The sequence below is a fragment of the Nomascus leucogenys genome, chromosome 12 (assembly GCF_006542625.1).
Source record: "Nomascus leucogenys isolate Asia chromosome 12, Asia_NLE_v1, whole genome shotgun sequence".
Classification (NCBI taxonomy): domain Eukaryota; kingdom Metazoa; phylum Chordata; class Mammalia; order Primates; family Hylobatidae; genus Nomascus; species Nomascus leucogenys.
Window position 1 is genome coordinate 3,910,819 of NC_044392.1, and position 70,203 is coordinate 3,981,021.

General features: G+C 48.2%; 4 protein-coding genes across 5 annotated transcripts; all 4 read left to right on the forward strand.

Annotated features, from left to right (window-relative positions):
- Positions 1–3,442: 3,442 nt before the first annotated feature.
- GJB5 (gap junction protein beta 5) lies at positions 3,443–6,919 on the forward strand. The gene is made up of 2 exons (XM_003276407.2): positions 3,443–3,590; positions 5,715–6,919. The coding sequence occupies exon 2, from the start codon at positions 5,739–5,741 to the stop codon at positions 6,558–6,560; it is 822 nt and encodes a 273-aa protein (XP_003276455.1). The 5' UTR covers positions 3,443–3,590; positions 5,715–5,738; the 3' UTR covers positions 6,561–6,919.
- A 2,714-nt stretch (positions 6,920–9,633) lies between these two features.
- Positions 9,634–10,434, forward strand: GJB4 (gap junction protein beta 4). The gene has a single exon (XM_030823386.1). The coding sequence runs from the start codon at positions 9,634–9,636 to the stop codon at positions 10,432–10,434; it is 801 nt and encodes a 266-aa protein (XP_030679246.1).
- Positions 10,435–29,581: 19,147 nt separating this feature from the next.
- On the forward strand, positions 29,582–33,973 carry GJB3 (gap junction protein beta 3). Its single transcript, XM_003276409.4, has 2 exons — positions 29,582–29,870; positions 33,136–33,973. Exon 2 carries the CDS (start codon positions 33,161–33,163, stop codon positions 33,971–33,973), a length of 813 nt encoding a protein of 270 aa, XP_003276457.1. The 5' UTR covers positions 29,582–29,870; positions 33,136–33,160.
- A 7,243-nt stretch (positions 33,974–41,216) lies between these two features.
- Positions 41,217–44,005, forward strand: GJA4 (gap junction protein alpha 4). 2 transcript variants are annotated; one of them, XM_004089742.3, is made up of 2 exons: positions 41,217–41,326; positions 42,360–44,005. In XM_004089742.3, exon 2 carries the CDS (start codon positions 42,472–42,474, stop codon positions 43,471–43,473), a length of 1,002 nt encoding a protein of 333 aa, XP_004089790.1. In that variant the 5' UTR covers positions 41,217–41,326; positions 42,360–42,471; the 3' UTR covers positions 43,474–44,005. The 2 variants fall into 2 exon arrangements, with proteins under 2 accessions (XP_004089790.1, XP_003276459.1); XM_003276411.3 differs by having other exon boundaries at positions 41,261–41,326; positions 42,455–44,005.
- Positions 44,006–70,203: the final 26,198 nt, after the last annotated feature.

Sequence of the window (70,203 nt, forward strand, 5' to 3'; positions counted from 1 at the left end):
ATTTCCAGCATCCCCTAAGTCCCATCCCTCAGTAAAAGAACAGCCATGAAGCCTCTATTGAAACCTCTCACTTGATAGTAAACTCACTTTCATGATAACAAACCCACTCCCATGATAAGGATGTTAATCTAACTAACCTAATTACCTCTTAAAGTCCCACCTCCCAACACTGTTGCATTGGGAGTTAAGTTTCAATACATGAGAACATTGGGGGACACATTCCAAGCATAGCAGGGGGAGTCAGTGGGAAAAGTGGTGCACAGGTTCATCACAGATGTGTTTGGAGTTCATGAGCTCAGCGCTACATGCGCTGAGTAGGAGCCACATGAACTATCCAGGGCCATGAGGCGGCAGCAATAGTTGGAGTCCTCAGCCCCAAGCTGGTGGTAGGAGCCACAGCCTGTGGAGAGTGCACTGAGAGAAGAGAATCCAGGAGAGCTCTGGAGAGTGCTGGCATTTTAGGAAGCAGGCAGAGGGTCCCTTACCTGCAGAGGAGAAAGCTCCAGGCCTCAATGTAAATCTTACACTTTCGGAAAGGCTTTCCCTGCCTCCTGAAACTAGGTCTGGTTCTCTCATTATACATTTTCTTGGCACTGTGCTTCTCCTTTGTGACTCTATCACAATTGCATTTTTAGAGTTATTGGTGTGTGTTTGTGTGTTTAATGTCTTATTTCCTCCTTTGACTGTAATCTTCGAGAGGACCAGGCCCAGAGGTTGAACCGTGAGAATTATGCTTACTAACTTATTTCCACTATCAGGCACAACACGTGGCACATAGTAGGTTCTTAATGAATATTTGATGACAAGTAAATGATTATGTTTATCAGGCATAAAGGAGCCAACAGTGTTGCCAGATCCTTGGGTATGAAGATGTTGAAGCATTACAGAGTTAAGAGCACCGGCTCTGGAGCTCAGCTACCTGAATTCCACCCCCAGCTCTCCTGATTACTGATTGTGTAAGGCCAGGCAAGTTTCTTAGCCTCTCTGGGCCTCAGTTTTCCCATCTGGAACATGGGGCCATTGGCATTCCTACCTCATAGGGTTATTTCTATCAGTGGTCCAACCACCTATCAAATCACCAAAACCAGTGACCTGTGAACCATCCTAGGTCAGCCTCCTGCCTCACACCCTACATCCAGTCAGTCCCCCAAAGCTGCCAGCTGTATTTTCCAGCTATTTCCCAAATCCAACCCTCTTGCTCATCTCTTGCCTAAATCATTGCAGTAACTTTCATACTGGTCTCACAAGCCCCTGCAGCCTCTTTTCTCAAACAGAGGAAGCTTTCTAAACATACAGTTGCTCTTCATTATTCACAGATTCCGTATTGTGCATTCTCCAGCTCATCACAATTTATTTCTAATCCAAAACTTATACCTAAGACACTTTCATGACCATTTATAACATGCACAGAGTGGCAAAAATTTGAGTCTCCCAATGCACGTGTTCCCAGCTGTGGCTGAACAAGGTGACATTCTGCCTTCCCCTTTCAGCTCTAATACTATAAACATACGTTCTATTGGAGGTCTACTTAGTGCCATGTTTTTCTCATTTCTTGCTTTTTGCTGGGGTCTTGCTGTTTGAAATGGCCCCGAGTATAGTGCTGAAGTGCCATCTAGTGTTTCTAAGCACACGAAGACTGTGATGGGCCTTACGGGAAAAACATGTGTGTTAGACAAGCTTCTTTCAGTCATGAGATATAGTGGTGTTGGCTATGAGTCCAATATTAATGGGTCAACAATAAATATTAAACAAGGTGTCTTCAGAAACACACATAAAACAGACTTCTGTATTGATCCGTTGCTAACCACATTGTAAACAGAAGCTTGCAGGAACCTAACCTCATATGTCCTCTAGGAAGAATGCTTCAATATGCACTAACTTGGTGTTCGTGGTGACTTGTAGAATATAACTACCTTGAATAATGAGAATCAAAGGTACCAACCTGACCATGTCTCTTCCTTTTTTAGAACTCACTCCTGCCTCAGTACAATACGAAATGTAAAAATAGAAAAAAGAAAAGAATTCCCTCATGCCTCCCTCTGCACCCAAGATAAATTCAAACTCCTTAGCATGACATTTCAGGTCCTTCACGGTCTGGAAGGTCTTTGCTGACCTTCCAGGCACCTTGCCATGTGGTGTCCCCACCACTACCCAGCCCACTCTCCAATGCTCTTCCATTAGTTTTCACAAAGGTCCTCTGCACACCATGTGCCCACTGCCTCAAAGGCCCCTCCTCAGCATCTCTTCTTGGTAAACTCCAATACATCCTTCAAGAACCAGCTTCAATGTTACCCTCTCTGGGTCTCCCTCTGGCAGAACTTAAAACCCCCTTCTCTATCTGTGTCTTTTCTAAGACTTCTCACAATGTTGTCACTGATCTCTTTATATGCCTCCTCTCTCCTGTACTTGGCAACAGCTTTTTGGAAAGAGCATGGAGTATAGAAATGTGTGACTCTCTGCAGGGTGTGTGCATTTCACACATCACTCATTCAATAAATATAAATTGAAGCCTAACTGGACAAGACACCAGGCCCCATACTAGGCACGAGGGATAGAGCAGTGAATAAAATAAAGCCACTGCTGCATGTGTGTGCAACACTGTGCCCATAATTGTGGCCTGTGTGTAAGAGTATGTACATGTGAAGCTACATTGTGTTTGCTTGTGGACATGTGGTGTTTGTGGCTCCTGGATACTTTATCTGTTGAATCCTGACCCCAAGTGACCTGCTGATACAGGGCACCTTGGAAGTTAATTAGGCCAACAGACTGTGTCTGTGCACTAATGAGAAGCCTTCCCCAGGCGCCCCTGCCCACCTTCTCCACCTCTCCTGTGGTTCCTGCCTGGCTTGGGTTTGGCCTTTTTAACCCAAAGACAACATGCATCCAGATGAGATTTTCTCTAGTGAATACGTCTCTCTCTCCCTCCCTTCTCCTCTGCCTTCCCTGTATCTCAGAAAGAAAAGGCCTAGGAATAAGGAAAAGGGGGAGGAAGAAACATTTTTCTGAGGACAGACCATGCGGCAGGCCTGTGCTGGGCAGTTTACACGCATTCCAGGCAATGGTAGACAGGGGTTCCCTTGTGCCAGGCACTGTTCAAAGCACTTTACCCTAAGGCTGGGTTAATGCACGTATCCACCCTATGAGGTAGGTGTTGTTCTTTTCCCCCTTTCACAGAGAAGGCGAGAAATCACACAGTGAGAAAGTGGCAGAGCTAGGATTCAGCCCTCAGCTTCTCCCACACAAGCCCACAGATGGGAGGATGAACAAGGAGTCAGAGTGGACTTGCGGCTCTCCCCTGAGAGGATACCAGGATTCGAGGCTTAGCGCCCTGGGAGGAGTGAACCCCTCAGTTTCCTGAGCCTCATCAGAAGCAGTCTGGGGAGGCTGGGGCCCAGCCAATGGCAGTGCAGTGCCCAGCTCCTCCTCCTCCCTGGCTGGGCCGGCACACTCGGCAGGCTCTGTCCTGGAAACAGGCTTCAACGGGCTTTCCCAAAAACCTTCCCCGCTTCTGGATATGAAATTCCAGCTGCTTGCTGAGTCCTATTGCCGGCTGCTGGGAGCCAAGAGAGCCTCGAGGAGCAGCCACTCAGGTAAGGGCATCTGTGTCCGCATGTGCCCTGCCCCTTGGCATACGTGGCAGGAGGACACTTCTCTGCTGGGGAGTGGGGGGAGGTGGCCTGGACACATCTGCCACCCTGGGTCCTGATGGTGGAGGAATAAGGGGCTCTGGGTTTTTTCAGCTCTCCCCAGCTAGGCAAAGGTGGGAGCAGGGGCCAGGCTGGAATCTCAGCAGGCAGGGTAGCTCTGCCTGGGCCTGCAAAGCCCTGCCCCACTCCTCCCCAAGTAGGGATGGGCTGGGTGAGAGCCCCTGGGGGCTGAGGGCGGGGCCTCCCTGGGTGTTCCCTGAGAAGCTGCCAGGAGTCTCGCCTACCTTAGACAGGACTGAGCACGCAGGCTGGTGATTCAGAACAGAGCTCCCCCCGCCCCCCACCCCCACCCATCCCCCGTCCAAGTGGCGCAGGTGGAGTGGAGACAGGGTGGTGGGCAAAGGTACCCCCAGTCACCCTCATCCAGGATCCACACACAAGGGGGAGGACAGAATCCGTCTGCACACAGACAGGCAGGCAGCTCGTTGAAACTCGAGGAAAGAGTCTGAGGCCTAAGGCTGGGCAGTTCCCAGAGGGTGGGTTCTAGAGCCAGCCTGCCTGGGTTCAAATCCTAGCTCTGCCACTTATTAGCTGTGTGACATTGAGCAAGTTAATTAATCCCTCTGTGTTCCTCTTTCCTCATCTGTAAATTGGGAATAAAAAATATGCCCTTTCCTAAGGTTGCTGTGAAGGAATAATGTACTGATTCATACAAAGAACTTAGAGCGGTGCCCGGCCCGGCATGAATGCTTCATGGATATTGGCTGTTATCACTCCTCTGCTTTGCAGTTGATCATGCAGAGGCTCGAGACAGCCTGGTGAGCTTCAGCCTGGACCAGCATGGGAAGGCCATCATGAGCCCTTTAGTGGCTAGGAAGACAGGTTCCTTGGGGTCCCAGGGTGCACAGCTGGTTGAAACCACAGTGCATGGGTCTTAGTGGACACACCCCCATCCCCAGGAATCAGGCCAGAGGACTCTCGGGTGAGGAAGTGGGGACCCCTTACTCTGCCTAGCAGTCACGGCCCTTACGCGGAAGTGAATCTGATTCTGTGAGTTCATCAGGCCACATTCACCAGCAGAACTGACAGGAGCAGCATTTCCCACTTGATGTCTTGACAAGGCTGTCCCACAAGATGATAAACGTTATGTCAGGAGGAAAAGGGCTTCTGTGGGCAAGGGAGTTTGGGCAATGCCACATATTTCATACCTCTTTTGGTGAATTTATTAGTGAGTTTATTAGCACGGTTGAGCAAAAGAACCCTATTTAACTTTAATAAACCCAACGTTTGCCAACTTTTCTTGACACAGAATCCTCTTCTCTCACTTCTCCTGTTGCCAACCTATGGGACAGGGTTCCAGGGAACACTGTTTGGGAAACACTGGAATACGAGGTTACTCTAGGAAGGCTACTGTATGAAGAGAATTCATTGCTGCCTGCTTTAGCTTTCAGCTGGATTGCATTGGCCGTGCTTCAAATGAGTGGCACTTGAGCAGGACTCTGCCTGGCTAATTACAGAGTGTTAGACCAGATGGGAGCTTGGGGACAAGGTTCCAGCCTCCTTTCCAGTCCCATCCCTGAGCCAAGAAAAGAACAAACAGCAGGTTCCCCTGGGGAAGGGGCTGTCTGAGAAGAGGCAGCAGTGCTCAGAAAGGAGAGAACCATCTCAAGCCTCAGCCCCCTGAGGACGAGGGCCAGGGTTGAAACAGAGGGAGCAGGCAGAATGTCCCAACTCTATCAGTCTTCACTCTGCAGAACCTCAAGACCAGAGCCTCAGGCCCTGGGAGGAATGAGTGGTTCCCTGGACCTGCCCTCATCCACTGGTATTGGTAAGAGTTGGGTTCTGGACTTAATTACCTATGCTCAAATCCCAGCCCTGCACCTAATAGTTGTGTAACCTTGTATAATGCCTCTAAACCTCAGCTTCCTCCCTCTATAAAATGGGGACAGTAGTAGAACCCAGCTCCTCTAGTGGTGGTGAGGATGAAATGTGATGACACATTTCTACGAAGTGCTCAGAGCAAGTCTGTGATAAATGTAGGAAATTATTGTTCCTGTTTCCCTGCAGTAGCAGCTGACGCGTGGGTCCACCATGAATTGGAGTATCTTTGAGGGCCTCCTGAGTGGGGTCAACAAGTACTCCACAGCCTTTGGGCGCGTCTGGCTGTCTCTGGTCTTCATCTTCCGCGTGCTAGTGTACCTGGTGACGGCCGAGCGTGTGTGGAGTGATGACCACAAGGACTTCGACTGCAACACTCACCAGCCTGGCTGCTCCAACGTCTGCTTCGACGAGTTCTTCCCCGTGTCCCATGTGCGCCTCTGGGCCCTGCAGCTTATCCTGGTGACGTGCCCCTCACTGCTCGTGGTCATGCACGTGGCCTACCGGGAGGTTCAGGAGAAGAGGCACCGAGAAGCCCATGGGGAGAACAGTGGGCGCCTCTACCTGAACCCCGGCAAGAAGCGGGGCGGGCTCTGGTGGACATATGTCTGCAGCCTCGTGTTCAAGGCCAGCGTGGACATCGCCTTTCTCTATGTGTTCCACTCATTCTACCCCAAATATATCCTCCCTCCTGTGGTCAAGTGCCACGCAGATCCGTGTCCCAATATAGTGGACTGCTTCATCTCCAAGCCTTCAGAGAAGAACATTTTCACCCTCTTCATGGTGGCCACAGCTGCCGTCTGCATCCTGCTCAACCTCGTGGAGCTCATCTACCTGGTGAGCAAGAGATGCCACGAGTACCTGGCGGCAAGGAAAGCCCGAGCCATGTGCACAGGTCATCACCCACACGGTACCACCTCTTCCTGCAAACAAGACGACCTCCTTTCGGGGGACCTCATCTTTCTGGGCTCAGACAGCCATCCTCCTCTCTTACCAGATCGCCCCCAAGACCATGTGAAGACAACCATCTTGTGAGGGGCTGCCTGGACTGGGCTGGCAGGTTGGGCCTGGATGGGGAGGCTCCAGCCTCTCTCGTAGGTGCAACCTGAGAGTGGGGGAGCTAAGCTGTGAGGTAGGGGCAGGCAAGAGAGAGGATTCAGATGCTCTGGGAGCCAATTCCTAGTCCTCCACTCCAGCCACCTGCCCCAGCTGGACGGCACTGGACCAGTTCCCCCTCTGCCCTGCGGCTCGGCTTCCTTTTCTAGAATGGAAACAGTGAGGGCCACTGCCCAGGGTTGGAGGGAGGAGGGCATTCATAGAAGAACACACATGCAGGCACCTTCATCATGTGTGGCCCACTGTCAAAACTTAATAAAAGTCAACTCGTTTGCTGGTTCCAGGTGCCCTCTGGTTGTGCAGCCTTTGTGACCCCCACACGTTCATGGTGTCAATCTCTCTGCCCCTGCAAAGGGCTGCACTTGATCCAGCCTGTGAGGGGCATCCTCTCTTCCAGAAAGGGGGCCCCCAGTACTCCAGGGGACATGCTACTTGCTCATGCTCCCATCCAGCCTTTATCCCCCATGGCAAGTTTAGGCCTGTTGGTTGTCTGCAGAGAGAATGGAGCTTAGTCCACGTTGCAGGGGGAAATTCATGAACTTAGAATGCCTGTGTCTAGTTCCACCGGGACTCTGGGAAAGTAACTTAAGCTTCTCTCCAAAATGGGTTAATAATACCTAGCCTGTGGGGTTGTGCTGAGGATTGATGAGCTCATGGCTGTGGACAGGGTTAGCCAGCTGTAAAAGGACACATAAATGTTAATCATTGGTATTAGGAAGTGCTCGATAACGCCTGTGGGAAATGAGGCAGAAGGCCCCTCCCTAGCTGCACATTAACCTTCATCATCCCAGCCAGAACACAGGTCCCAGGCCCCCCACCAGCATATGTGAGGTCACACTCCAGCTTCCCTGGAGGCTTTCCCCAGGACCCACAGAGGATGAACAGCGATGCTGTGCCTGACCTGTGCTAACTGGGGCATTTCATGCTGCCGACCTGCATTCCTTGCCTCCACCGGGGCTGTGGGTGCCCTGGTCTAGAAAAGTCATAGTTGACCCCTCCCATCCCCTACATAATCCAAGAGCTTCCCAGGCTCCAGTCCCAGAAATATCCCACCATCAGAATGGGATGCGTTCCTGCACTAAATTAAGGTTGCCCCTTTCCATAGATGTCAGCTGCTGAGGACCTCAGAATCAGGCTTCCCAGGAAAAGGGCAGGAGAGAGGGCAAGGAGGCAATGGGAAGGGGACAGGGTCAATCCCACTGGTGCTGTCCTAGGCCTTGGCTTAATGATATCAGGCTCCTGAACCCCACAGAGCAGTCTCACCCACATACCTGCCTGCCTGGGAGCCAGGCTCAGCTATGCCCAGCCAAGCTAGAGAGGAGGCGTGGGCCAGGAGAGAAGAGCCGCAGGTGTTTGCTCTGAATATGTGCCCGGGGAAATCCGCCCTCCTGCCTGCCCACCCAATCACTCTCGCTTGGCTCATTGGCCCAGAAAGCCCCACCCAGCAGGGGAGCGAGGAACAAAAGCTGCCTCTGGGAGGTCCTGAGGCAGACAGACAAGCCCAAGGACAAGGAAGCAGCTACCGGACCCAAGAAGGGTGAGGACCGAATAGGGCAGGAGGCTGGCCAGGAAGCAAGCAACCAGCTGAGCTGAGGATGTCCAAGGGACCTCAGGCTACGGGCTGGGCTTCAGGGAGGGAGCCAGAGGGTCAGGGTCCCTAGAGGATCCCCAGGGAAGTGCCAAGGAGGAGAAGGAATGTCCTGGCTGACCTAAGGGAGGACAGAAGATTAGGGAAGAGGGGGGATCAGGAAGAAATGGGTTTCAGTTCAGTTTAACAAACATCTATTGTGTGTTCACTGGGCCAGGCCAGTGCTAGGTGCTAGGGAGACAGAGGTGAAGAGTCGGCCCTCTAGCAGCTGACAGTTTGGCAAAAAAATAAGACAGGTAAATAGACCATTTGGGTACAGGCGATGACTCTCGCTCTGAAAGTGTCCCAGGCACACGATGTCTGAAGAGGCTGAGAGCAGAGTCAGGGATGGGGATGGGGAAGGAGGAGGGTAGGAGGAGGGGAGGGTTTGGAGATGGGGCCTGATGGGGACTCCAGACAAGGTGGTGTGGAGGTCAAAGTCCACAGGCGAGGGGCCTGAAACAATGGGAATGCGGCTAGCAAACAGCCACTAAATGGACAGAGGAGGGGGTGCCCCCAGAGAAAGTAAATGGGGGGTCCAGACCATGCCAGAATCCATCCTCGGTCCTTCCTAAAGCTGGAATGCTTGGAATTACAGAGGAACCCACTGTGGTCAAGAGAGTCAGCCCTCAGGCCCCAGCACCAGGGCTGCCAGGGATGATATCAGGTCCTTGTGATTCCAAAGCACCTCTGTTTCGTTTGGGAGGGAATGCCAGGGCTGAGAACCTTCCTGGAGCCAGAGGCAAGGAGTAAGGAGGAAGACGGTTCCGGGATTTACCAAGGGGTTGATGTGAACGTCCCCAACACAGGGCCAGGCTCCTGTTGGTGCTCAGTAAAAGTGGGATGGATCTGACAACTGATAAGGATACGTTCCCACCCCTCCTGCCCTGGCCCAGCCCTGGCAGCTGATGGGAGAGCAGATCGTCCAATTCAAACCTTCCTACGATCTCTTTAGATGTCATCGGCTGAAACTTGGGGTAATAGAGGTTGGCTGGCATATCCACGCAGGATGATTGTCTTCACATGTATCTATTACCTTGCAGAATAAAATAGACCCTGATTTTGGAACCTGAAGACCAAAGTGCAAGACTAGCTCTGCTACTTCCATCTGTGGACCCTTGGGCAGGTATCTCTGCGCCTTCACTTACTCTTTGTGAAATGAGGACAGGGGCGATCCCTACCCTACCAAGTCATTGGGAGTGAGGACATGATGACACGGTGATTGCGAAAAGATTTTGTCAATCGCACCAGCGTTGAGGGTGCCCATCTCCAGGATCCCCCAGGCCTCAAGGCTCCCAAGGCCTGAGTGGGTGGGTAGCACCCAGGTATAGACCTTCCACGTGCAGTACCCAGGACACAGAGAGCATGAACTGGGCATTTCTGCAGGGCCTCCTGAGTGGCGTGAACAAGTACTCCACAGCGCTGAGCCGCATCTGGCTGTCTGTGGTGTTCATCTTTCGCGTGCTGGTGTACGTGGTGGCAGCGGAGGAGGTGTGGGACGATGAGCAGAAGGACTTTGTCTGCAACACCAAGCAGCCCGGCTGCCCCAACGTCTGCTATGACGAGTTCTTCCCCGTGTCCCACGTGCGCCTCTGGGCCCTGCAGCTCATCCTGGTCACGTGCCCCTCCCTGCTCGTGGTCATGCACGTGGCCTACCGCGAGGAGCGCGAGCGCAAGCACCACCTGAAACACGGGCCCAATGCGCCGTCCCTGTACGACAACCCGAGCAAGAAGCGGGGCGGGCTGTGGTGGACGTACTTGCTGAGCCTCATCTTCAAGGCTGCCGTGGACGCGGGTTTCCTCTATATCTTCCACCGCCTCTACAAGGATTATGACATGCCCCGCGTGGTGGCCTGCTCCGTGGAGCCTTGCCCCCACACTGTGGACTGTTACATCTCCCGGCCCACAGAGAAGAAGGTCTTCACCTACTTCATGGTGACCACAGCTGCCATCTGCATCCTGCTCAACCTCAGTGAAGTCTTCTACCTGGTGGGCAAGAGGTGCCTGGAGATCTTCGGCCCCAGGCACCGGCGGTCTCGGCGCCGGGAACGCCTACCCGATACGTGCCCACCATATGTCCTCTCCCAGGGGGGGCACCCTGAGGATGGGAACTCTGTCCTAATGAAGGCTGGGTCGGCCCCAGTGGATGCAGGTGGGTATCCATAACCTGCGAGATCAGCAGATAAGATCACCAGGTTCCCCGCAGTGGCATCCTTGCTGTAGCAGGGTGGTGAGGAGGGTGGCTGTCGGGGCTCAGGAAGCTCGCCCAGGGGCCAATGTGGGAGGTTGGGGGTAGTTTGGTCCCTGGGTCCTGAGCCTCAGGGGAGGGAGGTTGATGGTTAGTGGGGATTTTGTATATGGCAACAGTGTATGTCAAACCTCTTAATAAATATGATCTTCCCAGTACTTTGCAGACCAAGTGGGGGGTGGCCAATAGGAAAACGGGGGGCAGGGGGGATTAGGTGGACCTCAGAGAGGATGCCGAGACTACTCAGTGAGCACCTGAGCACTGGAACCTCAGATCCAGGCTCACCCATCACCCCCCAACACACACAGAGTGTGACCCCAGGACATGGTGAGCTGTGCCCAAAGGCAGAGGCTACTCCAGGGGCCTCGGGGTTCTGCAACCAGCTGGCCAAAGCAGAAGGAGAGGAATCCCAGGAGACCCTGTGCCCAGCAGGAGTCAGTTCTCAGTGAGCGTCCATCACAGGAATGAGCGTGGGTCGGGCCTCCCTAGTCCTGCCCAGCACAGGTCCTGGATAGGTGAGTCCCTTCTGACAGTAGGAGGGGCAAGGCTGAGAGCAAGCCAGGGATGGGAATCTGTCAAGGTGCCCAAGAGGCACATCCTACAGGCCAGGGCCCATTGAGAGTGTCTGAGCTGAAAGGTCCCTCGTGGATCCTGGAGTCTATGAAATTTCATGTTCTTTTTCACTGATACAACTTCCCCATTCCATACTCCCCCACCCCACCACCACTCAGACTTTGGCAACTCCCAGAGCCACACCTCCACCCTAACATGCCTCCAAGTCCCACCAAATGCCCACTGGACAATTCCCTGGGAGGCCCCCAGGCATCTCATACTCGCCACTCCCAAGATGACCTCATCAGCTCACCCCAGACCTGCCCCCTCGAAGATGCCCCACCCCATCTCATGCAGGACACAGCTATTCACCCAGCTGCCCAAGCCAGGGGACGGGACAAGCCTGACATCCTTGTCCCTCACACCCCACATCCCCACTGGCACCAAATCCCACTGATTCTAGTACCTAAATGCCACCTGAATCTGCTCTTCCTCTCCTTACAACAACCTAACTACCTCCTGGACCTCCCCCATCTGCCCTCCGCTACGGGGATGGAGTGATTTATCTGTCTGCGCAACTGACCATGTCATTCCTCCTGCTTTAAAATTTCTTCCACCATCACCAGCCCCATACCCTCAGCATGGCCCCCACTGATCTCCCCACCTCATCCCAGCTTCCTCCCCCTTTCTACCTGCCAGTAATACCAAAGGGCTCCTGGTTCCCCAGGCAGACAAGTCATGTGGTGTCATTCCTCATGCCTTCATCATGCTATTTCCTCTGGCTAGAATGCCCTTCCCACCTCCTCTGTGACCCTCCCTCGAACCTCTAGGACAGCTTTACCCATCTCTCCAAGTGCCAGCCTCGCTTGTCCCTCTGCCACTCTCCCCAAATCGGAATTGTCACTTCCCCTGAGTGTCTCCCTATCAGTCTGTGAGCCCTTAATGGGCAGGTCACCGAGTCATCCAGGTCCCTGCTGCCTTCAATAAATGCTTGTTAGATGAGTAAATAGTCTGTGAGCTGCTTGGGGGAAGGAACCGAGTCTTGTTCATCTGAATCTTCCACCACACCTAGCCTGCGGAGTTCAGCAAAGCATTTGTTTGCTTGCTTTGTTTTGTTTTTGTTGTTGTTTCAACTAGAGCCAGCATCAAGGTGTCACCTTTAGGTAAGCTAACTTGAGTCCAGAAAGGGGAAGAGGCCCTTCAAGACCACACAGATCTGCTGAGTCTGTCAGGGGCTCTGTCCTCTGTGGTCCACAGGTAGCCTCCACACCCACCCCTGATTATGGCATAAGATTGAAGTCACCCATCTTTAGGGCAGGCTCCCTGGAAGCAGAGCCAGAGGCAGGGGTTTCTGTGCGTGTGAAGGAAGAAGCAAGGGGAGTAGGGGAGGGAGGGGCTGAGCTGAGCAGGGATGTAGACTCAGGGAGATGCAGCCTTGGCCCAACCCCTGTGGGATTAGGGGACTTCAGATCATAAGTCTCACCACATTTCAGTCAGTCATTACTTCAGGTGCCCCCAATAGCAGGAGGGTTGGCAGGAAGGGGTAGGTGGCTCTGGCTCAGTCAAAACCAATTCTTCAGGGGTAGCCATAAGCCATCAGCAGCCAATATTCACAGCATTTGGAGAATGGATGTCCCCCAGTAAAGGGGACATGGGCAGGGCACCAATACCATCTACTAAACTCCTGACTCCAGGAAACAAGAGTAGCTCCCACTTCCAATCCATACTAGAGCTGTGACTGCCAGCCCGAGAGAACACGGTGGCACTCCTGACCAGTTCAGAGCCAGATAGCCCCACACTGCTCAGACCACAGTAGCTCCCAAGTCCAGGCCCGGGGACCCCACGATAGCCAATGCCCCCGAGATTCCAGATCCACCCTCCAGGGGCAGCTGCTGGGTCCAGCTTATAGTGAGCTCACTCCAGGACCTGACAGCTCCCATGGCGACCTCTCCTTGGATGCTCTTCCCAAAGGTCTCGAGTCCTGAGCCACTGAGCCAAGTGGAGACCTTCAGAGGAGGCTGGGACTAAGAACTGCTTCAGCCATCAGGCCATCTTATCCTCAATCCCACCCACAATGTCAAGACTCACACTGCTCTCACCACCACTCACACCTGTCCACCTTCACCTTCTTGAAAAATCCCCCTTTGCTTCCTCTTCTGCCCTCTGTCCTGCCCACATCATTGCCACCTACCTCTCCTCATTCATTGAAGACTGAGCCCATAGCCCAAGGCCTTCTCCTCCTGCTATTCTCCCATGACCCAAGGCCTCAGGGGTCACCCTGTCCTTTCCGTCCCATGACCACCTTTGCCACAATATTTAGCTACCCTAGCAGGACCCCACCCCAGACCTGGTCATCGCCCAGAACTGTTCCACCACTAGAGCCTTCCATTCCTGGAAATATTTGTTCTTTTATGTGAAAGCTCCATATAAGGTGCTAAGGAGTCATCTGGGAAAAATCAGACATGGTCCCTGACCTCATGGAGCTTACATTCTAGAGAAGAGGACAGCTACCAAACTCATGGCGCACTGGGGAAGCTGGGGAGAGAGGAAAAAGGATCTAACATCCAGGCATCCAGAAAAAGGCTCCCCGAGACATCTAGAGAAGGAGGATTTTGCCAAGCAAGGGAGTGGAATTCCAGGCAGAGGGGATAGCTTATGCAAAGGGAGCATATACCTGGTGACAAAGATGGAAAGAACCCAGGAGCGCTTGGGCCAGGTGAGGGGCTCAGGTAGGAGTCAGGCTGGAGTAGACAGAGGCTGTATCCTTGCAATGATTTCTTTGTAAATCTCTGCTAATGACTTTGGACTTTATCCTGAGGACAATGACAAGTCCCTAGAGAGATGTAGCACAGAAGTGACATGATGCAATTTGCAATGTCTCTGGGTACAACGTGGCGGGACCAAGGCAGGGCTACCTGTTTGGAATCTGGTGCAATCATCCAAGCAAGAAAGAGCAATGGCCTGAACTAGGGCGTGCACCTTGGGGATGGAAAGAAGTAGATGGACTTAAGAAATGCTTACAAGATAGAATCCAAAAGATGTGGTGATTTAATTGGGTGTGGGGATCAAAGTGACACCCAGGTTTCCGGCTATGAATGGTGGTACCATTTACTTGAGTGGAGAGGTGTGGATGACTTCAGTTTCAGACATGTTGAATTTGAGATACAAGTAAGATATCCTGGTTTTTCCCTCTCCTTCACAGATGACCTCAGCCCCTCGTTCAGTGTCTTCCATCTGCTACTACATTTATTAGAAGTGACTCCATTTTCAACACCTTGACCTCTCAGTTCCTTGACTTCCTTGATTTCAACAACCTTTTTATCCACGCTTCCAACCCACCCACCTGCGTGTTCACACCCTAGGCCTGTCTACACCAAGAGCTGCATCATCTCCCATCTATGTGGCTCGCCCAACCTGGTTCCCATTCCAGCAATCCTTCTGCCCCATCTACTGACCCACCACTATGTTCCCCCGCCCCTTTCCATTCTCCTTGCCCTCCTTTCTCAGCTTAGACTCCACAGTCCCCCAGATAATCACCAGCTTGCAGGTGTCCTCCACTCCCTCGCCTTCTCACGCCTCTCCAGTACTCATCTGGCAAGACCCTAACTCCAGTTAAACCCAACTCTCCACATGGCACCTGTTCCTGAGCACCTGGAGGATAATACAACTGGACTGACTGGTCTCCATTTAAACTTTTGACCACAAAGTTCAAGGACACTCAGCACCTCTAAGAAATTCTATATTTTCCTAAAACTTTATCCCTACTCCCCAAAATGACTCTATCATGCCTTCTCCTCTTTCCTCAAACCTCCAGACCCCATTCTCCTAATCCTCCATTTAAGCTGATAGTCAGGCATAACAGGGTGCTGGGAATAGAAGCAAAAGGCCAGCTCAGCTCAGCCTACCACTACCACATCTGCCAAACTCAAAGCATGAGTGGCTGTTGGCCTTGCTCCTCCCCTGTAACGTGGACAAAGCATCCCTGCTCCTGGGACACCCCCCCCCCGCTTGGACAATGGACCCCTTCACCCCTCACCTACTCTAGACTGTGCTCCACAGTTGGTGCCTCTCTCTCCTGCCTTGCCATTTCCCTTTCTACAAATACGCTATAATACTTTCATCTCTCTCTTTTTTTGAATTCTCTCTTGACACTCCATTCTTCTCCAGCTGCTACCTCATTGCCAAAACAAAAGTCTTCTATACTTGCTGCCTCCACTTCCTTGTTGCTTTAACTTGTTCCAGTCAGGACTGCTCTTGTCAATATCCCCAAGGGCCTCCAAGCTGCCACATCCAGTGGTCCATTCTTCGGCCTGGCCTAACTCCCTCAGCGTCATTCAACCATGAAGAGCTCCCTCCTCGTTGTCTCCTCTTGACTTCCAGGCAGCATCTCTCCTGGCTTTCCTCCCACCTCACTGATGTGTCTTTCTTGATGTCCTTCAATGCCTCTCCTTCCTCTTCCTAAGCTCTAAATGCAAGATGCCCCAGGGCCCAGTTCTCGACCTTCTTTCCTCCTCTCTATACATTTCCCCTTCAGTGACCTGATCCAGGACCACCTATAAAACCATCCATAAACTGATGACTCCCACATTGATGTGTTCAGACCTAACTGTTCCCATGAGGGTCAGACTCCTGTATTCAACTTCTACTGGTCACCTAAAATAGAACTCCTAATTCCCCTAACTGAGAACAGATTTCGTTTTCTCCAGGTCTTCCCCACCTTGGAAAATATCATCCCCATCCGTCCAGATGCTCAATTCAAAAACTGGAGTCTGTTTCCTCATAATCATATTGGCATCATTAGCAAGTTGTGTTGGCTATAATTCCAAAATACCATATCAAAATCCAAACACTTGGTGACTTCATATCCAACACCCTAGTCTTTCCAAGTGCTTCAGTCCCAGGTGAAGGCACCTCATTTCCACACCTGGACACCTGCAGCAACTGGTCTCCCTGCCTCCACTTTTGTTCCCCTAAACTTCTTCTTCCACATAGCAGCCTGAAATATCTTTCCAGCATGTCAGTCAGACCAGTGGAGTCACTCCCTGACTTAAAATCCTCCAAGTGGCTTCCAATCATGGCCAGAAAAATAAATTTAAGCCAAACTCTACCATCGCCTGCAAGGTCTTATGGGGTCAGGCACTGACTACTGCTCCTGCTCCAAATCAACCTCCCTTCACTCTCCCCTCTTGCCACGCTCCACCCACACTGGCCTTCTCCCATCTTGGGGTCTTCGCACCTGTCTCGCTGACAGGGCTCTTCCCCTCCAGCTTAACATGTCTGTCTCCCCAGCATTCACATCTTGACTCAGACATCCCCTCTTCCAGGAGGCCCTTTCTGACCCACCCTCCTCACCCACCACACACCGTCACTCTCCATTATGTGACCTCATTTTATCTTCTTTGTAGCACTTACTAGTATATGAAATTTTCTTATTTTTTTACATATTTATTCTCTTTATTGCCTCACTGGGATGAGCTCCTTAAGAAGTGGGACTCTGGGCCAGGCGCAGTGGCTCACGCCTGTAGTCCCAGCATTTTGGGAGGCCGAGGCGGGCGGATCAAGAGGTCGGGAGATTGAGACCATCCTGGCTAACATGGTGAAACCCCATCTCTACTAAAAATGCAAAAAACTGGCCGGGCGTGATGGCAGGCGCCTGTAGTCCCAGCTACTCGGGAGGCTGAGGCAGGAGAATGGCGTGAACCTGGGAGGCAGAGCTTGCAGTGAGCCGAGATCGTGCCACTGCACTCCAGCTCCGGCAATAGAGCAAGACTCTGTCTCAAAAAAAAAAAAAAAAAAAAAGTGGGACTCTGTTGTCTTCACCCTTTTATCCTCCAGCACCTAGAAAAGTGCTTGACACATAGTAGGCACTCAATTAAAATGGGTTGACCCTGATGATGGGCACCCAGAAGGAAATGTCTAGTAGGCTGCTGATGTAAGAGGGAAAAGGACAAGTCAGGAGATACCTATTTGGGAGTTGTCAGCATAAATGTGTGAATATAAGACACGATTTTGCTCCAAAATTACCCTTTAGGAAGGAAGCCTTTGTCTTACATTCAAGTCCTTACAAAGTTCCCTGCATTTGGGGGGCATGCTCTCAATTATTGCATTTTGAACAACACAACGCTCTTTGGGGAAAACTCATTAGCCCGAAATAACCTCAATCAATGAAGTTTTGGATATTCATGGTGGCTGCTTGGCAGAATCAGAAAAAAAAAAAAGTGAAGGCAAAGGCATTTCACATATATTGAATCATTATTCCCAAGGGCAGGACTTTACAATTGCAAGGATTGTCTTCGTAAGCAAGCCCATTTTAAAAAATCACTTTAAAACAATAAAGGAAGCGGTTACGTGATGGAGATGACAAATACCTACTGGAAGATTTTTTTTATTTATGCAACCTAATATTAAGCAGCCAGACTTTTATGGCAAAGAATCAAATCTCCAGCGTCATACACAGATTCAAAAAGCACGATGTCACAAATAACTTGGGCAGAAATAAAGTTTTTGTGTTTTGTAAAATGTTGATAACAACCAAAGCTCTAATGATATGGACTCAGATGTTAGAGAAAAATGTTAAAAATTTAAATAAAATTACTTCATAAAGCATGAGGAGAGAAAAACTAATACTTCTTACTGCATTGTTTTATACAATTTGTGATTTTTAAAATGTATAATAAACTAAGTTAATAAAGTACATTTTCTTTCAACCACACTAAAAGTTTATATATCCAGGTCAGCCCCCACACATTTTTGAGGCTCTCTTCAGTGGGAATATGGGGGGTTACTTTTTATCTGGAGACATAATCTGGGCGTCTATGGTAGTTGGGGGCTTGAGCCTCGGGAGTGGGTAAGACCATACAGAGACCGGGGGAGAGATGAGAAGATGCCCTAGGCTGGAGACTTAAAGGTCAAATAACATGGGGGAAAGACAGCTCCAGGCAGAGTAAGTAGAGATCATATAAGCCATGGCAGTATGACGTCGTAGAGGAGGAAGATGGTGTCGCAGAAGCCAAGAGAAGTGTTTCTAGAAGGAGAAAGTGATCATCAGAGCCAAATGCTGACACGGGCCAAATCAAATAAGGACTGAAAAGTGTTCGTTCGATTCATAAGATGCTCATGTGTACCTGTGCGGGAGTATGGGATGTAGAAACCAGGTCCCAGGGCAGTGAAGGGACAGTGAGGGCTGGGCACATGTAAACAGGTGTGAACAACTGGCTGGTGAACGTGGCTGTGCGAAGAATAGGAAACAAGAGGGTGTTTCTTGGCAGGAGAATGAGGGGACTAGCGAAGATCTTTTTAATGATGGGAGGTCTTCCTATGCTCTGACCATGGCCTCCACCCCGCCCCCTCACTTAGCTCCTCCCTCAACACCTGTTCATGACCCCATAGGCACTTCCAGACCTGACCCTGTGCCCTTCTCTCAATCTACCAGCCTCCCTGCCCTACATTCCCTTCCTTCTGCAGCCAGCCTAAGCCTGAGCTTCACACTGTCTTTATTATCACCCTCATCTCACCTGGGAGCTGCCTTCCCTACTAGACCGCAGGCTCTCTGAGGGCACGAACAGTATCTGCCTGGTTTGGCAATGTATCCTCAGACCTCGCGCCATGGTCAGTACACAGTAAAAGGGTAATGAATATTTCCTGAGACGGTGACTAGAATGAACTGCTGTCACACAGCATCCCCACTACCCTCTGCCCCTCCTTCCTACTCCAGGCCCCAGTCAATGCAACCGGGCTTTTCTATCTCTCCACCTTGTGTTGGACTCTGCTAGAGTAAACCACACAACCAAACAGAGTGAGGCCACTGCAAATTCTTGCTCTCCCGCCTAACCTGGGCGCTCGGTGCCACCTGACGAATTCTGCTTTGGTCTCTCTGCTGTTGTACATGGTGGCAGCTTCCTCAATTTCTCCATTCTCCTCAAACTTTCTAGCACATTCCATCTTATTTACATCCTATTTCTTAAAGTAGAAGCTATCTGAGAAGAATGCTCTCCTCTCGACTGCCACCAAATCTACAAACCAATGTTCATCCACAACCTCCCTCTCTCTTTTCCTGCAGCACAAATGGGTGGGCCCACTGTTAATTCTCTAAACTCCCGACCTGTGCATAGGATCCTCTTTCTCCCCCACCTCCTTGCTTTCTTCTGCATCTTTAACACCTACTTCTCTCCTGCATCTCTCAGCATTTAAGCATGCTCAGATCTTTCCCATCCAAAAACAAAAGCAAAACCCTTCCTTGACCCCATGTTCCCTGCAGCTACCTCCTTACCTCTCTCCTGGCTTTCACAACTGTGCCTCCTGAAACTGATGTCTGCACTTACTGTCTCTACTTCCTCACCTCCCACTCACTCACCCACCAGCTATGATCTGTCTCTGTCCTCACATGCCACTCAAACTGCTTTGACTCTGCCAAGTTCACCTACGATTCCTTTGTCACTAAGCCCAATGGATGCTTTCCAGCCCTTGTCTGTGTGATGAGGCATTTAGCAGGGTAGATGGTCTTCCTTCTTCAGCCTCTCCCCCAGAGCATTGAGTCCTTACTTGTTCTGCCCACTCAGCACTTCTCCTCTTCCTCTAAACTGGGGTTCTAAAGGCAACTGCCAGGCTGATGCCCAGGTCCCTTGTCCTCAGGGTGTCCTCTAGGTGAGGCCAATCAGCGTTCTTCCGCAGATCATTTCAATATTTTCTAAGAGAAGAGTGTCATGGCAAAACTTGGAAGGGAGGAACTCAAGCTAAGAGTAACCTTGTGCAAAAGCCCATTAGTGCCAGGAGAGAAGAAGGCCAACAGTTAGAGAAGAGCAGAAGTGAAGCAGGCCAGGAGAGCGGCTCCAGATGTACCCCAGACCTAATTCCAGGTACCCCTGGGGCCCCAAGGCCCCCCTGCCCTTCCCGTATTTCTATAAACCAATGAGTTTATAGTGCCTGGAGCTAATTCAAGCTGCATTTCTGTCATGTGCAATTAAGAGCGCTGACTAATACACCCAGGCTTCTGGGACACCACATATCTGGTTTTCCTCCCATGCTCCAGCCGCTCCCTTTTAATCTCCTTCGGGCCACCTCTTAATTAGGAAGGTCCCTGGGGCTCTGTCCCAGGCCACCTTCTCTCCTCAGTCTCCATGCCCTCCCTGGATGATTACATCCTCTCCCATGGCCTTGACCACCATCTCAACACTGTTGACTCCAAAATCTGTATTTCCACCCTTCTTTTTTTTTAATTTTCATATTGTAATAGAATATACTTCACATAAAAATTATCATTTTAACTGTTTGAAGTGTACAATTCAGTCACATTAAGTACATTCACAATGTTGTACGACCATCACCACTACTTATTTCCAGAGCCTTTTTTTTTTTTTTTTTTGAGATGGATCTTGCTCCATCACCAGGCTGGAGTGCAGTGGCATGATCTCGGCTCACTACAACCTCCGCCCCCACCGAGAGCTCGACTACAGGCATGCGCCACCACACCCCGCTAATGTTTTTGCATTTTTAGTAGAGACGAGGTTTCTCCGTGTTGGTCAGGCTGGTCTCGAACTCCCGACCTCAGGGGATCCGCCTGCCTCAGCCTCCTAAGGTGCTGGAATTACAGGCGTGAGCCACCATGCCCGGCCTTCCAGAGGCTTTTTATCACCCGCAGCAAGAGCTCTATCTGTACCCATTCAACAACAACCTCCACTCACCCAGCAACCTCTGGTACCCCGGTAACCTCTAACCTACTTCCTGTCTCTATGAATTTGCCTATTCTCAATATTTCAAAAAAGTGGAATCATACCATATTTGTCCTTGGGTGTGTGACTTATTTCACTTATAATGTTTTCAAGATTCATCCATATTGCAGCACGTATCAGAACTTCATTCACTTTTATGATTGGATAACAGTTCACTGTGTGAATAGACCATATTTTGTTTATCCATTCATCCACTGATGGACATTTGGGTTGTCTCCACCTTTTGACTATTGAGAACAGTGCTGCTAAGAACATTCATGTACACATATTTGTTTAAGTTCCTGTTGCCAGTCCTTTTGCGTGAATATCTAGGAGTGACTTGCTGGGTCCTACGGTAATTCTGTGTTTAAGTGCATGAGGAACTGCCACACTGTTTCCCAAAAAGGCTGCACTATTTTACATTTGCACCAACTCACACAAGGGTTCCAATTCCTCTTCTCTTTCCTGAGGCCCAGTCCCACGCATCCAGCTGCCTCTGGACATCCAAACACACATGTCTCTCGGGAAACTCAGACCCAACCATAGCAGGGCATCTGGAGGCAAAGGACATTTTGGCTGTGTGAAAACAACCAGTCCTGAGGCTTTGGGATGGGCTAAGTGCTGGGGATTGGGTGAAGCTTGGGAATGCATGTGGGATGGGGTGAAGCTTCTGTTGTGTACTTTTATCATAATAAGAAATGGTTTTTAAAGGCCATGTCAAAATGTTCCAATGGCCTTGTCAAAAATGGCTGCACCCACTATTTACAGTAGCAAAGACTTGGAACCAACCCAAATACCCATCAATGATAGACTGGATAAAGAAAATGTGGCACATATACACCATGGAACACTATGCAGCCATAAAAAAGAATGAGTTCATGTCTTTTGCAAGGACATGGATGAAGCTGGAAACCATCATTCTCAGCAAACTAACAGCAACAGAAAACCAAACACCACATGTTCTCACTCATAAGTGGGAGCTGAACAGTGAGAACACATGGATACAGGGAGAAGAACATCACGCACTGGGGCCTGTTGCTGGGTTGGGGGGCAAGGGGAGGTAGAGCATTAGGAGAAATACCTAATGCATGCAGGGCTTAAAACCTAGATGAAGGGTTGATAGGTGCAGCAAACAACCATGGCACATGTATACCTATGCAACAAACCTGCACGTTCTGCACATGCATCCCAGAACTTAAAGTAAAATTAAATAAATTTAAAAATAAATAAATAAATAGCTGCACCAGCAACTTGGATGGAGTGGAGGCCATTATTCTAAGTGAAATAACTCGGGAATGGAAAACAGAATACTGTATGTTCTCACTCATGAGTAGGAGCTAAGCTATGAAGAAGTAAAGGCATGAGAGTGACAGAATGGAGTTTGGGGAATTGGGACAGTAGGAGGGGTGACGGATAAAAGACTACATATTGGCTACAGTGTACACTGCTCGGCTGACAGGTACACCAAAATCTCAGAAATCACCACTAAATAACTTATCCATGTAACCAAAAACCACCTGTTCCCCAAAAACTATTGAAACAAAATTTTAAAAAAGGAAAAGAATGGTTGCACCAGAACACATTTACAAACATACAGATCATTTAGCAAACTCCAGGCAGGATGACCCTGTTGTTTTCTTCTGCCCCTCCCAATATGCTCCTTTCCTCATCCTTAACAGCTCAGGTAATGGCAAACTATCTTATCAGGTGCTTATCTAATTTGTAGAGACAGCGAGGCCGGGAACAATATGGCCCTACAGCTGAGATACAATCTAAGCTCTACGCCCTGAAATCCATTGCCATCACCTCTTCAGCCCAGGATCAAGGCACCAAAAGCTCCCACATGGCAGGCGGCAGACTGATTTCAGGGCCTATTGCACACACCTCACCCTAAGCTGGCTTCCCCAGACATCCTCATGCCCTACACTCTTGCAGCTCGAACCACAGCCAAGCAAAGAGTCTCCTCCCATCCAGAAGGAGGGAAGAAGCTGGATGAGGACAGACAGACTACAGCCAGCCATGCAACCCACTTGACCCCTGAGCACCGGGGATTCTGAGCTGGTGGCAGGAAGGAGAGAGAAAAAATGAGGCTCAGCCAAAAAAGGCTTCCTGGAGGAGGGCAGCTGGTCGGGAAGGAACTTCTGGTGGGTAGGAGGTGGTGATGCTGAGCTAGAAGTGAACGGATGACATGGCCGCCATGCACTGGCCTGGGACAGGAGCTTACCATGCTTTGGGGGTTTTATTCACTCGTGTGACAAGTATTTTTTGTCTACTAAGTGCCAGGCACTGTTTTAGGCACTGGGAATATAGCAGCAAATACAACAGAAAGAAAATGGCTGTCCCCACCGATTTCTAGTGATATGAGAGACAACAAACATAAAACACAAACGAAATACAGGATGTGTCAGATGGGTATACTGCTATGGAGAAAAATTAATCAGGAAGGGAAGTAGGGGAGGCTGAGAAAGGAACTACGATTTTAGATGGGGAGGCCAGGGAAGGTCAGTAAGTCTATTTCAGAGAGAAGAAAGAGCAACTGCAGGGACACTGAGACCCGGAAAGTCTTGGCACATACCCAGGACACAGGAAGCCAATGAGGCAGGGCAGCCAGTGAGCCGAGAGATGTGGAAATGAGGCCAGGGCCTGCGGGTGAGGCCTGAGAAGGACTCGATCGTGTAGGGTCTTACAGGCCATCCTGATGCCGTCGGCTGTCAGTCTGAGTGAGTCGGAAGCCAGTGCAGCATTTTTAAGCAAACAGGAGCGCGAGCCGTCTGGCGGCTCTGTTAGCCGCAAATGGATAGGGGCAACGGCTAAAGCAGGAAGACCAGTTACAAGGCTACTGCAATCATCTAGGAAAGAAATGGCTCCTGATTTCATGTTACCCCAATAATATTAATGGAGTCAGCAAGAAGTGGCCAGATCCTGTAAATACTTTGAAAGTAGCACCAAAATGATTCACAGACATTGAATGCGGGATATGGGAAAAGAGGGTCAATGAAGACTCAAAGGTTTGCGGCCTGAGCAAGTCGATGAGTAAAACTGCCATTTACTAGAACAAGTGAGAGAGCAGGGCAGAGGGGAAGAAAAGGAGTAGGTTGCCAGATAAGCAAATTTCAGACAAACTTTTTTTTTTTTTTTTAGAGATAGAGCCTCACTCTGTCACCAGGCTGGAGTGCAGTGGCACAATCTCAGCTCACTGCAACCTCCACCTCCCAGGGTTCAAGTGATTCTCCTGCCTCAGCTTCCCGAGTAGCTGGGACTACATGCACACACCACCACGCCCAGCTAATTTTTGTATTTTTAGTAGAGATGGGATTTCACCATGTTGGCCAGGATGGTCTCGATCTCTTGACCTCGTTATCCACCCGCCTCGGCCTCCCAAAGTGCTGGGATTACAGGCGTGGGCCACCGCGCCCAGCCAACAATTTTTTAATGTGTGTCCCATGTATTAGCTGAAATTCAGAATTAACTGGGTGTCCTGGTTGTGCTTTTGCTTTGTTCCTAAATCTGGCAACCCTAGTAAGTAAGAAGCTTAACATAGGTTTGTGATACCTATGTTAAACATCCTAGGAGAAAGTTTACTAACAGCTGGACACACGAGTACAGGGTTTAGAGGTATGGTCTGGGCTGGGGATACATATTTAGCGGTTGTCAGCTAAATTTTCGTATTTTAAACCCTGAGACTGGATGATGTTACCAAGTGAGCAAGGGAGGACAGAGAAGAGAAAGAGTGCAAGGACTGAGCCCCAAGGCAGCCCAGTTCTTAAAAGTCAGGAAGATCTGGAGGAACCAGCAAAGGAGACTGAGAAAGAAAGTGCAGAAAGGAAGGAGAAAAGTCAGGAGAGTGTGATGTCTCTGAAGCCAAAGGAAGAGCGTCAAGGCGAGAAGAATCAACTTCACTCAACGCTGCTGAGGGTTCAGGGAAAGATGAGGATTGAAACTTGGCCATGGGGTTTAGCTATAGGGACTTTGACAAGAGCCGTTTTGGTGTCATATAGGAAGCAAAAGCCTGATTAGAGTAAGTTCAAGAGAAGATGACAGAGAAAAAATGGAGATAATGAATCAGGACAAGTCTTTTGATAGATTTTGCTGTAAAGGAGTGGAAAGAAATGAGGCAGACGCTGGAAGGAGAAGTGGGGTTCAGGTTAAGGTGTTTTGTTGTTTTGTTGTTAAGATGGAGAAATACCCACATAGTTATTGTAACAGGAAAGATCCAGTAAGAAAGTGTTTCTAGAAGAAAGGAGTGTCCCATTGTCAATGATGGAGGAGAAAGAGAGGAGGTGGAGGGAGGCGCCTGGTGGGTAAGAAGGGGTGCGTGCGTATTAGAATGGTTGGCTCCTGACAGCAGCTCAGCAAAGTCACGTATTACCTCCGTTCGAGGAGCAAGGTGTGTGGGCAGAAGTTTCGAGCAACTCTAGGTGTCTTGGAAAATAAGCAACACTCCAGCCCAGGGCCTGCCTGGAAAATCGCCTCCTCCCTGCCTGCAGCCCCAGACATGCCTGAGCAGGGCTCAAAAGCCCCCATCCCTCTGCCTGATCTGCTTCCCATGGCTTCTGCCTGCCCCACCTCTCCGCTCAAGGAAGGAAAGGGCCTCATGCCTCTGCTGCAGACACACAAAGATAAGGAAAACTCCAGTCTGAGAGGAGGCAGGGGTGGAGGGGGGTGGTCTTCCCATCCCAGGAAGCACCTGCCCGAGGCCTGGGCAGAGCTCTAGGTGGAGAGGGCGGCCTGGGAGCAACACCACCTGGGCCAGGGCCAGGGCCAGGAGAGGTACAGGCTGTGGCCCTGCCACCCCCAGAGAGAAGGTGTAAGCCCCGAGGGCAGCTGCCAATCCCTGGTGCAACACAGCTTTGTCCTGAGGCGGGGGGATGGCCTAGATGGCCTCCTACACATTCCCCTACTCAGGGAACAGAAATTTAGGGTAGGATCACAAGGCATTAAGGTCCTCAGAGCCATTCTCTCTGGAATGGGGAACTCTCCCAGCTCACTCCAGAAAAAGCAAAGGCCAGTTGTCGGGGGCACTACCTCATATCAAGAGTGAAAAGCCGGCATCTGGCAGAGTCAGAATGACAGGACCTAGGTGATAAAATCACCTGGTTACCAGAGCAGAATAACCCAACCGCACACATAGGCACCACTACACACCACCGCCTGACACACAACCACATATGCACAGAGCCTCCCACACCACCCCAGCCATCTCCGCCATCACACACATTCACAACCACACACGCACACAGCCTCCCACACCACCCCAGCCATCTCCGCCATCACACACATTCACAACCACACACGCACATCAAAGCCTACACACACGTGGCCCACATACCACCCTTAACACACAGCTCTCCAGGCTTACACACACAGAAACAGTTCTTGCACATAACCTTATGTGCACCCAGTGTTTACGAACAGTGACTGAGAGTCTGTACATTCCAGGCCCTGGTAATGTGGCAGGAACGTGACCAGCGAGCTCCCTGTTCTCCTGGAGATAATTTCAGAGACAGGTGTGAAGAGTGTCTGCTGAGGAAGTGGGGCAAGGAACCTTTGGGGTGGGGGTGGGGGAACCAGGGAACACCTCTGTAAGAAGGTAAGACCTGAATAAGGAGGAGGAAGCTTCCAGGTAAAGAGTCAGGAGAAGGCAGTCCAGGCAGAGGGAACAGCAAAGGCAAAAACCAGAAGGCTGCCCTGAAGGTGGCTTGTTCAAGAACCAGAAAGAAGGCCACTACAGCGCCCAAGGGGATGAGAGATGGGGGAGAGGCAGGACTAGGTCGCCTGGCGCCTTGGGGCTCAACGTCAAGAGAGTGGATAGCAGTCTAAAGTTAATGATAAGTCACTGTAAGGTTTTAAGAGGGAAGTGGCATGATCTATTAGGTTGGTGCAAAAGTAACTGCGGTTTTTACCATTACTTTCAATGGCAAAAACTGCAATTACTTTTACACCAATCTAATAGATCATTAAAACACTACTTCAGCTAGAAGCAACCATGGGAAAAAATGTTATTGCAATCTTCAGAGTGGTGAAGGCATTTCTAACGACAATAAAACCCAAAGGCCATAAAAGATAATATTAATACACTGGACTACATAAAACATGTTTAATTCTGTATGGCAAAACCCCCATCTAAAAAGTCAAATTACAGGTGTCAAGCAGTAGAGGCAGAGGGAATCCTTTCTATTTGTATCACAGACAGAGGAGGGCTTATTTCTTTAGTATGTAAAGAGCTCCTGAGAAATAAATAATAAAAGTCAACCATCCAGTAGAAAACTGGCAAAGGCAAAGGACTGTTCACAGGATAACAAACAAAAGCGGCTCTTAAATATATGAAAAGATGCTCAATCTCACTCATACCAAGAGAAATGCAAAATAAAGTATAATGAGATATCATTGACAAAGATCATAAAGTTTGATAACACTCTCTATTAGTACCTATATGGGGATACAGGCACTCCCTTGTCTCTTGGAGTGCAAACTGAAAACATCTGTGAAGATGATTAGGCAATAGGTATCAAAATTTTAAATACACATACAACTTTAAAGCAAAAATTTCACATGTAGGAATATATCCTGTAGATACAATTTTCAAATGTGTTAAAAAATGATTATCCAAGGATATTCACGCAATGGTATTTGTAATAGGATGAAATAAAAGAGTAGAAACAGCCTTAATTTTCATCAGAATAGGACTGATTAAATACAGTACATATACTATTCAGCTGTTTTTAAAATGAGAGAGCAAGGCAGCCCTATATCCACTGATGAGGGGAATGTCTCATATTTTGATAAATGAAGAAAGCAAAGTGCAAAAGAGTGCAGATAGCATAGCATACTTCCATAGGTTAAATGTAAAAAGAATATATAGTTGAACATGAACAGGCGATTTGGGAGTGAGAACAAGAAACTAGGGACCCCGGTGTTCAGGTAGGCAGCTCTGGTTACAGTCTGGTGTTCAGGGAGAAGTCACGTCCGGTGTTGGAAATGCGTGAATCATCAGTGAGTGGATGGCATCTAGAGCCCCAGGACTGGGTGAGCTCACCTGGGAAGGAAGAGACTGGGCCCCGGGACGTGCCCACCTTAGAGGCCAGGATGTGAGGCCTGTGGTGTCAAGGAAGCGCAGGGAAGAAAGTGTTTCTAGAAGGAAGGAGTGTCCCATTGTCCCAGGGGCTTCTGAAGGTCAAGGGGCATGGAGACAGAGGTGTGATTGCTGGATTTAGCATTATGGAGATCCACGGAGACCTTGACAGGCCATTTTTAGTGACATGGTAGGGACAGGAACATTGTTCCTGAGTCAAAAATGAGTCAAAAAATGACTAGGAGGGGAGGTAGAGGGGAGCAAGTCTTGCTCTGACAGGGAGCAGAGCACCAGGCTGCAGAGTAAGGGGCCCCACACCCTCATGCTCACTTCCCCGCCGCCCATGCACAGAGCACGGCACATGCACCTGAGCCACCTGGCACTCCTCAATCTCAGCAAAGATCTTCAAGGGCCACGACCCCAGTGAGTACAAGGGAGCCTCTGCCCTGCGGCTTTTCTGTATCTGGAGACAACACTGCTGGGGCCTCCGGAGCTGGGTCTGTTGTTTATTATCCGTATGACCCTGAACAAGTCATCTCACCCCTGTGTGCCTCAGCTTTCTCATTCATAAAAGCAGGAAGGATTGGACCTTCCTCATCTGGAAGCTGCGAGGATGAAAGAAAGCATGTAGGACAGTGTCAGGTGCAAAGATGCCGCTGGGCTCCCAACTCAGTGCTCATTCTCTACCAAAATGAGTAGGAGGAGGGTGACCATAATTGATGCTCCTAACTTTGGGGCATTTTTGAAAGTAAAAGGGGGCATTGTTAATGATGCCAGCACTGCAAACATAAACCAGTACAGTCCTGGGCAAAGACCATGAGGAGCCACCATAGTGCCAGCAATATGATCTCTGTGGAGACAGGACTCGCGCCCTACCCTAAGATCCAGGGACTCCCAGGGAGGCTGGAAACCCTGGGGTTTTCCAAAAGAGGCTGGGGTGCTGCAGGCTCTTACTAGTTCCCAGTCAGGACACACTAGTAAATAAGACAATGTGTCCTTATCCCCAGGGCACAGCCCAGCCCCACCCCAGCCGCAGACCCACCTGCTTTGGCAGAGGCTATTTACTGCAATGGTATTTGTAATAGAACGAAATAAAAAACCAGAAACAGCCTTAATTTTTATCAGAGTAGGACTGATTAAATATATTACAGTACATATACTATTCAGCTGTGTTTAAAATGACAGAGCAAGGCAGCTCTATATCGACTGACGGGAGAAATGTTATATTTTGCTAAGTGAAAAAAAGCAAAGTGCAGAAGAGTGTAGACAGCATACTTTCACAGGTTAAGACTATATAGTTGAATATGAACAGGCGATTTGGGAATGAAAACAAGAAACTAGGGACCCTGGTGTTCAGGTAGGCAGCTCCGGTTGCAGTCTGCCCCTCTGAGTCACTCCAGGCGGTGACCTCCCCCACCCCGCCCTCATTCCTGCACGTCTTTCCTGGCACAGGACTCACTGTGCCCCTTCCCGCTGTGGAGTGCAAGGTCTGCCCCCCACCCCAGCTCTCCAAAGCGCATCAGCCTCCCTGGAGGCCGAGGTCGAGGGCCCGTCGCACCGGGAGGGCGGGCTCCCAGGGGTGCCCCACGCGCGGTCAAGGTCCCGCGCCAGGCGAGGACTGGGCTGGGCCGGAAGCGGGCACGGTACCCGCGGCAAACTAGCGTAGGTGAGTCCTGATTGCAGTCGGACCTGCCGCCGAGGCACTTAACAGTTTGCAGAGTGCTTCCCGCCCCTGATCTCATTGGAGCCTTTGGACGGCCCAGCCCATGGCCATCGATGCCCCCATTTCACGCCTGAGGAAGCGGAGGCTCAGACGGGCCACCAGCCCCTCCGGAGGCTGGCCCGGGAGCGCCTGACAGCGTCGGGTCTAGGAGCCGGCTCCCTCCTGCTCCCTCCTCCGCGCCGCCCGGGGTGTGCCCGCCGTCTGTGTGCACCACTGCTGAGCCCAGCTCCGGCGCCCTCGCCTCTGCTGTGCGCCCCGGGGACGTGGGGTCAGGCCTCCGCGTTGGCCAAGCCGCCGCAGGTAAGTGCTAGACGGGGCGGGGAGAGGCTGGGCGGGACCCTCAGGGGGGCCGAGCGCTCCTGGCGACCCCCTGCGGCAGGGCTGGGGCTTGAGCCTGCCAGTGCGCTGGGATGGGGCGCAAAGCGGGGGTGCGGGGACCCCCCACCCCGTGCCTCCCAAGCCTCCCTCTCGCCTCTCAATTCTGGGCCCATTAGGGGTCCCGGCTGCGGGAAGGTTCCGAGACACCCCCTCCCCAAGTCCGCAAACTCCCAAGCTGCCTGGGATGGAGGGAAACTGGGAAGGAAAGGGAGCTTTATCCTTCGGGGACATTGTGGGGCGGGAGGCAAGGCTGGGCACAGTACAGTCTGGGGGTCTGGGAAAAAACGGTTGCGCTGGGAGCTGGCTTTGGAGGGCAGCTGGGGGAACCAGAACCGGCTCCACCAGTCCCCAGCCTAGACTTGGGAGGGAAATTCTTTGCCAGTGAGGCTCCTCCCTGCGGTGTGTCAGGAGGGACTGGGCAGACAGCACCCAAGGTGGAAGGTGGGAGCCCAGGAGGGAGCTGCACCCCGGTGGGCAGCCATGGGAGGGTGTCAAGTGGAAGCAGCCGTCAGGGTCCCTCTCTGCTCTCTGTCCCGACAGACGGGGCTCCAACCTCCACTTCAGTTCTTGTGAACTCCCACCAGGTGAGTGGCAGCCTGGGAGGGAAGAGTCTCAGGATTCCACCAGAAAGTAGGAATTATTTCCCTTTAGAGATAAGTAAATAGGGTCAATGAGATTCGGGAATTCTTGGAAGTCGCCCAGCTACTAAGTGGCCAAGCTGAGGTTTGAATCCAGGTGGAACTCCGTGTTCCATGCTATCCCACTCCCTTCCCCCACCACCAGGGCTTAGAAGGAGCAGAGTAGGGCCGGGCGCGGTGGCTCACGCTTGTAATCCCAGCACTTTGGGAGGCCGAGGCAGGCGGGTCACGAGGTCAGGAGATCGAGACCATCTTGGCTAACACGGTGAAACCCCGTCTCTACTAAAAATACAAAAAATTAGCCGGGCGCGGTGGTGGGCGCCTGTAGTCCCAGCTACTCGGGAGGCTGAGGCAGGAGAATGGCGTGAACCCGGGAGGCAGAGCTTGCAGTGAGCCGAGATCGCGCCACTGCACTCTGGCCTGGGAGAAAGAGCAAGACTCCGTCTCAAAAAAAAAAAAAAAAAAAAAAAGGAGCAGAGTAGGGGAGAAGAGGAGGGTTTCCAAGAATGAGGTCTTCCCAATTGCCCCATCCTGCCCAGACTGTGATTCCCGGAGGAAACGCAGCCAGGAGAGCCAGGTGCTGAGAAGGAACTGTGCTCTCTCCCTGTCTCCAGTGTAGGGAAGTCTTTCCCCCAATCCCCCTGACCAGGCTGCCCCCTGACCAGGATCCTGCCCACCCCCCTGTCCCCTCCCTCCAAGCTGCCACACTGAGAACTCAGCATTCACTTGTTTACCCATTCAGCATTGAGTGCCTACTATATGCCAAGCACTGGGCACTAAACATAAAGCAATGAGCAAGACCAAGGTGACATTCTAGAGGGGGAGCCAGATAATAAGACCAAAAAAAAAGGACAAATCCTTTAACTTCAGATAGTGACTAAGTGCTATAAAGAAAACAGAGGGGGCTGGAAAAATTAGGCGGGCATGGCGGTGTGCACCTGTGGTCCCAGCTACTCGGGAGGCTGAGGTAGGAGGATCCCTTGAGCCTGGGAAGCAGAGGTTGCAGTGAGCCAAGGTTGCACCACTGCACTCCAGCCTGGGCAACACAGCAAGACCTTGTCTCAAAAAAAAAGAAAGGGGACAGGAACAGAGTGACAGAAGCAGGGGCTGTTTCAGACCCAGGGTAATCCGGAGAAGCCTCGAAAGAGATGAGGTTTGAGCAGAGGCCTCTGTGATGAGAAGGGTCCACCCATGTGAGGTTCTGGAGGAAGAGCATTCCAGGCAGAAGGAATCAGTAAAAAGCCCCCAGGGCCCTTATTCCAGCGTGGCAGGGTAAAAATGTCGAATCTGGGGTTTCGCTAAGCCTAGCAAGAAGCTAGGAGAGTCTTAAACAAGGGAGTGGCATGAACTGATTTAATGGACTCTAGGGGCACAGGGGGAAGGGAAAAGCCAGTAAAGAGGCCATAATACAGGCCAGGATAATAGTGGTTTGGGGCAGGGTGGTGGCCTCGCAGGCGTCACGCATGCTCAGAGGTGCGAGTCAGCTCCAGGGGGACTCACACGCACATAGGCCCACACACACACGTGGACAGGCAGGCGGGTGCTCTCACACCCACAGCAGCACAGAAACAAGGCACACTCAGGCAGACCCACCCATCCACACCCTCTGAGTCACTCCAGGACTGGGAGGAAGATGTGTGAGTTAAGGCCTGAACAAAGCACATCTTTCTACCACAAGGGCCCTGGCAACTAGTGGGGCTAGGGGTGGCTGGGCTTCCCCAGGCCCTGCACAGGGAGCAGGGAGTTGTCTCTAGATATTCCCTGGATCTAGTGTCCTCCCAGGAGTCAGATCATAAGCCTTCATTCACCCCCCACCTGAACTGGTCTCCCCGCTTCACCACCCAGCAGCTGTGAGACCTTGGGCTGGTTATTTCTCCGCTCTGAGCCTCAGTTTCCCCACTGTAGAATGGGACTTATAACCGCAACTTCACAGTATAGTAGTGAGGCATCCACAAAGTAAACGTTTCAAGAATCTGGTCTGGGGCAGGAGTCCAGCAGAGAAGGGAAGAGGAGGTGGTGGAGAGCACAGGCTCTGGCACCCAACAGCCTGGCCTTGAATCCACCTCTTGTTTTAAATGAGTGACTTGACCTCTCTAAATTTCACAGTAATGATTAGCCAGCATTTGTGGGGCACTTACTACGTACTACTTGCTTTGCAATCGTTCAATTATCAGTTTCATCTGTAAGTGAGGAGCACTGTAATAACTACCTTATGGGGTCATTCTAAGAGATTAAATGAGATTCTGCTCATAAAGTGTTTAGCTTCACGCCTGACTCAGAGTAAACACTCAATAAATGGTGATTGTTACTATCAGCCAAAGCACATTTGCTTCCTCCCAGCATACTAGCTCTGTTGCCTTTGGTTAAGTTATGTAACCTTGCCGTGCCTCAGTTTCCTATCTGCAGCTTGGGAGGATAATAGTTCTGAACTCAGAGGGTCGTTGTGAGGACTGAACAAGTCAGAACTCAGAACACTGCCCGGTACATAGTAAATGCTCAATGAAGTCACCTATTCATTCACACGATGGTTTTTCCTCTAATTCTCTCAGGTAGGCACGGCCCCCGCCAGGCGCCATGGACTGGAAGACACTCCAGGCCCTACTGAGCGGTGTGAACAAGTACTCCACAGCGTTCGGGCGCATTTGGCTGTCAGTGGTGTTCGTCTTCCGGGTGCTGGTGTACGTGGTGGCTGCAGAGCGCGTGTGGGGGGATGAGCAGAAGGACTTTGACTGCAACACCAAGCAGCCCGGCTGCACCAACGTCTGCTACGACAACTACTTCCCCATCTCCAACATCCGCCTCTGGGCCCTGCAGCTCATCTTCGTCACATGCCCCTCGCTGCTGGTCATCCTGCATGTGGCCTACCGCGAGGAGCGGGAGCGCCGGCACCGCCAGAAGCACGGGGACCAGTGCGCCAAGCTATATGACAACGCAGGCAAGAAGCACGGAGGCCTGTGGTGGACCTACCTGTTCAGCCTCATCTTCAAGCTCATCATTGAGCTCCTCTTCCTCTACCTGCTGCACACTCTCTGGCATGGCTTCAACATGCCACGTCTGGTGCAGTGCGCCAACGTGGCCCCCTGCCCCAACATCGTGGACTGCTACATCGCCCGACCCACCGAGAAGAAAATCTTCACCTACTTCATGGTGGGCGCCTCCGCCGTCTGCATCGTACTCACCATCTGCGAGCTCTGCTACCTCATCTGCCACAGGGTCCTGCGAGGCCTGCACAAGGACAAGCCTCGAGGGGGCCGCAGCCCCTCGTCCTCCGCCAGCCGAGCTTCCACCTGCCGCTGCCACCACAAGCTGGTGGAGGCTGGGGAGCTGGATCCAGACCCAGGCAGTAACAAGCTGCAGGCTTCAGCACCCAACCTGACCCCCATCTGACCACAGGGCAGGGGTAGCACAACATGGGGGCTGCCAATGGGACACACAGGGCGGTGTGGCAGGTTGGAGAGGTCCTACAGGGGCTGAGTGACCCCACTTTGAGTTCACTAAGCTATGCAACTTTTGTTTTGGCAGATACTTTTTGACACTGGGCACTGGGCTGTCTAGCCGGGTATAGGTAACCCACAGGCCCAGGGCCAGCCCTCAAAGGACATAGACTGAAATAAGCGAATTAACTATCTATGCTGCCTGCAAGGGGCCACTTAGCGCACTGCTAGCAGGGCTTCCAGCTAACCCAGGAAGGGGTGATCAGGAGAGGCTTCCCTGAGGACATAATGTGTAAGAGAGGCGAGAAGTGCTCCCAAGCAGACACGACAGCAGCGCCAAGGTCTGGAGGCCACACAGAAAGAGACGCTCGCAGTGGAAGGGGGTCTCCCAGCAGCAGCAGGTCTGGAGGCCTGAGAGGGAGCCTGACTAGAGGTTCTGGAGATACCCAGAGGTCCCCCATCCCTTGGCTCAGTGGAAGCCCTCTTTCCCCAGATCCTACTCCCTCAGCCTCAGGCAGCGGTGCTCCCACCTTCCTCCCCACAGCTGTGCTCAGCCTGGTGCCAGCCTTTCAGACCCTGCTCCCAGGGACTTGGGTGGATGCGCTGATAGAACATCCTCAAGACAGTTGCCTTGAAATCAATAAAGGCTGTGTTTTTTACAGGTTGGCACTGTCTCTGGTTCTCCCACACTCCCACCCACTGACAGGACCCTGAAGGTAGGGAAGGTGAGCCCTCAGAAAGGGGAAGAGTTCCATGGCTCAGGGTGGAGCTAGGGTGGGGGCTGTGGCTGTGGCTGTGGCTGCAGCTGGGGCTGGAGCTGGAGCTGGGTTAGGCTGGGGCTGAGGTTGACAGCGGGGAGCTGGGTTTGTACCAGAGGAGGAGGCTGGGGTGGAACCTACTGATACATATGTTGGGATTCTAGTTGTGGCCACAAGAGTGCGCTATGCTCCCTCTCCAACGGCGCTTCCAGCCTTCGTAATTAGACTTCGCCCTGAGTACACACACAATCACTGCCACTCTCACTACAGACAAACCACACTCCCTCCTGTCACCCAGTCACTGCCATCTCAACACACATCCCCACCCTGTGTACACATAATCTCTGTTATTCATACTCTCACTCCTTATGCGCACTCTCAACAGGGCATGTAGTCTGCACTCAAGCATGCCATCCCAGCCTCACCCTGCATTTTATTCGGCTCATCCCATTTTCCCTGAACATTTTGGCTGAACTAGGGCCCTGGCAGGATGCTGGGACTGTGCAAGGAGGTAGGACCTATGCCCACAGAGCTAAGAGACAGGAACACAGGCTCATCTCCCGCACTAACCAACCCCTGGGAGGGCTCACAGCCCTGCTCCCAGTGCGGTGTCACGACCTGAAATTTAGGGGACACCAACACCCAAGGCCAGACCAGAATGGAAAGCAAAAGAGGATGCAAGGCTATATTAACCCAGAGGAACACTTAGTGACTATCGGAGCCAAGGCCAGGAGTCAGAAATTCAGGAGCCAGTGAGCCAAGCACCACAGCCAGCAAAGACAGGTGGGGTCATCACGGAGACAGAACAGCCAGTGGTTCACCTGTGCTCTCACAAGTAGCCAGTAGAAGGTGGATAAGCCAGCCAAGTTTAAAGGGCCCACGGCCGGCTGACACTGTCCCTACACTCCCATGACTGATTCATAGCTTGACCATTCCTGAGCACAGCTTCACCGCACTGCATCTTGGGCAGGCCTTCAGAACCTCAGTCTTGCCATCAGTATAATGGGAATTGGATCAAGCAGGGTCCTAGCAGAAAACAGATGGCACATTCAAACCAAGTAACTTTAAAGGGAGCTTCCTAGAGAGACTGTTTTCAAAGGTATGGCTACTGCAGCACCCTGGGGCTAGTACCAGGGTAACAGTGGACACGGTGCCTCCAATCCCGGCAACCAAGTAAATCCCCCAACTTCACTCTCCCATCCACTTGCCTGCTGGTGGCTCCCACTGACCTAACCCAACCGGAAGTCAGAGGGTAAGTCAGCCTCCCAGTGCACAGGGCAGGGACACAGGGAATACGGTCAGCATGACACCCAGTTGTTCCTACACAGAGGATTTTTGTAGAGGTAGAAGGAGACACTTGTAGGTAAAACATCAGCACAGCACTAATGTATCTGATAAATTCCCGGGTACGACTGTACTCAGGAAAGTCTCCGCCTGGTGCACTGGAGGTCAGCCTCTGCTTGGGCTGGAGGGTTACAAAGGTCTCAGGGAGGGGTGATCTCCACCTACTTGCCAGCATGCATTCCACCATCTTCCTGGGTGGTTCTGGCTGCCTGGCCAAGGGTGGCTTGGAGGTCAGAGTAACCAGAGAACATCACTGGCTATTCCTGCAGAGAATTAACGCTCGGCAAGGAATGAGCTTCTAGTCCTGGCCCTATTTCTCCCGGCTGTGGGCCAGGACCATGGAGGAGGGGACATTCCAGCCCTGCACAGCCTGCCTTTGGCCTGGAGCTGTTCTGAGCAGTGCAGTTCACTGATCTCATCCAGTATGTGTTGGGTGACTACTATTCACCACCAAGTCCCAGGGCACATCATGTCACCACAAGGTGGCCCTCACGTCCCCTTGACCTTCTCAGGGTTCGTGCCTCTACCTCCTCCTTCCCCACCCATGGGGATTCACTGCAAACTCCCTCCAATCATGCATATGAGAGATTAGGATTTCATACAGTCTTCAAATCTACATCTGCTGTGTAAGGTCACAGCCACCCCGCAGCCCAAGATAAACAGGACATTCCTTTGTATTCATTCACCCTGGTCCAAGTCCCCATATGGACTGAATGTTTGTGTCTTCCCAAAATTCATAGGCTGAAGCTCTACCCCTCAGTGTGATGGTATTAGGAGGAGGGGCCTTCAGGGGTCATTAAGTCATGGGATGGAGCCTTCTTGAATGGGGTTAGTGCCCTTATAAGAAGAGACAGGAAAGAGATGATCTCTCTCTCTCTCCTCCATGTGAGGATACAAAGAGAAAATGGCCCTCGCCAAGAACTTGACCATGCTGGCACCTGGATCTCGGACTCCTGTGCTCCCCAACTGTGAGAAATGAATGTTTGTTGTTTAAACTACTCAGTCTTACAGCCACCCAAACTGACAGCACATCATCTCTCCCCGGGATGACTGCTTCCATCTCTCGCTTCCTGCCCCTGGCTCTGGGAAGTGGACTCTGAGGAAGGGCTAAGAGGGTGCACCGGGGAGTGACTCCTATAAGTGTAAAGGGGAGGAAGCAGGATTGAGCAACAAGACGTGTCCCATGCGGGCAGTTCTGCACCAGACAGCAATGGCGAGGAGTTGACCACCCCCTGGTTTAGTCATGGCCTGAGGCCACCCCAAAAAGAACATGGCCACCTAGACAGCAGAAGAACACCTGGAAGTGCTGATAGGTGGAGGCAGTCAGCTGGTCAGGCTCCACACCGCTAGACAGCAAGTCCTACGTTGAAGGGGGATGTCTGTCTGTCACCCGCCCCTGTAGTCTATTCCCAGCACAGCAGCTGGGGTGATTGTGTCAAAACCTAAGTCAGGCCATGTCACTCCTCTGTCCCAAACCTCCAAAGACATCTTACACAGGCCTTCAAGGGCCCACAAGATCTGCCCCAACCACATCTCGCCTGTTGCCTTTCTAAACTCACCTCTCTTTGCTCACTTGCTGCAATCACACTGACCTCCTGCTGTCCCCCAAGCCAGGAAACACCAGGCACACTCCTTCCCCAGGGCCTTTGCATCCTAGGTTCCCTCTATCTGAAATGCTGTGCCCCCAGATAGCCACGGGGCTCCCTCCCTGCCTTCAGGGCTTGCATCAAATGTCAGCTGCTTAGTGAGGCATTCTCTCCTCTCCTACTAGAAATTGAGGCCGGCCACAGTGACTCAAGCCTATAATCCCAGCACTTTGGGAGGCCGAGGCGGGTGGATCACGAGGTCAAGAGATCGAGACCATCCTGGCCAACATAGTGGAACCCCGTCTCTACTAAAAATACAAAAATTAGCTGGGCGTACTGGCATGCGCCTGTAGTCCCAGCTACTTGAAAGGCTGAGGCAGGAGGATCGCTTGAACCTGGGAGGCGGAGGTTGCAGTGAGCTAAGATCGCACCACTGCAAAGACTCCATCTCAAAAAAAAAAAGAAATTGAAACTTGCCACCCTGCACTCTCACTCCTCCTTACTTCATTTCCCCCAGAGCATTCATCACCATCTAACGTGTTCTACATTTTGCTAGAATGTAAAATCTCCGAGGACAGGGATTTTTTTGTTGTTGTTCCCTGGTTATCTCCACTGTCTAGGATAGCCCCACAGCACATAGGAGGTGCTTAGTAACTATTGCTTTTAATAGCAAAAACCACAATTACTTTTGCAACAAACTAAATACTTGTTGAATTAACAAATTTATATACAGATCTGGTGCCCTGCTAGGTGGTGGAGATATAAAGACCCAGCTGCCTGCCCTCAAGGGGCCCACAGTCTAATGGAGGAAAGGAGAATAAAGATAAGTAGACCATGTACCAGGGAATGGGGAAAGCGAGGAAAGGGGAGTGGTTTACTAGAGACAGAGTTTCAGTTTCGCAAGATGACAAAGTTCTGGAGATCTGTTGCACAACAACGAGAATATACTCAACACTACTGAACTGTACACTTAAAATCCTTAAGATGATACATTTTATGGTAGCTGCCTTTTAACACAATTAAAAATTTTTAAATAACAACAAAAACAAAGCACCATAGGTAGTGGCTGAGCTGCTGAGAGCACAAAGGTACACCTAGCACAGAGGGGGCCAGCAAGGGGACTTATGGGAGAAGGTAACAACTGAGAAAAGCCCTGATTCACAGCGTTCAGCATGTGAGGGTGCTCCATGCAGAGGGAACAGTATGGACAAAGGCAAGAGCGCACAGAGAACCCCATCAGTGAGACCTGGCTGGGTCACAGCGAGAAGGGTGAGGGGTAAGGCTGGAGAAGTGGCCAGGGACTGGAGGTTGGGGAGCCTAGGCCTTACCCAAAAGGTGATAGGGAGCCATAGATGGCTTTTCAGCAGGGCGATGTTGGTCAGATTTCTAGGGAAGTGTGGAGGCTGAGTTGGAAGGGTGGGGCTAGAGGCCAAGAGACCAGCTGGGAGGCCACTGAGGTGGCGGCAGCCTGAACAGGACCAGGGCAATGGGAATGCAGGGAAGCATGTGATTCCAGGGACATTTCCAGGTGGAATGGCCAGGTTGTGGTAACTGTTGTCTTGGTTGATCCCAGCTTCTTCGTCCTCTGGGGAAGAGGCCGAGTTATTCAAATCTCCAAAGCCCTTGAGGAAGGGGTCAGAGCAGGGTGAGGGCCGCCTTGACGTCACTCCCCAGCCCTCCACTGGCTCTTCCCTCCTTCCCAGTATACTGAATCAGAAAGGCTTTGGGAGAGCTGGGCCCAGCCCCAAGAGAGGAAAACTCGGTAGTGAGCAGAGGCTGCAGTGGGGGCGTGGTGAGAACCATCCTCCAGGGGCCTCGGTTCTCATGCCCCCAAGGGTCAGAGCTAAGTGGGGCAGTTGTTAGCTTCAGAAATCCAGGAGACTCAGTTCAGCCTGGCCCTGAGGGAGAGGCCTAGAGGGGAAGCCAGCCCAGCCGGATCCCCCAGGGCAGCTAGCCCTGAAGTTCTCAGGTCTGCATGTCCCCAGAGATGTCCTCGTGCTGGACCCGAAGACAGAACCCTCAGGGACCCAGCCCTGGGGCCCAGGGAATCCAAGGACTAAATCTTGTTGTGGAGAAACAGGGACTTCTGTGCCACCAGCCCCAGGCCTCAACAGCCCCTGCCACCTTCCCTGTCCTCAGCTGCGCCAGCCCCTACCACCCTCTAAGAACAACCCACAGACCCTTTTTGTTACAGTATCACAATGTTTTTAGCCACCACTCACTTGAAAAACTTTATGTACCACTATTACACTATGTGCTTTGATCACACTGTATGCCATCAACCCCACAAAGCAGATACTATCACTATCCTCATTCTGTAGAGGAAGAAATTGAGGCACAGGGATTTGAGTAACTTGCCTAAGGGTGCAGGAGTCAACAGCAAAGTCTCAACTCCTGGGCTCAGCCACCAACAAAGTCTCAGCACTCCGAGGGCAGTGGCCACAGTCTCAGAACCCCACAGCTCCAGGCCCTGGAGCCACACCCATGCCGCCCCTCTACCTAGAATGCTCTTCCCTTCCACTTGGCTAATGGAGGGGGAAAAGCATTTCCTCTCCTTCAGGAAATGTTCCTAACCAAGTCCCCTGGGAATCACCCTGTACCTCTCAGGAGAACTTCCCACATTTATTATCTTACCGTTATCCAAGGGCTGATATGCTCCATCCCTGCACCAGCCAGTGAGGGAGGAGGCCAGAGACCAGGGTTGGCTTGTTCCTCAGGGTATCCCTGGGTCCCCAAGCAGCGTCTGCAGCCCAGCAGACACTCACTGATGTTCATCCACCTGTGATGCCTGAATGCATGACAGCAGGCTCCGCACAGCCCTTTCATTCCTATGGATGTCCCCCGCACCACCCAGCCACCATTTAGAGGCATAAGAATGGGGTCCAAGCTAAAGGTCAGGTGGTTCCCCCACCCCCAGTCTCAAGGAGTCCATGGGAATTGCTTAATGGCCTCTGATTGTGTAGCCTGCCCAGGCATGGGGATGTTTGAGAATTCTGGAAGAACGTGGGCTGGGTGTGGGTAGAGACCCCAGCTCCACCACGTAGGCTGGAAGGTGGATTACAACCCCTGTCCCCCACTGGAGCTTCACACGCCGTAATTAGCCTTGATTGCCTCATCCTGGCACACTAGGGCCAGCCACCTAGCAAATGAGTGGTCCCCACACCCCATCCCCATCCGCCCACCCCTCACAGCCCCCCAGGCCAGTTGCCCAGATCAACAGCCCTTACTGCAACCCTTTCAAATCCAGCCACCCTGAGAGATCCTGGGCTGGGAGAATTCCCCTTCCCCGGCCAAAGAAACGACAGGAGAGTTTACCGTCTGGAATACCCGGTGGAGAGAGAACAGAGGAAAGGAAGGGTAGGTCAGCCCCTCCTGCCCCTCCCCACCGCAAATCACAGGCCCACCTCCCCGGAGTGGGTTTAGGGAGTCTGCACCTCCCAGTCCCCGCCCTCGCCCTCTCTCCAGCGCCCGCCGCCCTCCCCGTCGCATTTCCTGCCCCCACCCCGCCCCTCTGCGCTATTTAAGGCGCCCCGCCGCTCGTGCGGTCCAGCAGGGCTCCCGCGGGCGTCGCTCCGGCCATCGTCCCCACCTCCACCTGGGCCGCCCGGCAGGCAGGCGGTGAGTCGGGGGCTAGGAGGGGACCGGGAGCGCCACCTGCTCGCGGGAGGCCGGGCGGAGTCTTGGGTCCTCCCAGGCCGGGACGGGGGTTGCTGCGGAACGCCCGCCGCGACAGAGCCGCGCTCACCCAGGTGGCCTTGGCCAGGCTCCCACCCTCTTTCCATGGAATCCTTGTAACAACCCGAGGCGGTAGGAATACTATTGTTTCCACTCTACCGTGGAGGAGACCGAGGCGCCCAGAGGTTGTTCCTTATCCAAGGGGCCGCAGTTACTGAAAGGCAAGATTTGAACCCAGGGCCGCTTCCAGAGCCTAGCTCTAAACAGCTTTGCACTTGGGAAGAGGCAGCTCCCCCTTGGGAACTTTGTGGCCCGTGCCTCACCCTGCAATGACAATTCCTTTCAAGAGTCTAGAATTTGCCAGCATCAGCTTTGGAGGTGGAAGAGGGTGGGAGTGGAGGTGGAGGAAGAAGACAGGACCAAGTGTCCCTCCTCAAGTGGCAGGTGGTCATTATTGCTGCCCGGCGGAGCTAAAGGATGATGCTGCCTTCAGCTCCTAAAACCCCTGCCGCCTCCCAGCCCTTGCAGGCTCAAAGATTAGAGTGAAGCCAGCTAGGTAAGATATGAAGCGGGGAACAGGGACGTGAGGCTTTGAGCCCCCTAAGAAGCAGAAGATAACCCCTCTACCATCAGAACCAGCTCCCACTGTCTGGGGGTAGCCAGCCTTGGGCAAAAGGGAGGAAGGGCTTAGCCCAGCTGCACAACTTTGGATAAGTTCCTCAAATTCTGTTCCCATAGGCAAAGGAGCTTCAACTCCACCCAGATTTCCTTGGCCTGTGTCCATCCTGGGGCAGTGGCTCGGGGACAAGAGGGACATAGATGTCTGATTAGGCAGGGACCTTAGCCAAAGCAGAATGAGACCATACAAAGAGGTTGGCAGCCATCATCCAAAGATCTGCTTTGGGTCCTGCCTGCACTGCTGAGTGGGAGCCTCCAGACCAGTCCTTCTCCTTCCTGAGCCTGCGTTTCTTTGTAGGTAGAACGGGCGTGGCAGACCTCCCCACAGGCTTGTTGCTAGGCGAACGAGAAGGATGCCATGCTGACACGCTGACGTGCTCTGTCTCCTTGCAGACGGAGGCCCGGGAGCCATGGGTGACTGGGGCTTCCTGGAGAAGCTGCTGGACCAGGTCCAGGAGCACTCGACCGTGGTGGGCAAGATCTGGCTGACGGTGCTCTTCATCTTCCGTATCCTCATCCTGGGCCTGGCCGGCGAGTCAGTGTGGGGTGATGAGCAGTCAGATTTCGAGTGTAACACGGCCCAGCCAGGCTGCACCAACGTCTGCTATGACCAGGCCTTCCCCATCTCCCACATCCGCTACTGGGTGCTGCAGTTCCTCTTCGTCAGCACGCCCACCCTGGTCTACCTGGGCCATGTCATTTACCTGTCTCGGCGAGAAGAGCGGCTGCGGCAGAAGGAGGGGGAGCTGCGGGCACTGCCGGCCAAGGACCCACAGGTGGAGCGGGCGCTGGCGGCCGTAGAGCGTCAGATGGCCAAGATCTCGGTGGCGGAAGATGGTCGCCTGCGCATCCGTGGAGCGCTGATGGGCACCTATGTGGCCAGCGTGCTCTGCAAGAGTGTGCTAGAGGCAGGCTTCCTCTATGGCCAGTGGCGCCTGTACGGCTGGACCATGGAGCCCGTGTTTGTGTGCCAGCGAGCACCCTGCCCCTACCTCGTGGACTGCTTTGTCTCTCGCCCCACGGAGAAGACCATCTTCATCATCTTCATGTTGGTGGTTGGACTCATCTCCCTGGTGCTTAACCTGCTGGAGTTGGTGCATCTGCTGTGTCGCTGCCTCAGCCGGGGGATGAGGGCACGGCAGGGCCAAGACGCACCCCCAACTCAGGGCACCTCCTCAGACCCTTACACGGACCAGGTCTTCTTCTACCTCCCCGTGGGCCAGGGGCCCTCATCCCCACCATGCCCCACCTACAATGGGCTCTCATCCAGCGAGCAGAACTGGGCCAACCTGACCACAGAGGAGAGGCTGGCTTCTTCCAGGCCCCCTCTCTTCCTGGACCCACCCCCTCAGAATGGCCCAAAATCCCCCAGTCGTCCCAGCAGCTCTGCTTCTAAGAAGCAGTATGTATAGAGGCCTGGGGCTTATGACACCCAACAGAGGGGTCCTGAGAAGTCTGGCTGCCTGGGATGCCCCCTGCCCCCTCCTGGAAGGCTCTGCAGAGATGACTGGGCTGGGGAAGCAGATGCTTGCTGACCATGGAGCCTCGTTGCAAGTTGTTCTTGAACACCTGAGGCCTTCCTGGTGCCCACCAGGCACTATGGCTTCCTCTCCAGAATGTGGCTTTGCCTGAGCACAGACAGAGTCAGCATGGGATGCTCTTGGCCAAGGGTATTGGGGGCCCTCTGGCCTTTTGCAGCTGATCCAGAGGGACCCAGAGCCAACTTACCCCAACCTCACCCTATGGAACAGTTACCTGTGCACAGGTTGTCCTCAAACCCTCTCCTCACAAGAAAAGGCGGATTGAGGCTGCTGGGTCAGCCTTGATTGCACAGACAGAGCTTGTGCCGGATTTGGCCCTGTCAAGTGGACTGGTGCCTTGTTTTCATCACTCCTTCCTAGTTCTACTGTTCATACTTCTGAAATAAACAGGACTTGATCACAAGTAGGTGTGTATTGATGCTATCACGATGTGCTGGGGGGTGGGGGGATAGAGTTCTTTTGCCCAGGCTTCCTTTACTTCTTGGTCCTGTATAATCTCTTTGGTCTCTATAACCCCTAACTCCAGCCAACAACTTGAACCCTCAAACTCATACCTTCTGCCACCAACAGCCCTGATTCCTAAATGCTATGCCTTTTGAAATGCCTCAGACACTATCTTCTTTTCATCCCCACTGCTCCAGTGCATTAATCAGTGGTCAAAGCATAAATGTCCTTGCCCTGCCTCCCCCATGTCCATCGTCGCCCTGGCCACACTGCCGCCTGCAAAGTGCTTCCTTACTGGATAGTTTGCTCTCCAAGCGTGCCTGCCAGCCAAGCCCTTCACAGTCCAGTTCAGACGGGCCCTGCACTCATCCCACCTCATCCTCATCCTTGGTATTTGGGAAGGGAGGTTTAGGTCACTAGTCCTTCCTACCTTGGCCCTTTCTAGTCTGCCCACCAGGAGAAGCAACTGAAGGATCTGCTTCCTATCTGCTCTCCATGCACCCAGACCTCAGTGAGGACAATGGCAATGTACAGAAGCGGAAGAGACTGGATCTTGCCAATGAGCCACAAAGGCTGCAGAAACAAAATGAACAATTGAACTGGGTCTTGACTAGGAGTTCACTGGGGAGGGAAAGAGAACACTGAGCATTCAAGCGGAGAAAACTGCTTGTGCAAAGTCAGAGGAGGGATTGACAGGCTGAGGGGGCACTTAGGTCCTGATGAGCCATCTAGATACAGGAGGTGTGGCTGAAGATGGGCCCACTGCTGGCAGAATTGACCTATGTGGAGGCGACCCAGGTAGGGGACAGCACGAAGTAGTGACCCTCAGAGGCAAGCTGGTTGTCCTCCCTTCCCAGGAGCATCTGGGGCTAGGGTTGAAGAAGGAAAGGGGGTCTATCTGATGTGGCCACATGCTTCTCCTTGAGAGCCACGATGCCTTTACAGCAGGTTGGCAAGTTGGCCCCTCTCCCATCAGGATGGGTGTTGAAAACACCAGCTCCATACCCCTCATCCAGAGCTCACTCGCTCACTCGCTGCTTACCCAGCGAGTCTGAATGCTCAGCCTAATAAATTACGACCCTCTTCCTCTTCCAGCTGTGGTCCCCATTGTTCCCTCTGAATCGCTGAAGTAGATCAGGCCAGCTTCCTCATGGCTCCCAGATTCACCCAGTATGTTCCCACCCTGCCCCTGTGTCAGCATGCAGTGTCCCTGCCCCCCACACTTCGAAACTCCACAAATCCTTTAAATACTACCGGACCCTGGAAAAGGCCTTAGTGCAGAAGAGTGAGATGAGCTTGTCACCAGAGGGCCCTGAATTTAAATGCTGTGGTCTAGAGTCGATCATTTCGCTTCTCTGAGTCTCAGTTTTCTCATCTCTAAAATGCAAATAACATTACCTGCCTCACAACTGACAGGAAACCAAATAAGTGAAAGTATGTGACTGTGCCTGGCTCAGTAGTCATGCAGTAAAATCAAGCTCACACCTTTCAGCCAGACTAACATAGGTTCTTCCTCCAGGAAGCGCTCTCTGACTTCTCCAGCTAGTCTCCAGCAATGACCTCTGCCTCTCAGGGATCTGAACCACTGCTTGATTGAGTGAGGCTGGGCTCAATCCTGAAAGCCTCAAAAAGGAGGCTGTTCACATACTGGAAGTCCATGACCACTGGAAGTTGAGGTCCTTGTCTAAGAGATTCTCCTCCAGCCAGGGTGAGAGGCCAGAGGCTGCAGGTTAGAAGCCAGTGTTAGAGCCAGCATCACCTGAGGGGTTTGAGAGCCCTGGTTTGGTGTTTCTGTTATCCCCAACCTTTCCTACTTTGGAAGGGTAGGAGAAGAAAGGGTTCAGTGAGCACAGATGGCATCCTTCCCCTCCCTCAAAGCTCACCCACTCTGAGCTTGGTGTCAGAGCCGGGGTCAGGCTGGGGCTCAGGAACTTGGACCTTTGGCAAAACAAGTTGGGTCCTAGACTGGTGGCCACACAAACACAAGCACATAGGGGCTGGGGATTTAAGAGTGAGGACAGTGTCATGGGGCTGGGATCACACCATTTGGGTTGGGGATATGGTGAAGACTTTATGCAGAGAAGAGCGGCTGTAAGCCCCATCCCACCTGTATTCCCTTGCCAAGGCTACTGTACCAAAGTACCCCAGACTGCACGGCTTAAGCAACAGAAACTGATTCTCAGTTCTGGAGGCCAGAAGTCTGAGATCAAGATATCCGAAGGGCTGGTTCCTTCCGAGGGCTGTGAGGGAGACTGCTCCAGGCCTCTCTCCCAGCTCTGGTGTTTTGCTGGCAATCTTTGGTGCTCCTTGGGTTTTAGACGCATCACTCCCATCTCTGCCTTCATCTTTGCCTGGTGTTCTCCCTTTACCTGTGTCTCTGTGTCTAAATGTTCCCCTCTTTATAAGGACATCACTCATATTGGATTAGGACCCACCCTAATGACTTCGATTTAACTTGATTACCTCTGAAAAGAACTTATTTCCACATAAGGTTACATTCTGAGCTATTAGGGGTTAAAACTTCAATATATCTGGCAGGAGGTACCATTCAACCCATACGACCACCCTCGTATCCCCACCTCACCTCCAAGCACTGGTCAGGCAGGGGGCTCTGGAGAATTCTAGGTTTGTTGGACGCAGGCATCTCCTTGGCGATGTCACTAGGATGAAACACAGCAGGTTCACACCTTTCTTTTCCTTTGTTTCCTTCTTCCTCTCACCAGCCTATCCCTTGCTGCCACCAACCAAAATCTAAGTTGACAGCTGGTGGCTCTCAGTTAGAGAAAGAGCCATCGTTTGGAGTTAGGAGACTTGGCTCCTACCTCACACCTCTCATACACGCTTGACTATAGCTCTTTCCCTTCTCTAGGCCTCAATTTCCCCATTGTGAAATGAAAGAGTTGGATGAGAAACACGTATGTGACAATAGGTATGAGGAGCATTGTGTGTGGTAACCTGTCACTGATCATTGATCTGAAACTCATGAATCAGAAAAAAGTCAAGGTTGTTTCTACAATAAGATTAATTCCAGTCACTTAAATTCACATTGCCTTCCTGAGTAGGAAAGACGGGGATGGGGTTATGTGGAGTGCACTGGGAATTTTGCATAACCCAAGGTCATCTTATCTATGACCGATGGGAGCATGAGAACATCACGGGCTGCACATAAACAAGGCTGTCAAGCTGGGTGATGTCAAAACTTCTTCCCAATCTAACATGCTGGCTCACTGGCCACTGGCTTGCCAGCCTCATGGTTCTATCACCTCCAGTTCCTTGACTAGGGATTCTTCGTTTTCACACCAACCTCAGCATGACTATTGACGTTTGCAGGAAGAGGTATCCATCAGATGTCAGAGAGATGTCAGAACATCTCTCTCCACCTTTAAGAATCTCTCTCCAGCCTTGGCTCTGATCCCAGAGCCACAGGACACTCAGTTCTGTCCTTCCCAAACAGTAGTGCAGCCACATACAGACAGCCACCAGATCCAGCCTGAGCCTGCTCTCCACCCATTCCTCCAGATAATCCTAATTTCCAGAAGTCTCTGGCCAACCTGCAATTTGTTTACTTTCCTCTTTCTTCTTTTTTTTATTTATTTATTTATTTTTTTTTTTTTTTTTTTTTTTGAGACAAAGTCTCCATCTGTTGCCCAGGCTGGGTGCAGTGGCAGTGGCATGATCTCAGCGCACTGTAATCTCTGCCTCCTGGGTTCAAGCAATTCTTGTGCCTCAGCCGCCCCAGTAGCTAGGATTACATGTGTGCACCACCACGCCTGGCTAATTTTTGTATTTTTAGTAGAGATGGGGTTTCACCATGTTGGCTAGGCTGGTCTTGAACTCCTGACCTCAAGTGATCCATCCACCTCGGCCTCCCAAAGTGCTGGGATTACAGGCGTGAGCCACTGCACCTGGCCTAATTTCCTCTTAACACGTGCCACCCTCCCTGTATGCTGGACATGACACTCCAGTTGGTCCAAATCCAGATTATTGCCTCTCTTGCCCTAAAACTTCTACCTCTCTTAATGCAACCTAAGAATATAATTTTTTTTATTTTCTCCTCCTTTACATATATATAAATTCTTTTGAATTATAAAGATAATGCATGATCACTGTAAACAGTGAATGAGATCTCACCATCCAGAGGTAACAACTGTTAATATTCAGAAGTAATTCCCTCCAGCCTTCTTCCATGCATATTTTAAAATAAAATCTTAGTAAAGATACACCTACAATTTTATATTATGCTTTTTTCATTTTATGATAAATCATAAGTTTTTTCCCATGTCGTTAAGAACATATTTTTGGAAATACCACTTAAAGGCTTTCTCAGTGCCTGCTTCAACCATGACCCTGATACTGGATTTTTAGGATGTTTGCAACTAATCATCCTCTATTATAAATTGTACTGTGATGCAGATGTCTGTACCTAAATGTTTTCCAAATTTCTATTTCCTTAAAAGAAAAAGATATTCCAAGAAGTAAAATTACTGGGTCACAAAGTAGGAAATTTTAAATAAAGAAAATTTAGGGGCTTTTATCTGATTGTGAAAGTGATTCATTGTGAGTGACTCAGAAACACAGAAAAGCACAAATTACAAGAAATGAAAGCACAAACTCCCTCTGAGTGGGAATGGGGGTGGAGCTGAAAACACCCAGCCCAGGGATTCCGTCCCCGCACTGAACAGCTAGGTGACCACACCTTCCCAACTCTGTGAAGAGGTGGAGGTTTATTCTCTGGAGAGGATAAAACAGAGAAATGTGGTCGGGTGCGGTGTGGCTCACACCTGTAACCCCAGGACGGAGGTGGAGGCGGGAGGATCTCCTGAGGTCAGGAATTCGAGACCAGCCTGGCCAACATGGTGAAACCCCATCTCTACTAAAAATAGAAAAACTAGCCGGGCGTGGTGGTGCGCACCTGTATTCCCAGCTACTCGCACTCCAGCCTGGGTAACAGAGCGAGACCTTGTCTCAAAAAAAAAAAAAAAAAAAATCGAGAAATGCCAGGCATAATTGAGGGTAGTAGCACCATAAATAAAACAGAGGAATTCAGTGGAAGTTTACATATGAACAGTGGGTCCTTCTGCCTTCTCCCCAAAATTGGCTCCCAAAACACTGGCTGATGGATCAGGCAAAAAAAAAAAAAAAAAAAAAGACAGAGAATCTGATCTAGCCTGAGGTCACTGGAAGCCTGCCTGCAGGAGGTGGGCTTCAGAAAGCCTGAAAGGTGAGAAGGAATGATCTAGGAAGAGATGGGGAAGAGCATTCCAGGTAGACGGAATAGCACTTTCAAGGCTCTGAAGAAGGAGGAAGGGGCTTGATATATTTGTTGTTCAGGGTTGTTTTTGATATAGACTGCCAAACTGCTTCCCAGAAAAAAATTACTCATTCGTTCAATAGCATTGCATGAAAGTGCTCATTTCAAGGTACACATATAAGCATTATTGTAATTTTTAAATTCCTTTGCCTATTATTAATTATTAAACAGGGAAAAAATGGTATCACGTTTCAATGAGTGAGGCCTGATTACTAGTGAGTGTAGACTTCTATGTGTGTGTGTGGCAGGTCTTACTCTGTTTCCCAGGCTGGAGTGCAGTGGTACAATCTCGACTCACTACAACCTCCATCTCCCAGGCTTAAGCAATTCTTGTGCCTCAGCATCCCTAGGAGCTGGGATTATAGGTGCATGCCACCATGCCGGGCTAATTTTTGCATTTTCTTGTAGAGATGGGGTTTCACCATGTAGCCTAGGCTGGTCTCAAACTCCTGGACTCAAGCAATCCACCTGCTTCGGCCTCCCAAAGTGCTGGGATTACAGGCATAAGCCACCATGCCTGGCTAGTGAGGGTAGATTTTTTAACGTATACTTCTTCAGCACTTATGTTTGTTCTATGAATGTTTTTTGCCCATTTTTCTATCAGGTTTTACTATTTTCTGATCAACTTATATAAACTCTTTATAGATACAGGATATCAACCCTTTATCCGGCATATGTTATAAAAATTTTTCTGTATTATTTTGTTCCTTTGTCTGCAGGTATTTTTAATTTCTATGTAGTCAAATTTATGGATTTTTTTTCCTTTCCAGTAACTTTAGGCTTACACTGTTATCCCCTTTTCAATATTATTTTTAATTTTATACTTTAACCTGGCTTGAACATAATAGGAGACAAATAATTATTGAACAAAAGACAAAGCATGAACAAACAACCTAATTTTAGCATATAAGGTGAAGTGCTAACTTTTCCCCCCAAATAATCAATGGTTTTGTCAGCACTTATTGGATAATCCTTCCTATACTAATTTGTGATAACAGCTTCACTATACGTGTAACAGACTACGTTTTATAGACTACCTATAATCCTGTTCCGTTAATCTGTCAATTTATGTGATACTACCACTCTTTTCATTAATGTAGCTTTCTAACACAATCTTTTTGGGGTTTGGTTTGGTTTGCTTTGCTTTGGTTTGGTTTGCTTTGGTTTGCTTTGGTTTTGAGATAGGATCTAGCTCTGTTGCCCAGGCTGGAGTGCAGTGGTGCGATCTTGGCTCACTGCTTTCTCCACCTCCTGTACTCAAGCCAGCCTCCCACCTCAACCTCTCCAGTAGCTGGAACCACAGGCACACACCACTATGCGTGGCTAATTTTTGTATTTTTGTGTGGAGACGGGGGTCTCACTATGCTGCCCAGGCTGGTCTCAAACACCGGAGCTCAAGCAATCACCCATCTCGGCCTCCCAAAGTGCTGGGATTACAGGCGTGAGCCACCACACCCTGCATGTAATACAGTTTTACTATCTGGTAGAATCCATTTTCCTTTTGTTACTTTTACTTTTCTTGAGAATCCTGGAAGCCAGGTATGTATTTTCTATGCAAGTGTTTGGAAGAGTCTTGCCAGTGGATCTGACAGATCCAAAAGAAAAAACCTAAAGATATGGGCACCAGGGCCTCTCCAAGGAAATAGACAGCGAGATGGCCACACAATGAAAATTACAGTCAGGAAGTCCTAACCATGAATACAGATCGTCCAAACAGCTTTTTTTTTTTTTTCCCATTAAGTTGGGTTTTTATTTGCTTACTGCAATGGTTAGAGTGTCCAAAACAAATGTTTTGTTTGTATTTGTTAAACAGACTTTATCTTCTAAATATTCAAAAATACTCTTCTAGAATATTTTTAGGTTCACAGCAAAACTGAGCAGAAGATAAAGAGATTTTCCTTATATCCTCTGCCCACTTCCCACATGCACAGCCTCCTCACTGTCAACATCCCCCACCAGAGAGGTACGTTTGTTACACTTGATGAACCTACATTGATACATCATTATCACCCAAAGTCCATAGTTTACAGTAGGGTTCTCTTTTGGTCAGACAGCGTTTTAGTGACCCTCTTTTAAATATGAGCACATGGGTGAGGATCCCAGGCATTTGAGAAAATCGTCTTATATGAAAGAGTCTAAAATAATCAGAATAAAGCTTTCCAGAGAAAAGAGAGATTATGCATGGAGAATAGAATATTTTTAAAACTATTATTACTTTATTCAGAAAGGTTTTATCATATCTTTCTGATATGATAAAGAGGGTATTGCAGCCATGAAATAAGATAATACTCTAAGAAACAGCTACATAGAGAACAACAATGACAAAACCAAGGTATTGGAAAGTAAAAGTATGACAGCAGGATTGAAAACTTCAATAGAAAAGCTGGAAGATAGTGAAGCAATTCCCCAGAAACTAGAATAAAAGACAAAGATACAAACAGTAGAAAATATAAAAAATGATTTGAGGACAAGTCCAGAAGGTCTAATGAAAGCTTCAGAAAAGAGGAGCAGAAAAAATAGGAATGTAAATAATCAAAGAAAATTCAATAATCTCTGGATTGAGAGAGCCACTGAGTGCCCAGCCCGATGGATGAGTATAGGTCCACTCTACTGAAAATTTTCAGAATGCCAGAGACAAAGAGATGAGCCTACAAGTTTCCAGAGAAGAACATAGTTTCACACATAGGCTCAAGAATCAGAGTGACAACAGACTTTGCAGTAACAACACTGGAAGCTACAAGACGGTGGAACAATGCCTTCAAAATCCTGAGCAACACAATTTTCAATATGGAATCCTATACTCAGGCCTGCAATCATTTTAATAGCATAATTCCTTGAAAGTTTGGATACGTTACTTGCCTGTAAAGCCAACTGGATTCAGTGTCTTTCTTATATGTCATTCTTCAAAAACTTTTTCACTGTCTTCAGCAACTAGCTGTCTATTCAAATTCTCTTTGTCGTAAATCTCTCTTAGTAATTTAGACTTCTTCACCAAAAAAAAAAAAAAAATGCTTATTTGAATTAGGTATTCAGGCATCCTTATCTCATCACACTTACAAAAGCCCTAAGTAAAATTGTTCCTTGACATCTGTGTATGCCATGTGAAGATGTTTTATAACTAAGGTTATGCTAGTTTTATAGTAAATTGGATATACTTCCAACTAAAACCCCTGAGACTTTTATAAGTGGGATGCCACTAAGCTATTACTAAATATGAGTTTATGTAATTGGGAATTTGGGCAATGAAAGTGACAAATATGACATCTGTACCAATTAAATGTCATCATATCCACTTCAGCTCATTGATCCAACTAACAAGAACTATCCTCTTAAATCTGGATTTTGTCAACCAGAATATCAGCCACTCTGGTTTTGATAAATCAGGTTTATCCTTCATCTGATAAATCTAAGAAGCTTAATGCAATTAAGTGGCATTCCCTGGTAGAGATTATGCTTATTCCTTGGTTTGAGGTCTTTGTTAAGTGAAAAATACTATTTCTAAAAGACTATATCCCTTGCTCCACCCAACCCCGCAGAGGGAAATAGAAAAGCAAAGCATCACAGAAGGCTGAGGTTAGGAGGCCTGATTATCTAGGCCATTTGCTGATTTCAAGGAACCTCCATCAGTTCAGCTCAGTGATGACCCAGAGGAATCTCTAAAACCAAAAATAGGAACTCTTGTGTAAAGGGAGGGTGAATTCCCATGAAAGGCAGACAAAGGAAGTCAAGTTCAGCACAGGGTCCATAATGCTTTCCAAGAGGTGACATCCAGGCATTAGGTTAGGGTAACAGGTGGGAAAGCCAAGCTTTAGCAATGGGAAGGACCAGCCTTATCCTATGGTGGTCAGTCCTGCCAAGGACAGAACCAAGGATAGGGAGCCCAGATGGTTTGCCATCTCTAGAAAGGCCTCCAGAAGGACTGAGCAGATGACAGCAGGGTGTGTCAGAGCCAGACATACCTAGAATAGAGATAACAAGGGACAGGCCAAGACCAGGAACTCTACCAACCCAACAGCAATATCAATGGGATTTTTGACATTATTTACAAATAAGATTATACATACAATTGTGTTTTAGCATGTCTGTTTAAAAAGCACTTAACATTCACATATTTGAAACATTCCACGATGTTTTTAACTCTGTCTATACAATTCTTTAATATTTACTATGGTGGCCGGGCACGGTGGTTCACACCTGTAATCCCAGCATTTTGGGAGGCCGAGGCGAGTGCATCCCTTGAGGTTAGGAGTTCGAGCCCAGCCTGGCCAACATGGTGAAACCCCGCCTCTACTAAAAATACAAAAATTAGTTGGGCATGGCGGCTCATGCCTGTAATCACAGCGACTCAAGAGGCTGAGGCAGGAGAATCACTTGAATCCAGGAGGCAGAGGCTTCAGTGAACTGAGATCACACCACTGCACTCCAGCCTAGGCAACAGAGAGAGACTCTGTCTTAAAAATATATAATAATAATAATATTTACTATGCCAAAAAGTGAAAAAGCCCCAAGCTTCTCAACATCTGAAAGGCTTTAAAAAGAGTAAAAAAAAAAAAAAAATGGACCAAGGAATTTTATATGATGGGTTTCTAGGTCTTTTAGGGTCTGAACTATGCATCCCCAGTGCTCAGAATCAGGGAATTCCTACAAAGAGCAACTATTTTCTGAATCAGGGAAATGAGTTCATTAAAGTTTGTAGAATTTAATTAAAGTGAATTCAGAGATTCTGACAGGACTCAGCAGGAAACTCTTTCAAGACAGTAAAGTCTATGAGATTTTTGCTTTTGTTTTTGTTTTTCAAAGAATATGAAGAAGAACATAGGAGATCTACCCTATCCACAGCCACATTAGAAATGAATTCTAACAGACTGCATGAGACACAGGCAAGGAACACAAAAAGGAAAGGAAAGTAGGCTACATCCCTGGACCTGGAGTGGGGACAGGCTGGCAGCAGCAGGGGAGGTGTTGGGTGTTATAATAAAATGCGGCAAATAGGGATCCAGCTCAATAAGAGAATTATCTTCCCTGGGGTTAGCAGCTGTCTCTGAACAGACATATGAATCCCTTCCTATTGAGGAGAATGTCCTAAGATCAATTGAAGGCAGATTCTGTCTTCCATCATGGCAGCCAAAGTGAAGAGGCAGTACCTTTGTACCAAAACCTAGCAAGCAGGGCAAGCCCATGACTTAAGTTCAGCCAACCAGATGCTTCCACCCAGGACCCTCCAGAAAGTGCTGCAAAGACACAAGGAAGGTAAAGATAAGCCCAGTATTATGACAGTGAGTGAGCAGGGACTACAGAATCCAAGAACAGAGCAGAACGTGTCCAGTGACAGCATCATCAGATAGGAATTCTAAGCAAACTATGTCCATGATGGTATGAATCTTGGCTGGTGTCTTAGCCAGTTTGTGCTGCTATAATAAAATACCTGCAAGTGGGTAATTTATTAAAAAAAAAAAAACAAATATTTATTTCTCACAGTTTGGGAGGCTGGGAAGGCAAGATCAAGGCACCAACAGGTTCAATGGCTGGTGAGGGCCTGGTCTCTGCTTCCAAGATGATTCCTTGCTGCAGTATCCTCCAGAGAGGATGAATGCTGTATCCTCTCATGGTGGAAGGGATGGAATGGCAAAAAAGGAGGGCCTAGCTAGTCCCATCCAGCCCTTTATAAGGTCACTAATCCCATATATGAGGGCTCTGCTCTCATGACTTAAATTACTTCCTAAAGGCCCTACCCCACATCTTAATACAACATTGGCAATTAAGTTTTAACATGAATTTTAGAGGGGACACAAACATTCAAACCACAGCATTCTGCCCCTGACTCCCAAAATTCATGTCCTTCTCACATGTAAAATATTTGCCATTAAAAGTGATAGCAAAAACCGCAATTACTTTTGCACCAACCTAATATCTTCCTTCCATTCCAGTAGCCCCAAAAGTCTTAACTCATTTCAGCATCAACTCAAAAGTCTAAAGTCCAAATCAGATATAGGTGAGACTCAAAGAAATGATTCATCCTGAGGCAAATTCTCCTCTAGCTGTGAGCCTGTGAAATCAAACAAGTTATGTGCTTCCAAAATACAAAGGTATAACGAGCATAGGACAGACATTCCCATTCCAAAAGGGAGCAACAGAAAAGAAGAAAAGGGTAACAGGTCTCAGGTTAAGTACAAAACCCAGCAAGGCAAACAGCATTTAATCTTGGGGCTTAAGAATAACCTTCTTGGCCAAGCACGGTGGCTCATGCCTGTAATCCCAGCACTTTGGGAGGCCGAGGCAGGTGGATCATGAGATCAGGAGTTTGAGACCAGCCTGACCAACATGATGAAATCCCGTCTCTATTAAAAATACAAAAATTAGCCAGGCATGGCGGCGCGCATCTGTAATCCAAAAAGGAACCCAAAAGGAAAGGAAAGTAGGGTACATCAGTGGACCAGGAGTGGGGACAGGCTGGCAGCTGCGGGGGAGGTGTTAGGTGTTATAATAAAATGGGGCAAATGGGGATCCAGTTCAATAAGAGAATTATCTTCCTCAGGAGGCTGAGGCAGGAGAATTGCTTGAACCCAGGAGGTGAAGATTGCAGTGAGCCAAGATTGCGCCACTGCACTCTAGCCTGGGCGACAGAGCAAGACTCCATCTCAAAAGAAAAAAGAAAAAGAATAATCTTCTTTGACTCCATGTCTGTCCCACCTTCTGGACACAGTAAGATGAGGGTTGGACCCCCAAGGCTCCAGGCAGCCCCACCCCCATGGCTTCTCTGAGCACAGCCCAGACAGCAGCTCTCAAGGGTTGGAGTTAGGTGCCTGTGGCTCTCCCTGGCTGACGTTGCATGCTGGTGGCTGGTGGCTCTACAGGTCTGGGATCTTCGGGGGCAGCCCTGCCTCCAAAGCTCTATGAAGCATTGCCCAAGTGGGGGCTGTCTGCAGTATCTCTGACCTCACAGCTCTGCTGGGTATTACCCTAGTGGGGACTCTGGGGTGGCCCCACTCCCATGGTCACTAGGCATTGGCAAGGCTCTTTGAAGCATCCTTTGAAATCTAGGTGGAAGTAGCCATGCCTCCACAGCTTGTGCACTCTGTGCACCTGCAGAGTTAGCACCACACAAACATTGCCAAGTTTTGCCATTTGTGCCCTCCAGAGCGGTAGTTCAAGCCATACCTGGGCCCACTTGAGCCACAGCTCAGGTGGTTAAGGAGCACTGTACCAGAATTTGGGGAGCAGAAACTGAAGGCATAACTGGGCAGTGAGTCCTGAGGTACCGTGGGTGCCCTGGGCCCTTCCCTTGAAACCATTCGGTTCTCAAGGCCCTGGCGCTCTGGAACTATAATGGGAGTGGCAGCCTCAAAAATCTCCAAAATGCCTTTGGGGTCATTCTTTATCCTGATGAATAGCATCTGGCTCCCTTTCATCTGTGCTAATCTCCTTATCAAACATTCGCTTGGCTACCCCGTTGGTATTCTCTCCTGAACTTGCTTTTTTATTCTGTACACAGCAAGGCTGAAAATTTTCCAAAGGCTTAAATTCTGCTTCCCTTTTGATTATAAATTCCATCTTTAATTCATTTCTCTCTTCTTACATTTTACTATAAGCATTCAAGATAAATCATCCAGCACCCCGAACACTTAGATTTCTTCTGCCAAATATCCTAGTTCATGGCTCCTAAGTTCTGCCTTCTACAAAGCAGTAGGGCAGGAATACAATTCAGCTAAATTCTTTGCCACTTTGTAACAAGAATGGTCTTTCCTCCAGTTTCCAATGACACATTTCCTCATTTCCATCTGAGACCTCATCAGGATCGCCTTTACCACTCATATTTTACTTTATTTTTTATATACAGAGTCCTGCTCTGTTACCCAGGCTGGACTGCAGTGGTGCAATCCTGGCTCGCTGCAGCCTCGACCTCCCGGGCCCAAGTGATGCTCCCACCTCTACCTCCCAAGTAGCTAGGACCACAGGCATGCGCCGTCAAGCCTGGAAAATTTTTTATTTCTGTAGAGATAGGGTCTCCCTATGTTGCTTAGGCTGGTCACAAACTCCTGAGCTCAAGTGAGCCTCCTGCCTTGGCCTCCCAAAGTGCTGAGATTACAGGCGTGAGCCACAGCACCCAGCATACTACCCATATTTTTACCAACATTCTGTTCACAACCACTCAGTCTCTAAGAAGATTTAGGCTTTCTCTACAGCTCTCTTCTTCCGAGCCCTCACCAAAATTACCATTCATGGTGATTAATGCTCTGTTCAGGATCATCTAGGCTTTTTCTGGCATACACCTCCAGTCTCTTCCTTCCAGCCTCTACCCATTTCTCAGTTCCAAAGCTGCTTCCACACTTTTAGGTATTTGTTATCATAATGCCCCACTTCTCATACCAACTTCTGTCACAGTCCATTTGTGTTGCCATAACAAAATACTTGAGAGTAGGTAATTTACAAGGAATAGAAATTCATTGCTCGTAGTTCTAGAGAATGAGAAGTCTAACCTGGCAGATTTGGTATCTGGCAAGGCCCTGTCTCTGCTTTCAAGATGGTACCTTGCTGCTGCACCCTTCAGAGAGGACAAACACTGTGTCTTCACATGGCAGAAGGGATAGAAGGGCAAAAGTGGGGGGGGGGCGATATTTCCCTCTAGCCCTTTATAAGGTTGCTAATCTCATTCATGAGGGCTCTGCTTTCATGACTTAATTACCTTAATTACCACCTCTTAATATTATCACATTGATGATTAAGTTTCAACACAAACTTTAGAGGGGACACAAACATTCAAACTATAGCAACTGGGCTTTTTTCCTTTCTTGGATCCTGTTCAAACCTAATTCCATCTTCCCATCAGTTGTACAAGTTATATAATACCTTTTCAATTAAATTCCTTTTCTGTTTCAATTAATCAGAGTCCATTTCTATTGCTTTCAACCAAGAGTCTTGACTGGGAAAAAGCTTGTATAATTCTCTGACACAGTCCATACATGTCATTATCCAATCATTCATTAAAAGGTTGACCAGAACAGAGACTAGCACAGTCTTAACACAGGCAAGTAGCAAGCTTTTGGAAACCATACTTAAAAGTACTTTGACTAACATAATATCACATACACGACTGTAATGACATGTGGTATTCCTAAATATCATGACTATTCATTCAACAAATACTTACAGAGGCTGGGCGCGGTGGCTCACGCCTGTAATCCTAGCACTTTGAGAGGCCGAGGTGGGCGGATCACAAGGTCGGGAGATCACGACCATCCTGGCTAACACGGTGAAACCCCGTCTCTACTAAAAATACAAAAAATTAGCCGGGTGTGGTGGCGGGCGTCTGTAGTCCCAGCTACTCGGGAGGCTGAGGCATGAGAATGGCGTGAACCTGGGAGGTGGAGCTTGCAGTGAGCCAAGATTGTGCCACTGCACTCCAGCCTGGGCGACAGAGCAAGACTCCGTCTCAAAAAAAAAAAAAAAACTTACAGAGGCCCTGTTATGTTCTAAGCATTGTACTAAGCTCTGGGAATTAGTAGAAAACAAAACAGATCTGGTCTCTGTCTATGAGGAGCTGAGAGTCTAATGGGAAAGCAGAAGTTAAATAAGCATGTAAGATCACAAAATATAAAAATGCTATGAAGGAAAATAATTTCCCCATGAGAAAGAAGAAGAAGAATATCTAATTTACCAGAGGATTCAGAAGAAATGGAGCCTAAAGTATAAGTGGATATTGGGAGTAATCCAGGAAAAGAGAAGAGCATATACAAAATCACAAAATAGCTAATGAGAGAACCTGAGAAAACTCACTATACAAAGCAGATAGAGATACTGGGTAAACAGCAATCCTGTTACTAGGTATATACCCAAAGGAATATACATTGTTCTTTTATAAAGACACATGCATGTGTATGTTCATTACAGCACTATTCATAATAACGAAGACATGGAATCAGCCTAAACACCACTCAATGACAGACTGAATAAAGAAAATGTGGTACATATACATCATGGAATACTATGCTGCCATAAAAAGGAATAAGATCATGTCCTTTGCAGGGACATGGATGGAGTTGGAAGCCATTATCTTCAGCAAACTAACACAGGAACAGAAAACCAAACACCGCATGTTCTCACTTATAAGTGGGAGGTGAATGATGAGAACACACGGACACCATAGGAGGGACCGACACACACTGCGGCCTGTGAGGGGTGCTGGGGAGGGAGAGCATCAGGAAGAATAGCCAATGAATGCTGGGCTTAGTATCTAGGTGATGGGATGATCTGTGCAGCAAATCACCATCGCACGTGTTCACCTACGTAACAAACCACATCCTGTGCATGTACCACTGAACTTAAAATAAAAGTTGAAGACAAAAAAATAAAGAAATGCTGGGTAAATTTTTACAAGCAACTTTTCAAGTGTAGCACTGAGCTAAAAATAAAGACAACAAAACTAAAGAGGAAATTAAAACTAAAATGAATGTGTGGGTACCAACACTTTTTTGTCGTTGTGTTTGTTTTTATTTGAGACAGAGTCTCACTCTGTCACCCAGGCTGGTGTGCAGTGGTGCAGTCTTGGCTCACTGCAACCTCCAACTCCCGAGTTCAAGCAATTCTCGTGCCTCAGCCTCCCGAGTAGCTAGGATTACAGGTGTGCACCACCACACTCGGCTAATTTTTTGTATTTTTAGTAGAGACGGGGTTTCACCATGTTGGCCAGGCTGGTCTCAAATTCCTGGCCTCAAGTGATCTACCCGCCTCAGCCTCCTAGAGTGCTGGGATTACAGGCGTGAACCACTGTGCCTGGCCTACCAATGCTTTTTGTTGTCCTGCTTTTGGTAACAAGGGGTTGGCTTTTAATGATGATGTAGGAATAAGGCACAGGCTTTGGGCCCACCTGAGGAGGTTAAACTGAGACTCCTGCATAAAGCCAGTACACTATCCGTCTCTCTCAGCCCTGGTTCTAGTAGGAGGAAAAATGCCTCACCTGAGATTTGGTAACCACTGCTCTACATGGTATGGAGTTCAATTTTCTTTTTTTCTTTTCTTTTCTTTTTTTTTTTTTTTTTTTTTTTTGAGATGGAGTCTTGCTGTGTCACCCAGGCTGGAGTGCAATGGTGTGATCTCGGCTCACTGCAACCACTTCCTCCTGGGTTCAAGCTATTCTCCCACCTCAGTCTCCCAAATAGCTGGGATTGCAGGCACCCACCATCATGCCCAGCTAATTTTTGTATTTTTGTAGAGATGGGATTTCACTATGTTGTCCAGGCTGGTGTTAAACTCCTGACCTCAGGTGATCCACCCGCCTCAGCCTCCCAAAGTGCTGGGATTACAGGTGTGAGCCATTCCTCCCAGCCTAGGGTTCAATTTTCTACTCCTTGCAATGTCCACATACCTCCAACCTGAGAAATTAACGTAATAAAGAGTCCTTGGCTAATGCGAACCTTAGGGTACCTGGAAGAGACTGACAGAAAATTATTCTTGAGGGATGTTTCCTCAAGTCAGGCCACATGGAAGTTCCATTTCTAAAAGCCCTACCATATCTGAACACCAATCCAAAATGATAAAATACACCAGAAAATAATGCGCCATGAATGGAAGTATGCAAAAACAATATACAGAAGAATTTCACTTCCAAACACTTCAAATCATTGAACCATTGGTCAGGATTTTAAATTCATGTAATAATCCAGGCGCTGTGGCTCACACCTGTAATCCCAGCACTTTGGGATGCTGAGGCAGTCAGATCACTTAAGGTTAGGAGTTTGAGACCAGCCTGGCCAATATGGTGAAACCCCATCTTTACTAAAAATACAAAAATTAGCCAGGCATGGTGGTGCACACCTGTAATCCCAGCTACTTGGGAGGCTGAAACACGAGAATCGCTTGAACCTGGGAGGCAGAGGTTGCAGTGAGCCAAGATCATGCCATTGTACTCCAGCCTGGGAGACAGAGAGAGACTCTGTCTCTAAATAAATAAATAAAAAGAAAATTTATGTAATAGTTTGAATTACTGGCTTCAATACTTTATCCTTCCCTGCATCCACACCCTTGCCCTGGTCCCACTGTAGGCAGAGTATACTTTTACGCCTTTCAACCTAGCGCTTGGCTAGGTGCCTTGTTTTGGCAAATGACTTGAGAAGGAAGTGGCCATGGATGATTCCCAGACTCAGCCTTAAGAAGCCTGAATGTTTCTGTTTGTTCTTTTGTGCCTCTGCGATCATCACAAGAAGTACTTCCTTGGGGTGGCTGCTGCCTTTCAGCCAGGGCCCTGAATGAACACTAGAAGCAGAGCTGCCCCAACTGACCACAGATCTACAGTGAAAAGTGAAGCCACATCAGCTGCCCCAGTTTTAGGCAGAGGCCCCTAGCAGAGCCCAGCCTAGTTCCAGCCAGTCAACAGATTCATAAAAATATGTGATTTTTGTTTTAGGCCAGTGAGTTTTTGGGTGATGTGTTATATAATATTATCATGAAAATATCCATGTGATATGAATAAGTATGCTTTATATTATTGAGAAAAAAACAAAAAGGTATCAAAAGTGAGGGAAAAAAAGGTGTTCTTTTAAGTCCATGAAGAAAGAATTCTAAATCAAACATGGAAATATTTTAGAAGTTATTGAATTTAAAAGCTAGTGGAGAATTCTGCTTCTACTCACAAATGACACTTTTATGCAAATTTTCTTCCAACCATAAACAACTAGAAAACCAGGCAAAATATATGAAACATCTCCTTTTGGACATTGAACAATAGGCAGTGAAGAACCTGAGAAATGGGAAATAAAGTGAGCCCTACCATTGCCCCAGTTACTTGTGAAAAGAGTTTCCAGGCTGCAGAGCAGGGAGAGAAACCCAAACAGAGATCCACAGTCTTGCCAAATTGAAGAGAAAGAACTCAGAATTCAGGGAGGCAACAATGTCTAGACTTTCTGGGGCAGAATACCACAGAAGAAGGAGCTGCACAGAGAAAGAGAGTTCCAGAGATCTTCAGAAGGGTACCCTCGAGTGTTTCCCTAAGTAACAATCACCACATGTATAAGGTGAAACTCCTAAGGCAATAATCAATAGAAAACCATAAGCTGAACAAATCCTGGAGCTCCACAAGGCTAAGAATAGTTCACGTTTGCATCTTCCAGAGTGGAAAAAACACAGAATACACGGGGCATTGGATAAAGTCCTGACATTAGCATCACATAGGAGCAGGCTAAATTAGCCCAACACTAAATGATCCTCTTGACTCACCCTAACAAAACTTAAAAGCAAGCCTCAAGAAGATCTAATATCCCAAGTGGCTCAACTGCATGGCAGAGCAATTTCAATATTTTATAAAGGAATACAACAAAACCCAGCATCCAAAAATTACAACTTACAATATCCAACACTCAATAAAAAATCACCAGGCATGCAAAGAAGCAGGAAAAAGTGACCCCAAACCAAGAAACAATTTAATAAATAGAAACAGGCCCCTAAATAGCAGAAATAATGGAATTAGCAGAAATGAATTAAAAGAGTTACTTTATAAATATAAAAATATATTCTCAATGATATAAAGGAAAACATGAATATGTTGAAGAAAAAAAGAAAAGTACATTTTAAAAACCAAAATGGGATTTGTAGAGAGAATAAAATGCAATATCAGAAGAAAAAAGTACAATTGGATGAGATTTACATCAGAATAGACACTACAGTAAAGATGAAGACATACCAACAGAAACTACTGGAAATGAAGTGCAGCAAGAAAGTCATTCAGGCCAGGCGCAGTGGCTAACGCCTGTAATCTCAGCACTTTGGGAGGCCAAGGCAGGCAGATCACAGGGTCAGGAGATCGAGACCATCCTGGCTAACACAGTGAAACCCCGTCTCTACTAAAAATACAAAAAATTAGCCGGGTGTGGTGGCGGGCGCCTGTAGTCCCAGTTACTTGGGAGGCTGAGGCAGGAGAATGGCATGAACCCAGGAGGCGGAGCTTGCAGGGAGCCGAGATCTTACCACTGCACTCCAGCCTGGGTGACAGAGCGAGACTCCATCTCAAAAAAAAAAGAAAAAAGAAAGTCATTCAAAAAGATTGAGCAGAGCATCAGTGACCTATGAGACAGTGTCAAGTAGTCTAAAGAAGAGAAAATCTGAGAAGTAAAAAGAGAAAAGAGGGAACAGGAAATAGGAACAGCATTTAAAGAAAAAAAATGACAAAATTCAAATTTGATGAAAATAATAAACTCACAGAAACTCAACTAAGAAGCTCAATGGAGCCCAGACAAGAGAAATATAATGAAAACCACACCAAGGCACATCATAATCAAAACTTGAAAATCAGAAATCTTAAAAGCATCCAGAGAAAAAAATATTACATACAGAGGAACAAAGAATGAAAGAAAACTTCTCATCAGAAACTAAGCAAGCCAAAATCAAGTGGAACATTTTTAAAGCTAAAAAGAAAAAGAAAAACAAACAACTATCAGGCTAGAACTCTAAACCCAGGGAAAATATATTCCAAAAATAAAGGTAACTGATACATGCTACAACGTGTATAAAAACATTATGCTAAATGAAGGAAGCCAGTCACAAAGACAACAGATTGTGTAATTTTATGCATATTAAATGTCCAGAATAGACAATATAGAGACAGAAAGTAGGTTAGTGATTGCCTAGTGCTGGGAGCTTGGGGGGCAATGGGAAGTGACAGCTAATAGGTACGAGGTTTCTTTCTAGTATAAAAAAAAAGTTTTAAAATTGGTCATGGTGATTGGTTACACGGCTCTGTGAATATACTACGGACCACTGAATTGCATACTTTAAATTAGTGAATTGTATGTTATGTGAATTATATCTCATCAAAGCGGTTATTTTTTTAAATGAAAGCTAAACAAAGACATTTTCAAACAAGCAAAAACAGGGAATTCATGCCAGCAGATATGTACTACAAGACATGTTAAATGAAGTTCTTCAGAAAGAAGTAAAATGATACAGATGGAAATTTGGATCTACATAAATGAATGAAGGAGAAAATATTGTAAATATGTAGGTAAACATAGAAGACACTTTTTAAAATCTCATTAAAAGATAATTGTGGCTGGGCACTGTGGCTCATGCCTGTAATCCCAGCACTTTGGGAGGACAAGGCAAGAGGATTCCTGAGTTCGAGACTAGCCTTGGCAACATAGGAAGACTCCATCTCTTAAAAAAAAAAAAAATTAGTCGAGCGTGGTGGCATATACCTGTAGCCCCAGCTACTCAGAAGGCTGAGGCAGTAAGATCGCTCAAGCCCAGGAATTTGTGGCTGCAGAAAGCCATACACGCACCACTGCACTCCAGTCTGGGTGACAGAGTGAGACCCTGTCTCAAAAAATAAATAAATAAATAAATAAGACAATTGACGGTTTGAAGCAAAAAATAACATTATATTGTGATGTTTATAGCATATGTAGGAATAAAACACGACAGTAATAGCTCATAGGCCAGGAGAAGAAAAAAAATAGAAATATACTGTTATATGGTTCTTGTATGTGAAGCAGTATAATATTGCTTGAAGGTAGAATGTGATAATAAGTTAAAGATTAATATTGTAAACCCTACGGAAACCTCTATAAAAACATTTTTTAAAAGAGGTATAACTCATAAGCTAATAGTGGAGCTAAAACATAATCATGTAGCTTCCACTTCCATAAAGATGAGCTAGGGATCTCAGGACCAGAGGAATGACATGAGATGACAAAGTTCACTGGATTTTCTTTTGGCCTCAAAAATCCCAAATTTGGAGGTGAAGAAGCTGGCAACCTTTAAATGCCAACGGGCACAGACCAAAAATAAAGCTCCAACAAAAGCCTACTCTCTTTAGCCAAAGGACAAGAAAACGGCAGGACAGAAAGAAAGAAAACCTTTAGACAATAACACTCTACTCCAGGAAAACACCAAGAGAAAACTGCATAACTCACAATGTTGTATATGTGTCCATTTGTACACAATGTTGTATATGTGTCCATTTGTACACAATGTTGTGTATGTGTCCATTTGTACACAATGTTGTGTATGTGTCCATTTGTACACAATGTTGTATATGTGTCCATTTGTACACAATGTTGTACAGTGTAGTCACACTCCCACCTACACGAGCAAAGACTTAGACGTTCCCCTTCATTAGGCTATAACAAGGTGCTCCCAACACCCCTGTCAGTGTGATGCAGAGAAAGCCAAGTAGGGAGCCAGGAAATAAAAGATACACATATTTGAAAGGAAGAAATAAAATGTCCCTATTTGCAGATGGCATAATTTTATATGTAGACAACCATCTGTACTTCTATATAATAGCACTGAACTTAAAGTTAAAAATACAATACCACTTACAATCACCCAAAAAAATTGAGTTGTAAATCTAATAAAACAAGTGCAGGACTTGTTTCCTTAAAACTACACAATGCTGCCAGGTGCGGTGGCTCATGCCTGTAATCCCAGCACTTTGGGAGGCCAATACAGGCAGGTGACCTGAGGTCAGGAGTTCGAGACCAGCCTGACCAAAATGGCAAAACCCTGTCTCTACTAAAAATACAAAAATTAGCCGGGTGTCATGGCGCACGCCTGTAAAGCCAGCTACTTGCGAAGCTGAGACAGGAGAATAGCTTGAACCCGGGAGGCGGAGGTTGCAGTGAGCCAAGATCACGCCACTGCACTCCAGCCTGGGTGACAGAGCGAGACTCCATCTCCAAAAAAAACAGAACAAAACAAAATAAATACACAATGCTCATGAAAACAATTTTAAAAAGAGCTAAACAAGTAGAGAGACATGCTATACTCATGGATTGGAAGATTCAACATAGTAAAGATGATAATTTCCCCCAAATTACAGAATTAATGCAATTCCTTTCAAACCCCCAGCAAGTCTTTTTATACATAGAGATAAGGTCGTCCTAAAATTATATGGAAAGGCAAAGGAACTAGAATAGCTAATAAAAACATTGGGGAAAAAAGAATACAGTAGGATAAATCAGTCAACCCAATTACGAGACTTATTACATAGCTACATAATCAGAGCCACATGGTACCATGCAGTGACAGACACATCAGTGGAGCAGAATAGAGACTTCAGAAATAGACACACACAAATATTCCCAACTAATTTTTGAGTAAAGCCATTCAATGAGGAAAGATAAGTCTTTTCAATAAGTAGTGCTGTGGCAATTGAGCACTCATAGGCAAATAATAATAATAATGCACTTCAACCTAAGTCTCACACCTTATACACAGTGGATCATGGACTTAAATGTAAAATCATAAAATTTTATAAATGAAATCCAGGGCTAGGCAAAAAACGTTCTTAGGCTTCACACTAAAAGCATGATCTGCAAAAGGAAAAACTGATGAATCAAACTTCATCAAAATGTGTGCTTTGTGAAAGACCCTGTTAAGAGGAAAAAAACACAAGCTGCAGAGAGAACAAAATATTTGCAAACCATATATCCAACAAAGGACTAGTATCTAGAATATATAAAGAACCCTCAAAACTCAACAGTAGACCAGGTGCAGTGGCTCATGCCTGTAATCACTGCACTTGGGGGACTGAGGTGGGAGGATCACTTGAGCCCAGGACTTTGAGGCTGCAGTGAGCCATGATCACCCCACTGCACTCCAGCCTAGGCAACACAGTGAGATCCTGTCTTGAAAAAGAAAAAAACTCAACAATAAAAAAAAAACAAACAATCTAATTAAAACATGGGTAAAAGATGTGAAGAGACATTTTACTGAAGAAGATATACAGATGGCAAATAAGAACTTGAGAATATACCCAACATTATAAGCCATTAGGAAAACACAATCTAAAATCAGAATGAGGCTGGGCGCGGTGGATCACGCCTGTAATCCCAGCACTTTGGGAGGCTGAGGCAGGTGGATCACCTGAGGTCAGGAGCTCAAGACCAGCCTGGCCAATACGGTGAAACCCCATCTCTACTAAAAATACAAAAATAAATTAGCCAGGCGTGGTGGCGTTTGCCTATAATCCCAGTTACTTGGGAAGCTGAGGCAAGAGAATCGCTTGAACCCAGGAGGCGGAGATTGCAGTGAGCTGAGATTGTGCCAGTGTCCTCCAGCCTGGGTGACCTAGCAAGACTCTATCTCTAAATAAATAAATAAATAAATAAATAAATAAATAAATAAATAAAATCACAATGAAATATCACTATACACCTATGAGAGTGGCTAAAATAAAAAATAGTGTCAACACCAAATGCTGGTAATGATGCAGAGAAACTAGATCCCTCACACACTGCTGGTTGGAATGTAAAATGGTACAACCTTTCTAGAAAATAGTTTGTCAGTTTCTTTAAAAAGTAAACACACAACTATTACATGACCCAGCAGTTACACTCCTGACATTTATCCCAGAGAAATGAAAACTTTTGTTTACCAAAACAACATCTGTAGACAAAAGTTTGTAACAGCTTTACTCATAATAGCCAACAACTGGAAACAACTTTAATGAGGGAATGGTTAAACAAACAATAGTATATCCATACTGTGGAACACTACTCAGTAACAGAAAAGGAACACACCATTGATACATAAAACAACCTGGATAAATCTCCAAAGAATTATGCTGAGTGAAGTAAGCCACTCCCAAAAGATTAAATACTATATAATTTCATTCATATAACATCTTCAAAATAAGAAAATTATAGAAATGGAGAAAAAAGTAGTAGTTGCCAGGGGTTACGGAGAAGGTATAAGTAGAAGGTAGGCAGGTATGGCTATAAAAGGGCAACATGAGGGGTCCTTGTGGTGGTAGAAATATTCTATATCTTGACTATATCAAAGTCAATAACTTGGTTGCAATATTATGCCATAGTTTTGCAAGATGTTACCACTGGGAGAAATTAGATAAGGATTCATGAAATCTCTCTATATTATTTCTTACAATTGTATGTGAATCCACAATTATCTCAAAATAAAAGTTTAATTTAAAAATGTAATCATACAAAATAATTAATTCAAAAGAAGGCCAAAAAAAGGAAAAAATAAAAAACATATAGGACAAAGAGAAAAAAGTAACAAGATGATAGATTTAAATCCAACTATATCAGTGCTTACATTAAATGCAAATGATCTAAGCATCCCAATTAAAAGAAAGAAATTACAAAATTGGACAGGAAAGCAAGAGCCCACTATATGCTGCCTACAAGATTCTCACTTCAAACATAAAGACATAAATAAATTAAAAGTAAAAAGAATGGAGAAAAATATACCATGCAAATACTAATAGATAACTATATTAGTGGATATATTAATACCAGACCAGCTAGACTTTAGAACAAGGAATATGACTAGGGATAAGAGGGGCATCTCATAATATAAAGGGATAAATTCAAGAAGATGTAGCAATCCTAAATCAGTATGCACCTACTTACAGAGTCTCAAAAATATATGAAGCAAAAACCGATAGAACTGAAAGGAGAAACAGATCTACAATTATAGCTGGAGATTTTAGCCCTCCCTTTTCAGTAATTGATACGAGTAGACCAAAAAAAAAAAATTAGTGAGGATTTAAAAGCCTCTAAGAATACTATGAAGCAACTCAACCCAATTGACATTTCTACAGTTCTCCACTTATTAAGGACAGAGTATACATTTTTTTATTCAACTGGAACATCACCAAGATAGACCAAATATTAGAGCATAAAACCAGTCTCAACAAATTATAAAGATTTGGATCATGCAAATTATGTTCTTTGACCACAATTAAATTGAATTTAAAACTAAGAAAGGTACCTGGGAAAAACAAAATATTTGGAAAATAACAGAGAAATAAATCAAGGGTCAAAGAAGTTACAAGAAAAATTAGGAAATATTTGAAACTAAATGAAAATGAAAACACACACAAAATTTGTGGAATGCAGCTCAAGCAGTATTTAGAGGAAAATGTATAGCTTTTTTTTTTTTTTTTTTTTTTTTGAGACGGAGTCTTGCTCTGTCGCCCAGGCTGGATGCAGTGGCGCAATCTCGGCTCACTGCAAGCTCCACCTCCCGGGTTCACGCCGTTCTCCTGCCTCAGCCTCTCCAAGTAGCTGGGACTACAGGCACCTGCCACCATGCCCAGCTAATTTTTTTTGTATTTTTAGTAGAGACAGGGTTTCACCATGGTCTCGATCTTCTGACCTCGTGATCCACCCGCCTCGGCCTCCAAAAGTGCTGGGATTACAAGCGTGAGCCACCGCGCCCAGCAGCTTTAAATGCTTATAATAGAAAAGAAGAAAATACCAAAATGAGTAATCTAAGTTTTTACTTTTAGAAGCAAGAAAAAAAAAACAAACTGATCCTAAAATAAGAGAAAAAAATAATAAAGATAAGAACAGATGGCTTATGCCCGTAACCCCCACACTTTGGAAGATCAAGGCAATTGGATTGCTTGAGTCTGGGAGTTTGAGACCAGCCTAGGAAACATAGTGAGACTCTGTACCTATGAAAAATTTAAAAATTAGCCAGGCATGATGGTGTGTGCCTGTAGTCCCAGCTAATCAAGAGGCTGAGGTACGAGGATCTCTGGAGTCAGGGAAGCTGAGGCTACATTAAGCCGTGATCATACTATTGCACTCCAGCCTGGATGACAAAGAAAGACCCTGTCTCAAAAAAAAAAAAAAAAAAAAAGAACAGAAGTCCATGAACTATATGAACAATAGAGAAAATCAAACCAAGCTGACTTTTTAAAAATAAATATAAAGATAAATAAAGTGGATAATCCACCAGCCAGATTGATCAAGACAAATAGAAAAAGACACAAATTACCAAAGCAAGTATAAAAGAGTACAGCTCCTACAGGTATTAAAAGAATAATAAGGATATATCATGAATAACTTCATGCCAACAAATTCAACAATATAGATAAAATGGGCACA

Bases quoted from the DNA above. Each gene is read 5' to 3' on its own strand.
- GJB4 (XM_030823386.1), top strand. From the start codon at position 9,634: ATGAACTGGGCATTTCTGCAGGGCCTCCTGAGTGGCGTGAACAAGTAC.
- GJB5 (XM_003276407.2), top strand. From the start codon at position 5,739: ATGAATTGGAGTATCTTTGAGGGCCTCCTGAGTGGGGTCAACAAGTAC.
- GJB3 (XM_003276409.4), top strand. From the start codon at position 33,161: ATGGACTGGAAGACACTCCAGGCCCTACTGAGCGGTGTGAACAAGTAC.
- GJA4 (XM_004089742.3), top strand. From the start codon at position 42,472: ATGGGTGACTGGGGCTTCCTGGAGAAGCTGCTGGACCAGGTCCAGGAG.